The sequence below is a fragment of the Schistocerca gregaria genome, chromosome 4 (assembly GCF_023897955.1).
Source record: "Schistocerca gregaria isolate iqSchGreg1 chromosome 4, iqSchGreg1.2, whole genome shotgun sequence".
NCBI classification, from domain to species: domain Eukaryota; kingdom Metazoa; phylum Arthropoda; class Insecta; order Orthoptera; family Acrididae; genus Schistocerca; species Schistocerca gregaria.
In genome coordinates this window covers 410439243-410511331 of record NC_064923.1, presented here as the reverse complement: position 1 = coordinate 410511331, position 72089 = coordinate 410439243, and the positions used below count along the sequence as shown (strand labels likewise).

General features: G+C 43.3%; 1 protein-coding gene across 1 annotated transcript; it reads right to left on the bottom strand.

The window, feature by feature from the left end:
* Nucleotides 1-12667: 12667 nt before the first annotated feature.
* LOC126267143 (uncharacterized) lies at nt 12668-66789 on the bottom strand. The gene is made up of 4 exons (XM_049972071.1): nt 66701-66789; nt 27466-27607; nt 13578-13757; nt 12668-13139 (listed from the first exon to the last, which is right to left on the bottom strand). Exons 2-4 carry the CDS (start codon nt 27605-27607, stop codon nt 12757-12759), a joined length of 705 nt encoding a protein of 234 aa, XP_049828028.1. The 5' UTR covers nt 66701-66789; the 3' UTR covers nt 12668-12756.
* Between the last annotated feature and the right edge of the window lie 5300 nt (nt 66790-72089).

Below are 72089 nucleotides of genomic sequence, written 5' to 3'. Positions count from 1 at the left end.
AGGACTGCCAAGGGGGAGATTACCGCGAGAAAAAGATTGAATAATCAACGGAAGAATAACGTTCTACGAGTCGGGGCGTGGAATGTCAAAAGTTTGAACGTGGCAGGGAGATTAGAAAATCTGGAAAGGGAAATGCAAAGGCTCAATATACATATATTAGGGGTCAGTGAAGTGAAGTTTAAAGAAGACAAGGATTTCTGGTCAGATGAGTACAGAGTAATATCAACAGCAGCAGAAAATGGTATAATGGGAGTAGGTTTCGTTATGAATAGGAAGGTAGGACAGAGGGTGTGTTACTGTGAACAGTTCAGTGATAGGGTTGTTCTTATCAGAATCGACAGCAAACGAACGCTGATAACGATAGCTCAGGTATATATGTCGACGTCGCAATCTCGAGATGAAGAGATACGGAAAGTGTATGAGGATTCTGGAAGGGTAATGCAGCATGTAAAAGGATATGAAAATCTAATAGTCATGAGAGAATGGAATGCAGTTGTAGGGGAAGGAGTAGAAGAAAAGGTTACAGGAGAATATGGGCTTGGGACAAGGTATGAGAGAGGAGAAAGGCTAGTTGAGTTCTGTAACAAGTTTCAGCTAGTAATAGCGAATACCCTGTTCAAGACTCAGAAGAGGAGGAGGTATACTTGGAAGAGGCCGGGCGATACTGGAAGATTTCAGTTAGATTACATCATAGTCAGACAGAGATTCCATAATCAGTTACGGGATTGTAAGATGTACCTAGGAGCAGACATAGACTCCGATCACAATATGGTGGTGATGAAGAGTAGGCTGAAGTTTAAGACATTAGTCAGGAAGAATCAATACGCAAAGAAGTGAGATACGGAAGTACTAAGGAATGACGAGATACGGTTGAAGTTCTCTAAGACTGTAGATACAGCAATAAGGAATAGCTCAGTAGGCATTAGACTTGAAGAGGAATAGACAGCTCTAAAAAGAGCTATCACAGAAGTTGGGAGGGAAAACATAGATACAAAGAAGGTAACTGCGAAGAAACCATGGGTAACAGAAGAAATTGATCGATGAAAAGAGGAAGTACAAAAATGTTCCGGGAAACTCAGGAATAGATAAATAAAAGTCACTGAGGAATGAAATAAATAGGAAGTGCGGGGAAGAGAACACGAAATGGCTGCAGGAAAAATGCGAAGACATAGAGAAAGAAATGATTGTTGGAAGGACAGACTCAGCATACAGGAAAGTCAAAACAACCTTCGCTGAAATTAAAAGCTAGGATGATAGCGTTAAGAGTGCAACGGAAATTCCACTGTTAATGTGGAGGAGAGAGTGGAGGAGAGAGTGGATAGGTGGAATGAATATATTGAAAGCCTCGATGAGGGGGAAGGTTTGTCTGCTGTGATAGACGAAGAAACACGAGTCGATTTTGAAGAGATAGGGGATCCAGTGTTAGAATCATAATTTAAATGAACTTTGGAGGACTTAAGATCAAATATAAGGCAGAAGGGATGGATAACATTCCATTAGAATTTCTAAAATCTTGGGGGGGGGGGAGGGGGGGGGGGAGTGGCAACAACACGAATATTCACGTTGGTGTGTAGAATGTATGAGTCTGGCGACATACCATCTGACTTTCGAAAAAGTGTCATCCACACAATTCAGAAGACGGCAAGAGCGGACACGTGTGAGAATTACCGCACAATCAGCTTGACAGCTCATGCATCCAAGTTGCTTTCAAGAATAATATACAGAAGAAGGGAAAAGAAAATTGAGGATGCACTAGATGACGATTATTTTGGCTTTAGGAAAGGTAAAGGCACGAGATAGTCAATTCGGACGTTGCGGTTAATAATGGAAGCAAGACTAAAGAAAAATCGAGACACGTTCATGGGATTTGTCGAACTGGAGAAACCGGTCGACAATGTAAAATGGTGCAAGATGTTCTAAATTTTTAGAAAAATAGTGGCAAGCTATAGGGAGAGACGGCTCATATACAATATGCACAACAAAAAAAAATGGTTCATATGACTCTGAGCACTATGGGACTTAACATCTGTGGTCATCAGTCCCCTAGAACTTAGAACTACTTAAACCTAACTAACCTAAGGACATCACGCACATCCATGCCCGAGGCAGGATTCGAACCTGCGACCGTAGCAATCCCGCGGTGCCGGACTGAGCGCCTGAATCGCTAGACCACCGCGGCCAGCAATATGTACAACAGCCAAGAGGGAATAATAAGAGTGAACGACCAAGAACGGAGTGCTCGTATTAAAAAGGATGTAAGACAAGGATGTAGCCTTTCGCCCATACTGTTCAATCTGTACATCGAGGAAGCAATGACGGAAATAAAAGAAAGATTCAGAAGTGGAAATAAAATTCAAGGTGAAAAGATATCAGTTATACGATTCGCTAATGACATTGCTATCCTGAGTGGAATTGAGGAAGAATTACATGATCTTCTGAAGGAATGAACAGTCTAATGAGTACAGAGTATGGATTGAGCGTAAATCGAAGAAAGACGAAGGTAATGAGAAGTAATAGAAATGAGAACAGCGAGAAACTTAACATTAGAATGGATGGTCACGAAGCAGATGAAGTTAAGGAATTCTGCTACCTAGGCAGTAAAATGTCCAATGACTGACGTACCAAGGATGATATCAAAAGCAGACTAGCACTGGCAAAAAGGGCATTCCTGGCCAAGAGAAGTCTACTAGTATCAAACATTTGAGGAAGAAATTTCTGAGAACGTACGTCTGGAGTACAGCGTTGTATGGTAGTGAAACGTGGACTGTGGGGAAACGGGAACAGAAGAGAACTGGAGCGTTTGACATGTGGTGCTACAGATGGGTGTTGAAAATTAGGTGGACTGATAAGGTAAGGAATGAGGAGGTTGTGCGCAAAATCGGAGAGGGAAGGAATATGTGTAAAACAATGATAAGGAGAAGGGACAGGATGATGGGACATCTGTTTAGATATGAGAGAATGACTTCCATGGTACCAGAGGGAGCTGTAGAGGGCAAAAACAGTAGAGAAAGTCACAGATTGGAATACATCCAGCAAACAATTGAGGACGTAGGTTGCAAGTGCTATTCTGAGAAGAAGAGCTTAACACAGGAGAGGAATTCGTGGCGGGCCGTATCGAACCAGTCAGACGCCTGATGACTAAAAAAAAATTTTTTAAAATTAAAAAAATAGTACCTTTCTTTTAAGCACAACATTATTCGCTTTTGAGTCATGACAGACGTTTCTTGCTTAAAGGTGACGTGTCAGCTGATGGCATTAACACCAAGACAATGCGCTGAGATCGTCCCGATATTAGGGAAGAGGAGTACACGTGCTATTGCAGGAGGTTTCAACCAACGACACCGCTATAGTCTATCGATTACCCATTGTGTGGTGGTAAAACTTTTCTAGAAGTTAACAGATACCGGCTGTGTTGCAGACAAACTGAAATGAGGATGGTCAAAATCGGTTACAGATGAAGCAGCATCAATCGCTTTTCTGGTATAGCTCAAGAGGAGTGCAGGGCGTGGTACCCAACGCATGTCGCATGAAACTGGGGTCATCCGTACATAAATAGTGAGAATTTTGGTCACACATAAATGGCACTCTTACAAAATGCAAAAGTTACAACACCTCATCGAGGACGATATAGTTTATTGGGTTCAGTTTACATTATGGGTGAATAGCAACATAGCCGTAAACCGTTGTTGTCCCATCACCGTACTGTCTAAGAATGACGCTACATGATCAAGTCACATTAATGCATATATTCAACGTCAAGGTTCAATTATCACTTACAGACAGCAGATGGCAACACTAGCAGTGAATGGTGGTACAGGCCTATATATAGCTTGCCGGGGGAACGCGGAAAACGGTGCAGTCATTCTCGTAATGCGGAAACGGAGCGATTTACTTGACGCCCAAAAGGATGTGGTCATCGGCTTTCGTGCCAAGGGTGAAAGCATTTCCGAAATTGCTAAATTTGTAAACTGTTCACGCGCTGCAACGGTTAAAGCACACTCTGCATGACAAAATGACCCTATCCAAATCCGAAGCGGAGGCAACTGTGTTACATCATGGGTCATAAATGACAGAGGTGAACACAGCTGCAGAGACGTGTATGGGCGAACAGACGTCCAACTGTTGAGCGAGTGACAGCTCAGATGAACCAAGGGGTATCAAAATCGCTTCTGAATGACTGTTCAGCGAACATTGCTGCGTATGGACCTCCACAGCAGGTGCGTAGTTCATGCACCCATGCTGATTGCTGCTCATTGGCGACGAAGGCTGGAATTAGCATGCCAGTACCGCAACTGAGTGGCGACAGTTGGTCTTTCATACGACAGATGGCCGTTGGCGTGTATGGCGTGAAATGTCAGAAAGCAAACACCTGCAACAATCGTTGGAAGGTTCCAGGCTCGAGGAGATAGCGTGATGGTCTGGGGATTGCCGGGGTGATTTCGTTATTCTGGGAGGCACAATAGATTCACACAAGAATGCATCCATCCTACTCCTACATGCAGTTTGTTTTTCCTCGGCACGATGGAATCTGACAGCAGAACAATGCAACGTGTGACACAGCTTGAAGTCTACCTACGTGGTTCGAAGAGCTGCAGGATGATTTCTCGCTACTCCCCTGGCTGCCAAACTTCCAGGATTTGAACCCAATCAAGAATTGTGGGATCACCTCAATCAGGCTGTTCGCCCGATGGATTCTCAATCGAGAAGCCTGGTGCAGCTGGTTACGGTACTGGAGTCCACATGGCTCCACATCGCTGTCGTTATATTTCACAACGGCACTGACTCTCTTCTTGTACGTCTCGTAGCGGACCGTGGTGCAAAAGGTGATTGTTCAGACTGGTGAGCACATTAATGAGACTGGACGGTGTAATTTGTATGTGAATCGAGAGGTTAGTAAACAGAACCAGAGACACTACTGAGGTATCAAGCCGCAATATTTGAATCTATCCAAGGTAGTTGGCGAACCAGAAGTCATAGTTTTGTGAGAATGGTGGTTCTCGTATTGCTGGGCCCTTCTTTGTTCAGGTTACACTGACATCAGACCGTTAACTGTAGTTAGTAGACGGAGATGTACTGTCGACGCTGCTGTTTGGAAATAGGGCATTTCCAACTTTCTTTCAGAACTATGGTGCTCCAACTCACTACGGGTTAGCTGTCTGCCCGTAATTGGATATCAAGTTTCCCCAGAATTGTGTATATCGTAGAGGACCGATGGATTGTCCACCATTCTCCCCAGATACGAGCCCATTAGATTTCCGTCTTTGGCGTCATGTAAGGCAGTTGCGTGTGTGTGGTACAGATGAGAAGTCTTGCACACCTCAAAGAGCTTATTCTTGATGTCTGTGTTGCATTCCGGTACATGCGTTGGTTAAAGTTCACGAGGAGTCGGCGAGGCGGGTAACAACAAACTTACAGGATGCTGGACACCACGTTAAGTGCATCTTGTTGCTTTTACGTATTATCACTAGTATTTCACCTTTTGTGCAGAAAGTGCGACATGAGGATGAATGATGCTGTGCTCAAATGAAAGACACCATTGTTTTGCTCCTGTACTTCTCTATCTGTTTGATATGACACATGTTCCCCTTTTTATTTGAAAATTTCGAGTTACTTCCAAGACGACGGCCTCCAAAATTGCCACCTTGTTGGTAACATAAACTCACATACTTTCCTCCTCTCCCATATCACGCCACTCGCCTATAAATTTCTGTTTATGCATCTGCTTTTTGTGTAGAAGGATGTTATCAAACCCATGGACCACCCTGCACAACCAGATCATTGCAAGTGAGAAATACTTAGCTACCAAAATCGTCTCAAGCTTGCGATACATGAGATGATCACTGTACAAATCACTACAATCTCTTCAAGTATGATGATAATAATTAAATCTATCATCAATGACAAGTTATAGGTTTCCGAGCTAGTTGAAACAAAGATAGACAGTCAGTGCAGGAGTACATAGCGGGACCGATGACCTCAGCACTTTGATCCCTTAGGAATTCACACACACAGTACATAGCGCCAACAGTTATCAACTGTGCTATGTTCAAGCACCAATGTGGGTTGCAGAAATGGCGCATGTAACACTTTCGTTCATGTGCGCGATCAATCAGGTGGTGCCATATGCAGAAAATTTGCTTCTGTTCATTCTGTAGGTTTTATGGAGCACTGTGGGGCCACTGCTCGAAAAATTGAATTAAATATTTACAGACATTACCAATCAAAATTGAATTTGAGACAGTAAATTCCAATTATTAGTTGAAAGGTAGTTAAAAAGATTCTCCTCTCCTGTCACGGGTACTCTTAGTTCAACTTCTTATATCAGTATTTAATTAACTTATTACGCTGCATTTAACTGCCTTACTACATTGCATGAGATACACTTACTTAAATACTGTCACAGTTAAATTACTGACCACGACTTCGATAAGTGAGATCATCCCAAGCTCAGACGGAACAAGACCACAAGCTAGGTCTGTCAAGCAAGAAACAACAAAAATCAGGGTACAGTAACGCAAGCTAGTCAGAAGAATACGATGTGCAGATATGATGCAATAGCTGACACTATGCATAAACAGAGAACTGCTGCAGAACGAAGGTGTCAGATCCTACGTGCTAGCCGCTGGTCACATTGTTTGCCATGTCCTGGGGCGTGTTCGCGCCAGCACAGTGTCGTTGGCAGTGACTGTATTGTCACCACTGACTATGTCGGTTTGTCCGCATGTGTTCTGCAGTCTTCCTCGCTGGAATGTAAGACGTCTCTCTCCCAAACTTGCCCGCACACAGCTGTAAACAGTCAAACTTGTCACTAAGGGGGAAGGACATGCTGGTATCCTACTGCCCAACTGCCCACCAGATCGGCGAGTCGTAAGCTTTGTCCATTTTGACTTCCCACATAAATAGGGGTGATTACAGGGGCACCTATGAGGGTTTTCTGTCCAGTTGATCCTCTGGTAACTGCTACTTAGACTAAGGTGCGGGCCCTTGTGAAGTGCTCCCGTGCGGGAGGAGGGAATAGAGCCCGGTCCCACTACCTTGTTCTGCCTCCTCATAATACTAACGTAAGCTCCACTGTGCCATTTTGCTTGGGCAGCTGACGAAGTCCACCGGTTGGGGAATGAGAGAGAAGTGTTTCAATCTGGTGCCGGTAGGTTCGGCCTATGTGGGTCCCAGCATCTATTACACATTTGTTTCGGAGACCACCACTGCTGTTCGTATGTTCGAAACCAAAGAGGCGTACCCGGTAGGTATCTGTCAAATCAACGTGGTACTGCTGTCCGTGCTAGTAAATGGAGGTGCAGCAGCATCCATGACTGGCACCCATGAAGGATATCCGCCAGACTCTAGCGGTAAGTGTTAAGAGGTTATGTAATATTGTTACAGTTATTTCTGATCATGCTTCACTCAGAACCTACTTCTGGATTTTAAATGGTTTTTTCATGCACTCACATTCTTTACTAGAGTGTGGATGAAACAAACGCCTGAAAAAGCTCTTAATCCCGATTATATAAAAATAATAAAAATTTCTCTGATGCAAACTGAGGACCGTTATCCGTTAAAAACAAACGTAGAAAGCTCGTCATCGCTTCTATAGCAAATGCTTTAATAATAGCTTTTTCTGTTGTTGTTACCATTGTGGTTTTGGATTAAGTATGGAAGCCTAGCTTGTAAATCCCATCTACAACGATTATTTACATCAATGGGAGGAAGGATCCAGTATAATCTATGTATTCTCTCCCAAGGTTGTTTTGGTGGTATAGTAGTAGTAGTTTTATTCATCTGCGGATCGTTTTTACAAGAATATTGGACATGTACTGATATTACAATTCAAGAACAACAAAAATAACGCAATTCTTTTACATATTTACGGGTTTAGTTTGACAAGGAGAGTCTTATAGAAGGAACCATCCAGGCATTTGTCTGAAGTAATGTAAAGAAAACCTAAATCAGGATAGCCAGATAAAGAATGGAGCCTCCACCCTCCCTAATACAAGGCCAGTCTGTTTAGAACACTACTACCTCATTCGTTTTATCCCTAGTGTACAATAATGTTTTACAAAGAAGTTAATTAACAATGTACATTCACTTCTTACTCCTAAACACTGCGGACACTGCACACTTTACACACACATTGTTCCGTGATGTAACATTATACACACTGTCAGCTGATGTCGCTACGCTAGCGACGACGTCTGTTTTCCACTCTGCGTATCGCAAACATACCGTTTGGTAGCCTGAAAAACTGAGTCATCATCCGTCTATAACGACAGAACGCTGAGCTCAGAAAGAGGGAAAAGAGTTAATATTATAAAGTACATTGCATAGCTTTTAGAGTACTTTTTCCGGAAAAGAAAAAAGTAGGCAGAAAAATACTGTGCAAGTGTAATGCGAAATGATATGCTTTGTTATTGTTATTATTTATATGTCTTACATTTTTTCATCTAATACCGTCTCTGCGTTAATTAAGTAATCCTTCAGTGTATAGGATGTATTGCTTAACACATATTTTAAATGCCTTTTTGAATAAGTCTGTTTTAGTAATCTCATCTCCTTGAGCAATTTATTATATAGTTTTATTCCTAGCAGAAAACGATGTTTTGAGGTTTATGCTAAATGTGTATGTAAGTTCAGTCTTGCTCTTGTTCCATGGTCTTTGTGCAGTAGTTATCGGTATTATTTTTGATGTGTACAGCTGATCGGTAATGTACTCAGATGAAGTAGCTAAAATCTCCAGTATTTTGAACAGGTCTTTACAATGGGTTCAACTGCTACTTTTGGTAATTATTCTTACGCCCCCTTTCTGCAGCTTACAAAGTGTATTCGAGTTTTCTGCATTTGTTCCTCAGGAAAGAATTTCATAGTTAAGAACAGAGTGTACATATGTATATTAGGTAAATAAAAGACACTGACTGTTGTCCACTGACGACACGACTCCAAGGGCATAACATGACATTAAATTTGCAAGTGGTTTTATATTTTCACTCCGCTTCAACTGAGAAACAATATTCATACATGTTGTGGTCTTCAGTCCTGAGACTGGTTTGATGCAGCTCTCTATGCTACTCTATCCTGTGCAAGCTTCTTCATCTCCCAGTACCTACTGCAACCTACATTCTTCTGAATCTGCTTAGTGTTGTCATCTCTTGGTCTCCCTCTACGATTTTTACCCTCCACGCAGCCCTCCAATACTAAATTGGTGATCCCTTGATGCCTCAGAACATGTCCTACCAACCAATCCCTTCTTCTGGTCAAGTTGTGCCACAAACTTCTCTTCTCCCCAATCCTATTCAGTACCTCCTCATTAGTTATGTGATCTACCCATCTAATCTTCAGCATTCTTCTGTAGCACCACATTTCAAAAGCTTCTATTCTCTTCTTGTCCAAACTATTTATCGTCCATGTTTCACTTCCATACATGGCTACACTCCATACCAATACTTTCAGAAAAGACTTCCTGAAACTTAAATCTATACTCGATGTTAACAAATTTCTCTTCATCAGAAACGCTTTCCTTGCCATTGCCAGTCTACATTTTATATCCTCTCTACTTCGACCATCATCAGTTATTTTGCTCCCCAAATAGCAAAACTCCTTTACTACTTTAAGTGTCTCATTTCCTAATCTAATTCCCTCAGCATCACCCGCCTTAATTCGACTACATTCCATTATCCTCGTTTTGCTTTTGTTGATGTTCATCCTATACCCTCCTCTCAAGACACTATCCATTCCATTCAACTGCTCTTCCAAGTCCTTTGCTGTCTCTGACAGAATTACGATGTCATCGGCAAACCTCAAAGTTTTTATTTCTTCTCCGTGGATTTTAATACCTACTCCGAATTTTTCTTTTGTTTCCTTCACTGCTTGCTCAATATACAGATTGAATAACATCGGGGAGAGACTACAACCCTGTCTCACTCCCTTCCCAACCACTGCTTCCCTTTCATGCCCCTCGACTAGTATAACTGCCATCTGGTTTCTCTACAAATTGTAAATAGCCTTTCGCTCCCTGTATTTTACCCCTACCACCTTCAGAATTTGAAAGAGAGTATTCCAGTCTACATTGTCAAAAGCTTTCTCTAAGTCTAGAAATACTAGAAACGTAGGTTTGCCCTTCCTTAATCTAGCTTGTAAGATAAGTCGTAGGGTCAGTATTGCCTCACGTGTTCCAACATTTCTACGGAATCCAAACTGATCTTCCCCGAGGTCGGCTTCTACTAGTTTTTCCATTAGTCTGTAAAGAATTCGCGTTAGTATTTTGCAGCTGTGACTTATTAAACTGATAGTTCGGTAATTTTCACTTCTGTCAACACCTGCTTTCTTTGGGATTGGAATTATTATATTCTTCTTGAAGTCTGAGGGTATTTCGCCTGTCTCATATATCTTGCTCACCAGATGGTAGAGTTTTCTCAGGACTGGCTCTCCCAAGGCCGTCAGTAGTTCCAATGGAATGTTGTCTACTCCGGGGTCCTTGTTTCGACTCAGGTCTTTCAGTGCTCTTTCAAACTCTTCACGCAGTATCGTATCTCCCATTTCGTCTTCATCTACATCCTCTTCCATTTCCATAATATTGTCCTCAAGTACATCGCTCTTGTATAGACCCTGTATATACTCCTTCCACCTTTCTGCTTTCCCTTCTTTGCTTAGAACTGGGTTTCCATCTGAGCTCTTGATGTTCATACATGTGGTTCTCTTATCTCCAAAGGTCTCTTTAATTTTCCTGTAGGCAGTATCTATCTTACCCCTAGTGAGATAAGCCTCTACATCCTTACATTTGTCCTCTAGCCATCCCTGCTTAGCCATTTTGCACTTCCTGTCGATCTCTTTTTGAGACGTCTGTAGTCCTGTTTGTCTGCTTCATTTACTGCATTTTTATATTTTTCATTTCATCAATTAAATTCAATATTTCTTCTGTTACCCAAGGATTTCTACTAGCCCTCGTCTTTTTACCTACTTGATCCTCTTCTGCCTTCACTACTTCATCCCTCAAAGCAACCCAATCTTCTTCTACTGTATTTCTTTCCCCCATTCCTGTCAATTGCTCCCTTATGCTCTCCCTGAAACTATGTACAACCTCCGGTTCTTTTAGTTTATCCAGGTCCCATCTCCTTAAATTCCCACCTTTTTGCAGTTTCTTCAGTTTTAATCTACAGGTCATCACCAATAGATTGTGGTCAGAGTCCACATCTGCCCCTGGAAATGTCTTACAATTTAAAACCTGGTTCCTAAATCTCTGTCTTACCATTATATAATCTATTTGAAACCTGTCAGTATCTCCAGGCTTCTTCCATGCATACAGCCTTCTTTTATGATTCTTGAACCAAGTGTTAGCTATGGTTAAGTCGTGCTCTGTGCAAAATTCTACCAGGCGGCTTCCTCTTTCATTTCTTTGCCCCAGCCCATATTCACCTACTACGTTTCCTTCTCTCTCTTTTCCTACTACCGAATTCCAGTCACCCATAACTATTAAATTTTCATCACCCTTCACTATCTGAATAATTTCTTTTATTTGATCATTCATTTCTTCAATTTCTTCGTCATCTGCAGAGCTAGTTGGCATATAAACTTATACTACTGTAGTAGGTGTGGGCTTCGTATCTATCTTGGCCACAATAATGCGTTCACTATGCTGTTTGTAGTAGCTTACCCGCATTCCTGTTTTCCTATTCATTATTAAACCTACTCCTGCATTACCCCTATTTGATTTTGTGTTTATAATCCTGTAGTCACCTGACCAGAAGTCTTGTTCCTCCTGCCACGGAACTTCACTAATTCCCACTATATCTAACTTTAACCTATCCATTTCCCTTTTTAAATTTTCTATCCTACCTGTCCGATTAAGGGATCTGACACTCCACGCTCCGATCCGTAGAACGCCAGTTTTCTATTCATTCATAGGTCACAGTAAAAATGATTGGTACTGATTGATTCCGATTACAAAGACTGCAAGTATGAATTCATTTATCAATGTGTGCGTAAATGCCCGGCCAGTATGTATATCATCTTGCCAGGGTCTTCGTTCAGCTTATTCCTGAGTGCCCTCTGTGGAGAATGCGTATCTCTTGTAGTGTTTTTCTGGAATGGCAGATTAGTGGTTGCCGTTTCCCTACCTTTGAGGATAAGTCTCGTTAGAATAGAGTGCCAATGTCTATGAGTGGAGAATGTTAGGATCTCTCTTAATGTATATTTGGGCATTCGTTGTGGCCAATCGCAGTCTCGATGTTATATCACTCTGGAAAGGATTACGTCCTGTGTCTTGGCTGTTGTAACTAGTCTTGCAGTGGGGGAAACTCCGTGATTCTTCACAAGTTATATCTCTCGTGTAGATAAGAATAAATATTATCAATCTTCTGAAACTGAATTTTTGTTATTATGTTCATTATACATGTTTCATTGAATCATATGAGTCATCTTTAGCGCATTCCACTGTGCTCTTTGTGAGTTAACGTTAAGTGAATGTATTATACGTTTTCAGTCAATTGAGTGTCTTAGTTTTATCTTTCATTGCACGTAACCTCATTTGATATTCACTGTACGTGTCGTCGCTGCTGGGTTAAGCTAGCTACGTTCAAAAACGTTTACACGGTTTTATTTGTACTATTGTTGGTTAAGAGGTTCAGTTATGTTTGGCATATATCAGAGTATTTCCAATGAATATACAGAATCTGAATAATGTTTTTTGAAATTTTGTATTGTTTTATTTGTACACATACACTAATTTACAATAAATACAAAAATAATTAAAACAAAGAATTTATGTTAAAGTCGAATGCCTCTGTTTGTAGAAGCAACATAATTGAGAAGTTCCTCACTGTCTTCACAGATGAAAGGCTTTTCGTGATAGCAGGCAACATCATGCCAAGCGATGCCATCATTGTAGACATTGTTGAGGATAGCAAGGCATGATTCGTTAGTGCCGTTGATGTCGAATTCTGCATTGTCAGGTTGACGGAATTTCTTGTGGCCAGTTTGACTCCAAGGGTTGAAACTGAAGCCGGGAGGAATCTGATTTGTGGGAGCCATCTTCTGGCGTGTTGCTGACCAGAACCATCCAAATATGTTCTTTGGCTCAAGATCACGGCGGTTTTCACAGCCTTTGAAGTCACAAAGGCGTCCACTTGTCCATATGTAGGGTACGTCACCTGTAAGGAGAAAGATGTTATCGTTATATACGATAAGTAAGTTGCTCAAATGTTAAATGTAGGAACTGACACGAGTAACAATGGTTCACAAATTCCCAACAACTGTTTTTATAATTGTTTGTGATTAACAAAACTCAAAGCTTCTGCATGTCTCCAACCCATAGAAATTTATTTGTGTTCCATGTTATTAAATTCTCCAATCTAAAATGCACTACAAATTAAAAATTATCTCTTTTGCTTCATTCAGATTATAGGGTGTGTCGGTTATCTGAGCTAAGCTAAAACTGTGTCCCACAGGCAGTCTGTTACAAATTGCGCCAAACCGGAATGCCGAAGCTGACTCAAAGCTTCAAGTTCTCACAGGCTCCTCCTATCCCTTTCAAAGTCGGTAATAAGTTACTAATGTAATCAGTTATTTCCAGGAACGTCTCTTCGTACCTTGCTGTATCAGCCTGAAGGCCAAATTATTTTCTTCCTGAGTTTCCATGGAGATCAAATCCATACAATATTCTCTGCATATGTTTCGAGCGTCTAGCCAGTCGACACGACTGTTGCGGTACTGAGGCACATTACCGCTGAAGAAGTAATTATGACCATTGAAGAAAAATTGCTTTGGTCCTGTAACAAAATGAAACAGAAAAGTAAGTTGCATTCACACAAGGTCCACTAAAGTTTATAATCGCTAAAGCACAGTAAAAGAGCAATTATAGGTTTTATGATGCGAACAAACTATTATAAACCTACATCAAATATCCTTTCAATTCACAATGACTTTGTGTCCAACAGATTTAGCGTCATGTATGTAAATGACAGTTTATGCTCTTTTTATTTGGTCTTAAAAATTATATCTCTTCTGGAGCTCTTATATGCACTAATAAGCCATCCATTTTTTACTGATGTATCCATGAAAAAAATTTAATTCATTTTACCAAGAACCATACGCTGAAGTACAGAAAGAGGAATATACAAGCACGAAAGCTACCCTGGAAGAAATTTGCATCATTAAAAAAGACAACAAAGTCACGGACGTAGGAATACCTATATTTTTTTCTTAGTTTCTTCCAGAATTGAACATGTAGTGGAGAGAGGAACACTACCCTGGGGTGACAAAAGTCATGGTTTTCGGACCTCCTTTTGCCTAGTATAGTGTAGCAGTTCGACATGGCAGACTCAACAAGTCGTTGGAAGTCCTCTGTAGAAATACTGAGCCGTGCTGCCTCTGCAGCCGCCCGTAATTGCGAAAGTGTGCCTTTGCAGGATTTTGTACCTAACAGACCTCTCGATTACTTCCCATAACTCTCCGACGGGATTCATGTCGGGCGATACGGCTGGCCGTACCGTTCGTTCGAACTGTCCAGAACGTTCTTCAAACCAATCACGAATAACTGTTGTCCGGTGAAATGGCGCACTGTAATCCGTAAAAATTCCATCGTTGTTTGTATACGTGAAATGCATGAATGGCTGCGGTTCAATTGGACCAGAGGATCCAGTCCATTCCATGTAAACACGGCCCACACCATCATTGAGCCACGACAACTTTGGACCATGGCTTCGTGGGGTCTGCGCCATACTCGAATCCTGCAATCAGTTATTGCCAAATGAAATCGGGCCACGGTTTTACAATCCAAGCCAATACGACCACGCACCGAAGAGAGTCGCTGCAGGCGATGTACTGTTAGCAAAGGCACTCGGGTCGGTCGCCTGCTGCCATAGCCCATTAACGCCAAATTTCGCCGCATTTTCCTAACGGATACATTTGTTGTACGTTTCTCATTGATTTCTTCGGAAATTTCAAGCAGTGATGATTGTCTGTTAGCACTGGCAACTCTAAACAAAAGCCGCTGTGTTCGGTCTTTATGTGAAGGACGTCGACGACTGCGTTGTCGGTGGTGAGCGGTAGTGTCTGAAATTTGGTTTTCTCGACACATTCTTGAAACTGTGGGTTTCGAAATATTAATTTCTCTACTGATTTCTGAAATGAAATTTCCCATGCGTCTATCTCCAACTATCATTCCGCTTTCAGAGTCTGTTAATTCCTGTCGTGCGGCCGTAATCACATTGGAAACCTTTCCATATGAGTACAAATGATAGACAAATGATAGCTCCGCCAATGCACTGTCCTTTTGTACCTTGTGTACACAGTCGCTATTTCACGACTTTCGTCACCTCAGTGTAAAAATGCCGCAGTGAACGTTGATAAATGGCCTGGGTAAACTCAACTTTGCCAATGAAGTGTTACCAACAACGTGGTTTGTCCTCCCGTGGAACAAGACTACATGTACAGTAAGTGCTTGGTGATAGGTTCCATGTACCACTGCTAGCCAATAGCTTCCCTGTTCCAGTCGCAAACGGAGCAATGGAAAACAGCTCTCTATGTGCTTCCGCATGAGTTCTGAACTCTCTTATTTTGTCTTTATGCCACGGTTCTTACGCGAGACGTATGTTGCTGGTATTGGGATCGTTTTTCGCTTTGTTCCAAATGCCAGTAATCTAAACTTTCTCAATAGCGTTTCGTGAAACGAACGCCTTCTTCCCGCTAGGGACTTCCATTTGAATTCAGTTAGCATTTCCATAATATTCGCGTGTTGCTGGAAACTACTGGTAACAAAGCTATCAGCACGCCACCGAACTGATTTGATATTTTCCTTTAACCTGATCTGGTGGGGGTCCCAAACAGTCGAGCAGTACTCAAGAATGGGTCACATCAATGTTCTGTACGCGTTCTCCTTTACGGATGAGTTACTCTTTCCCAGAATTCTCCCAATAAACCGAAGTCGACCAGTCGCCTTCCCTACAACCGATCTTCCGTGCCCCGTGCATTTGCAACGCTACGCTTAGATATTTATTCGACGTGTCTGTGACAAGTAGCACACTAATAATACTGTATTCGAACATTACAAGTTTATATTTGATGTAATGAATGGCAACTTTCTATATATGTGGGAAAACGTAAGATAATGCAAACGAATAGGAAACTGGTGATGGTGTTCACCTCCATAAAAGAACAGACGGTACAATGTCTTAGACAATGTGATTTAGTGGAATCTCTGGAAATAATTTTAAGAGAAGGTCAGCAGTAACAGATGAGTATGGCATATTCCGAAGTGCACTTTCGCTCAATTACGGATTCATTTTCAGTACGTGTAATCCTCAGGGGATAAGGATGATGTTGGTCATGAAGAACTGCATACAGAGACACACATTACCTCTTGCCCAAAGCCTTTAGGATGCAGTTCAAGAGCTACCATCCTTCATAACAGCTAGTAATTAAAATGAAACTGACCACGTTGGTATTCATTAAAATGGCTTCTGTGTACATTTAATCACTCAGTAGCATGATATGAACAATGACAGGCTTCATTATGTGGTATCGTCCAAAGACCGTGGTGTTACACCACAGTTGGCAACGTGCATTGATACCATAGACACCTAGCGATGTTTCGTTGCAAACCGCAAAGACTAATGGGGGAGGCTAAAGAAGATACGCTCTCTCTCTCAGCACAGCAGCGCCCTCATACGAAGGTCAATATAGAGCCGAGGATGGAAGCGCTGTGCCCCAATTCATGGCGCCAGGTGAAACAGTCAACATCACCGAGCAGGACTAAAGAGTTATTGAAGTCTCAAAGACAAATGTAGCTTCGTAAATGTTCAACATTTTACCTCAAGGGAAGAGTTGTAATTGTATGCATCTTGTGGTGCTTAAATAGTCAATGACAGTTGTAAATTATCAAGCACTCCTGTGGATAAGGATTGTATCAAGTTAAGTGAATCTTTGTGTCATTCATGTAATAAAGTGAACTAATTTTTAATCTGTTGTAGTTCACATAAGCCACCACGCAGAGCAATCAAAGAACCCGCAATTGTGTATGGAATATTGTACTTTCGTCTTGTCATAACACATTAAGCACATAGGTCTAACAGACCTGCATGAAATATCCTGTTAAATCATAATGGTATTGAGCCTCTAAGATTAATCCACATGTATCTTCCGTAACAAGAGAAGACCCTGGTATTTCATGGTGATGGGTGGAAGAACACAATGGATGGGCGCACATCGATTTATATACTTTTTAGTATTTTTGTACTTCAATCTCATGAAACCCGTAACCTGGTGCCTCAGACGTAAGCTGGCGAAGACATTGAATTTATATGGAGGAGAGACGAGGCTGTAGGACTAACCAGTGACCTGCCCCGCCTTCACATAGGTATCTACAACTGGACGACTTGTCTGACATAGCGGTATTAAATTATACGTGCAAATTAATCTCTGTTCCTATTAGTGAAAACCGTATCAAACTCCCTACAGTAGTTCCTGAGATTAGCCTTCACACACAGAAGGAGGAAGTACGGCAGGAAACTTTAATTTATTAATATGTGTAGATAAGGGACATCACTGGTACTCGAGATGTGTAGAGTTTCGACCCATGAGCCGCGCGGTCTGAGGCGTCCTGTCACGATTTGCGCGAATTCCCCCCTCTCCCCCTCGGGCATGCGTGTGTGTGTGTGTGTGTGTGTGTGTGTGTGTGTGTGTGTGTGTGTGTGTGTGTGTGTGTGTTGTCCTTAGCGTAAGTTAGTTTCAGTTAGATTAAGTAGTGTATAAGCTTAGGGACCGATGAACTCGGCAGTTTTGTCCTATAAGATCTTCCCACAAATTTCCAAATTTTTTCCAACCTGTGATCGGATTACACGATCAACGTTTTCCGTGGTTTTCCTAAATCATCTCACTCAAATAGCACAATAGTTTGCTCAACAAATTAACGGCGGGTTCGTAATCTGTATCTGCCTGACTGCGCTGAGGTTTCATCTCCAGTGATTATGTAGCCTTTCCTTTCCTTATATTTTTGATTTGCTCCGGTCGGACATTGATATGGAATGGTTAACAGAGAGAACACGCTCCGTTATTAAATGACGCCGACAGTGTTACCTAATACGAAAACGCACCTCTGCGTTTCATGAAATTTAAAGGCACAGCTTTTGCGTGTAAGAAAGGTTGCCTTCAGCACACAGTCTATTGCAAAGTGTCACTTTATTCTGACTCAGTTTTTGAGGTAAGGATTATAGAAGCATGTTTTGTGAAAGGGGAGGTTTTTACTTTCTGTCGCCAGTTCTGTCGAAAGAGTTCAAAATGGTTCAAATGGCTCTGAGCACTATGGGACTTAACTTCGGAGGTCATCAGTCCCCTAGAACTTAGAACTACTTAAACCTAACTAACCTAAGGACATCACACACATCCATGCCCGAGGCAGGATTCGAACCTGCGACCGTAGCAGTCGCACGGTTCCGAACTGCGCGCCTAGAACCGCGAGACCACCGCGGCCGGCGTCGAAAGAGTCAAGTTAAAGAATGCGGATCAGCGTGAGCCGCTGGCGCACGCCGCTTGCGTCTTATTGAGAATTCTTGAAGCGATTGCTCGAAGCTGGCCAAGGCGGTGCTTTCTCTTTCACACTTCAGTTTCACTGACACGTTACATATATGCAAGCACATGCATCAACTCCTGAAGCGGTAGACGTTAGTTACACCCAGTAACTTATCATAGGCACACCGTAGGAAGAACGGAGAAGTACATCTTTTTACGTTTGTATCTACACTCTTTAAACCACTGTGAAATGCATGGCAGAGGATACTTCTTGTTGTACTACTTATTAGTGAATTTTCTCTTTCCATTCGGGTGTTGAGAACAGGGAAGAGTGGCTGATTAAATTCCTCTATGCGCTCTGTAATTAGACTAATCGTCTTCGTGGTACCCAAGGGAACGGTAGGTAAGGGACTGTAGCATATTCCTAGACTCCTGACTTAAAGCTGGTCCTTGAAATTTGTAAGCGGGCTTTCGGAAAATAGTTGGCTTCTGCATTCAAGCGTCTTCCAGTTCAGGTGTTTTAGCATATGTCTGGCGCTCTCCCGTGGGTCAAAAAACCTGTGACAATTCGTACTGTCATTCTTTCAATACGTTAAATATCCCTTGATAATCCTATTTAGTGTCGCGCAGTGCACTTGAACAATGTCCTGGACGTATTGCAAGTGTCCTTTGTAAGCCATCTCCTTGGTAGACTGTACTTTCCCAGTATTCTAGGGACAGCACATGATATGGTGGCTGATGGGCAGTGACCTATTGTTCAAACCGCTGGATGGATTTATTCGTTTGTTCACAAGGGGAGGTCTACAGTGTTTGCCCCCTCTCGGCCAGTCAGCAGTGACAGAATCGAGGCGCACACCCTAAAATCTTTCTTAAGTGATGCTACAGAAACTATTCGGTTATAGTTTTATGTGTCAGCTTTATGGTGACGTGTCCATCATTCCTTAATGGTTATACTTATTGTGATGTTTTCACGGAGCGAAGGCACTGCGCGAAATTAGAAAATGTTTGCAATAAAAAACACAGTTCGTTACGATTTTGCGTTTGGTGCATATTACACAACATGTTGATGCATATGAAATGAAGTTTTCCTTAGACTTGAGTGCAGATCCGTGCATGTCACCAATCTTCGATAGCCAGGGCGATCGATAGCCAATGAAATGAGAAATTCTGCGGGTTGAGAACAACATAAATGAAGATGAAACACTTTTTTTTTTTTACTGAGGATGTGCTTTTCCATAAGCTACTGTCCTTACTTTTCCTGAATTCCTCATTTAATCAACCCAATAAACCACTGTTTCAGAAATCTCTCACCACTGCGTTTACACAATATGTGTTCCGGCAAAATAAGCAAATTTTACATGGCAATGAGAGACATATATAGGTTTTACTCAAAATTCGCCACTCGTGACAGTTCTTTCAAAGTTACAGATGATTAACAGGCCAGACGAAAATAAATCGCTGGTTTCGTTGCATTTTCAGCGGAGTTCCTTTTAGATACTAACCAAAACAAAAGTGACAGATCTTTTTGAATGGTCACTACGCAAATGTGGATGTGGAGGGCTCCACTTAGTATCTACAAAAAATGTGAGCTTAAGCTTCAGTTTAGAGTGGCACTTCCCATCCAGCGCTTGGAATTTCCCCTATAGTGCCTCCACGACTACCGCCCTCCCCACGCCTGCCGTGCCAAGTGCATATCTCCCGGCCACAGTACTCTGCGCCTACTCTACCAAGGAACTGACGTCTTCCACGTGTTTTACCTATGACTGAGCCTGTGTTATCATTGCATTTCATATTCCTACAAAGTGTGACAGCCATGTATTTATATGATTTCACTGATTCTAACTGCGATTCACTCAGGGACTTTGGCCATATTCATTAAGTTGCCGTTGCTGACTCTTGTCAACTTTAAAATATCACTGTGCTCTACTTGCGCTAGTGTGACAGATCATTATGACCACCAACTTAACAGAATGTTAGTCCAGTGAGGCCACCCAAGAAGCAGTTCTTCGCCAATGTAGGTTCTGCAAGCAGTTGGTGGGTACCTAGAGGTAGATGACACCATCTGTCCACGCATGTCCCTGGAAGTTTTCTACTCTAGGAGGAGCTGATTTGTGTGAGCTAGAGACTAATATTTGAAAATATCAAAAATCTGTTTAGTAGAGGAGATATGTGGTAAATTTACACAGAATGGCAAAAACTGAAATTTATCTTCCTGTCCTTCAACTATTGTAGAAAGGGTTTGGCATCCATAAGTAGAACCATTCCAGCGGGTAGTAGAATATCTACTTCGGAACCAATGTCACACGCAGGAATATAAATGGTCAACAATGCTGCTGATGGATACTGACGTATTCAACAGCTTTCATGGTGCCGTCTGTGTCGAACAATGATCTCAGCAACATAGTACTATCAACACAAAACTGTGTGTGTAGTATGTTACAAGTTCTGAGCAGACACTCTCAGCGGAGATTGCAAGGATTCACGGATCTTGAAGGATCTAAGGTTGCTAGTTGACATTATTCTGCTGTCTTATCATGATTCACCCTTGCCACCGACCTACCTGCACTCCCATTTGCCAACAGTGTGTGATAAACGGTGCCCTCTGAGACTTTTATCCCTTCCACAGAATTTTGCTGCGGTGCAACCTGTGACGCAGATTGCTACCTTTGAAATCTTAGCATGTGGGGTATCTAACGAAGGGTGGTTTTTTGGATGTCTCAGATCACGCTACGGTTAGCCGTTTACTTGTGATTTCGCAACCTCTTCCAAACTTTCGGTGCGTACTGATTACCGCAGAATGTCAACATCAGTCGAGTATTATCGTTCTGGCGTTTCGAGTTATCAGACGCAGACTCATCGTCATTTACCTTTTACCAAGGTCACTTAAATAGACTGTTTTCTCCATTTCATGCACAAGCTGGTGACCAATGAATTTTCTTCATCATCAGTTAAAAAGTACAAGGTTCCGTTCGACCAGATCTAACCACCACTAGGGTGGATCGTCGTAGTGTGCACCAAACACATCGTAACCCCCTTTTATCTGCGCCTACTATCCAAGAACAAGCAACTGACTCCCTGCAACATTCTGTACTGTCCGCATCATTGGCCGGAGTCCGCAGCTCGTGGTCTTGCGGTGGTCTTCTCGCTTCCCGCGCTCGTGATTCCTGCCTCGAGATGACTAGATGTTGTAGTGTCGTCTTCATCATCACCATTCATCCCCATTACGGTCGGAGGAAGGCAATGGGAAAGCACCTCCGCTAGGACCTTGCCTAGTACGGCCGTGCGGGTCTCCCGCTCAGAGTACGGGACATCATCATCATTATCATAGATCGGAGATTATCAGTAGCTGGACTTGGAAATTCCCGTCCCTCGCTTAGGCTGCAGTAAATACTACAACAGAAGCGGACGCGAGTGGAGTGATGCCGTGACCAAGGGGCATACACTCTCTTTCGACTGACACTCGGGCACCCTGGCGCAGGTCGACTGGACTGTTAAATAGCCTAATCTTAACGCCACAGAAAATGTCTCAGGCTAGTAACAAAGATCCCCGCAATTTGTTAGCTACACTGTATCCAATCATCAACGAGTGGCTTCAGATGGATGTGGTATACCTGGAGGAACTTGCGGACTCTCTTCTTCTACGAGCCGTGGCCATTATCAAGGCTAGAGACGGTGTTACACGGACTGACGTCATGTCGCCTAAGGGGGAGGAGGTGATTTCAGTTTTGTCCGATTTTCTTACGTCAGTCGTGTGTTCTATCTCAGTTTGCGCGTGTGTGGAGTCACGCACCGCAACAGCGGTACGCCACGGGTCACAGTCAACGTTCGGTATCGATATGTTCAACAGACTAGATTTCTGAGAAATACTGAAGAAATTATTTAACACAATTTGCCACTCGTACTACATCTACATACGTATTCCGCAAGTCACCACACGGTGCATGGGGGAGGGCACATTTTACTACTTGCAGTCATTTCCTTTCTCATGAAGACGACATAAGAGAAATTCGGGGTCGTACAGAGGCGTATAGGCAGTCCTTTTTCACTCGCAGATAGGGTGAAGGGAAAACATGTTTATATGCCTCCGTACGAGACAGAATTTCTCTTGCCTCGTCTTCACGGTTCTTAAACGAAATGTAAGTTGACGGCAGTAGACTCATTTTGCCATCATCTGCAAATGCCGGTTCTCTAAACTTTCTCAATAATGTTTCTGAACAAGAAAGTTGTCTTCCCTCCAGGGTTCCCCATTTGAGTTAATGAAGCATCTCCATAACGCTAGTGTTTTCATCGAATCTGCTGGTAACAAATCTAGCGGCACAACTTTGATTTGCTTAGAACTCTTCCTTGAATCCGACCTAGCGGGAAACCCAAGCACTAGTGTAGTATTCAGGATGGATTGCACTTATGTTCTGTATGCTACACTTTCATAAAATTCCTCAAATAAACCAAAGTCTACCATTTATCTTCTCTGCTACCTCACCCTAGCCGTCTACAGCTATATTCCACAATCCACAGCCGGCCGGAGTGGCCGAGCGGTTCTAGGCGCTTCAATATGCCACCGCGACCGCTACGGTGGCAGGTTGGAATCCTGCCTCGGGCAAGGATGTATGTGATGTCCTTAGGTTAGTTAGGTTTAAGTAGTTCTAAGTTCTAGGGGACTGATGACCTCAGATGTTAAGTCCTATAATGCTCAGAGCCATTTGAACCATTTTTGAACCACAATCCACCTGGCGTTATGTGGTGAAGGGTACTTCTGGCGGCACTATCTTACCCCCCTTTTCCTTGTTTGATTTTCTTGTGTGGAGTGTGGGAAGCATGATTGTCGTTAAACCCATGACGAAATGCGCAGCTCTTCGTTGGATGTTCTCTATCTCTTCTATCAGTACTACCTGGTAAAGATTCCAGATTGATGAAAAATACTCAAGATCCTTAAAATTCTTTCTACGAATCTCTCTGGCATGTGATTTTCCTACTACTCGTTTTACGTGATCTTCTACTTCAGGTTCCTTCTGGTATTTCAGTAGTTTGTTACCAACAGTGTCACTGTAGAGTAGCGGATTTATTTTCCATGTGCACACGTATGTTACATTTATTTACGTCTAAGGTCAACTAACAGTCCCTGCGTCATTTTTTTTTTTTACAATCAGTCGCATCATCTGCAAATAAGATAATGAATGTACCCAATGTTATCCACTTGATCATTTATATATATAGTAAACAGCAACGACCTTTTCACACTTCCTTGGGGAGCCCCTGCAATTACCACTACATCTTTCAGTTTTGTTGCGCTGAGTTCTATTAGCAATGAAATCTTGAATTTAGTCACAAACCTAGTCCACCACTCGATAAACTCGTAGTTTTTCTGTGAGGGGGAGGGGGGGGGGGGTACTGTATCAAATGCCTTCTGAGGTTGTGAGACATAGCATCAAGCTGCGCGCCGATATCTACAGCACTGTACATCTCATGAGGGAAGCGAGCGAGCTGAGTTTAAGAAGATCTCTGCTTGCGAAATGTTTAGTGACTTTTGTAGCGGCGATTTTCGTTCTCCAAACACGTCATAATATGTGAGAACAAAACATACATTATAATTTTACAAAAAATATGGAAACACCGCGAAAAATGTTGCGCTATTGTGCTTGAGCACAAACGGTACCTGTGCAAAGTCGTCAGTAAGTTGCAAGCGTCAGTCTTGGTCAGAACAGCGTTCTGTGTAGTTGTGAGTGCGTGTTATCGAATTTCAGTCTACTGGAATGTGACCAAATTGTTGGAGCTCGTATGGTGGATGCCGAAGTATTTAGTGTTTCGAGAAGCAACGTACCGACGATTTATAGGTCGTACAGGGTCGGTTGGGTGGTTGATTCGGGGGCGCGGACCTAACGGCGAGGTCATCGGTCTCATCCGATAAGGGAAGAACGGAGAAGGAAGTCGGCCGTATCCTTTCACAGGAACCGTCCCTTGCCTGAAGCGATTTAGGAAAATCGCGGGAAACCTAAACCAGGATGGCTAGATGTGGGTTTGAACCGCCGTCCTCGCGCATACAGGGAAAGCCGGGAAACATCACCCGCTAAGCCACAATGCTGACGACAGTGTGTGTTGAGTGATCGTGAAGGACGGGCAGTGAAGAGGATTGTGACGAAAAATAAGAGGACGACAGCTGCAAAAGGCACTGCAGAATTGAATGTCGCGGTCGGAGACCTCGTCAGCACCAAAACAATACGAAGGGAGCTCCAGAAGCAGGGGATTGCAGGAAGAGCTGGAAGGCGAAAACTACTGTAACAGAAAAAACGTGTCGCCGAAGCAATAAAACTTGGATTATAGAGCAATGGATGAAAGTCACTTGGTCGGATGAGACTTGTTTCACACTGCTGCCAACTTCTGGTTGTGTTTACGTCCAAGGAGTCAAACATGCCGGTGCTTCGGTAATGTTTTGGGCAGCCGTATCGTGGAATTCCATGGGCCCCTCTCCAAGCTCAAATTACTACTAAGGATTATGTGAAGATTTTGGCTGACCAGATCCATCCCATGGTACAACGTTTGTTTCTCAATGGTTACGCAGCCTTTCAAGACGACAAGGTCCCCGTTCACACAACTCGCATCATCCAGGGCTGGTGCTGTCGACACGAGGATAAATCGTCGCACGTCCTATGGCGACAACAGACACCAGATCTCAGTATTACCGAGCCTTTGTGGTCTGCTTTGGAGAGAAGTGTCTGTGATCGCCATCCATCTTCGTTACCTGAACTACACGCTACTTTGAAGGGAGAGTGGTGTAAGATTCTGTTGCAAACCGTACAGGATCTGTTTTATCCATTCTGAAACGACTGGAAGCTGTTTTTAATGCCAACGCCTTTCCTACGCTGTATTAGGCATGGTAATGGGTCTTGCTTGTGGTGTTTCCATGTTCTTGTTCACCTTCTGCAGTCCTAAAACTATGGAAGTATAGGGTGATCAAAAATTTAGTATAAATTTGAAAACTGAATAAATCATGGAATAATGCAGATAGAGAGGTACAAATTGACACACGTGCTTGGAATGACATGGGGTTTTATTAGAACCAAAAAATACAAAAGTTCAAAAAATGGCCGACAGATGGCGCTTCAGCTGATCAGAATAGCAATAATTAGCATAACAAAGTAAGACAAAGCGAAGATGATGTTCTTTACAGGAAATGCTCAATATGTCCACCATCATTCCTCAACAATAGCTGTAGTCGAGGAATGTTGTGAACAGCACTGTAAAGCATGTCCGGAATTATGGTGAGGCATTGGCGTCGGATGTTGTCTTTCAGCATTACTAGAGATGGCTCTGAGCACTATGGGACTTAACATCTGAGGTCATCAGTACCCTAGAACTTAGAACTACTTAAACCTAACTAACCTAAGGACATCATACACATCCATGCCCGAGGCAGGATTCGAACCTGTGACCGTAGTAGTCGCGCGGTTCCGGACTGAAGCGCCAGAACCGCTCGGCCACCGCGGCCGGCTCCCTAGAGATGTCGGTAAATCACGATACACTTACGACTTCAGGTAACCCAAAGCCAATAATCGCACGGACTGAGGTCTGGGGACTTGGGAGTCCAAGCAAGACGAAAGTGGCGGCTGAATACACGATCACCACCATACGACTCGCGCAAGAGGTCTTTCACGCGACTATCAATACGGGGTGGAGCGCCATCCTGCATAAACATCGTACCTTCCAGCAGGTGTTTATCAGCCAGGCTGGGGATGATGCGTTTCTGTAACATATCGGCGTACCTCTCACCCGTCACGGTGGCAGTTACAAAACCAGAATCATGCATTTCCTCGAAGAAAAAAGGCGCGATAACGGTAGATGTGGTAAATCCAACCCATACCGTGACTTTCTCGTCGTGCAATGGAGTTTCCACGACAGTTCTAGGATTCTGCAGCTATGGGCGTTGACAGACCCTCGGAGCGTGAAATGAGCTTCGTCGGTCCACAACACGTTACTCATGCAATCGTCATCTTCCGCCATCTTTTGAAACACCCACACCGCAAATCCCCTCCGCTTCACTAAATCGCCAGGTAACAGTTCATGATTCCAATGGATTTTGTACGGATAGCATCGGAGGGTACGTCTAAGTGCAAACCAAACAGTAGTGTATGGAATGCCGGTGCGACGTGCGACTGCACGAGCGCTGACTTCCCCGTACATAGACGAACCCGCTACAGTCTTCATTTCTTCCTGAACTGTCTCAGCAGCGTTACGCCTTGTGCTCGGTCGGCCACTACGGGGTCTATCGTCTAAACAGCCCGTGGCTTCGAACTTCGAAATCATCTCGCCGCATCTGCATTTGTCAACGGACCTTTACACGTTCGAATCCCTTTCCTATGGCGATAGGATTGTCACGCTGAATTAGCGCATTCCCCATTCTGATAATACAGCTTCACTAAAAGCGCCTTTTCAGGTAACGTCAACATGCTGCGACTGTTGGCGCATCTGATTCTCTCTCTCATTACAACTACTTTTATACACGATTGTCATGCGCAGTCACTGATTTTTGCTGTCCAGCGCCACCCGTCGGACATTTTGTGAACTTTTTTTTGGTTCTAATAAAACCCCATGTCATTCCAAGCATGTGTTTCAATTTTCAACTCTCTATCTACATTATTTAGTGATTGATTAAGTTTTCAAATTTATACTGACTTTTTGATCACCCGGTATGTCCGGCTACCGTTCTTGATAACGGGAATAACCTGCCCTACTTTTTCTAGTTGCTAGTTTCTCTCCGTCGCTGGTAGACCACGATAAACTGCTGCCAGCAGGGGAACAAGTTCTTTCGTATTATCTTACAGGTATCCCATCCGGACCACATGCCTCTCCATTACAAAGCGACTGTAGATGCTTTTATATTATGCGATCTCTTATCTCGTTTTCTGCTGTCTGATTAGACTACTGTGATGTGAGAGGAAAGATATGAGTGTGTGAGATGTGGGTGTGTGTCCTCACTCTGCGAGCACTTGGCGGGCACGGGCAGCGACAGGAACCGGCCGGGCCGCTGCTGCCGCTGCTGGCCCACCTCGCTGATGGCCGGCGAGCCCACCACGAGCGCGCAGCCGAACGCCGCCAGCATGCACACTGCCACCCTCATCTGCAACAGGCAAGCACCACCACTGTAAGAGTGACGCAGCGACAACAGCAAAAGTCTGAAAATGTCATCATCAAAATCATGCAGTAGACAAATGCGCTGTATGGTTAGTGTACCAGTTCAGAAAATACAAAAATCCATACATTCTGCATTGACAGAAATGCTAAATGCTACAACAAGAAGACCCTGAATAAGCACAACCAATCTACACTGAAGAGCCAAAGATACTGGTACACCTGCCTAATATCGTGCACGCAGATGTACCACAACACGACGTGTGGACCTGACTAATGTCTGAAGTAATGCTGGAGGGAACTGACTCCATGGATCCTGCAGGGCTGTCCATAAATCCGTAAGAGTACGAGGGGGTAGAGATCTCTTCCGAACAGCATGTTGCGAGACATCCCAGATATGTTCAATAACATTTCCGGGGAGTTTGGTGGCCAGCGGAAGTGTTTAAACTCAGAAGAATGTTCCTGCAGCCACTCTGTAACCATTCTGGATGTGTGGGGTTCGCATTGTCCTGCTGGAATTGCCCAAATCCGACGGAATGCACAATGGACATGAATTGATGCAGGTGATCAGACAGGATGCTTACGTACACTTCACCTGTCACAGTCGTATCTAGATGTATCAGGGGTCCCGTATCGCCCCACCTGCACACGCTCCACACCATTACAGAGCCTCCACCAGCTTCAACAGCCCCCTGCTGACATGCAGGGTCCATGAATTCATGAGGTTGTCTCCACACCCGTATACGTCCATTTGAAACGAGACTCGCCCGAAAAAGAAATGGCTCTGAGCACTATGGGACTTAACATCTGAGGTCATCAGTCCCCTAGAACTTAGAACTACTTAAACCTAACCAACCTAAGGACATCACACATATCCATGCCCGAGGCAGGATTCGAACCTGCCAGCGTAGCGGTCACGCGGTTCCAGACTGAAGCGCCTAGAACCGCTCGGCCACATCAGCCGGCGACTCGCCCGGCCACGCCACATGTTTTCAATCATCAACAGTGCAGTGTCGGTGTTGACGTGCCCAGGCGAGGCGTAAACCTTTGTGTCGTGCACTCATCAAGGGCACACGAGTGGCCTTCGGCTCCGAAAGCCCATATCGATGAATCGTTAGCATGCTGACACTTGTTTTGGCCCAGAATTGAAATCTGCAGCAGTTTGCGGAAGGGTTGCACTTGTGTCATGTTGAACGATTCTCTTCGGCCAACGTGGGTCCCGTTCTTGCAGGACCTTTTTCCGGCCGCAGCGATGTCGGAGATATGAGTTTTACCGGATTTCTGATATTCACGGTACACTCGTGAAGTGATCGTAGGGGAAAAATCCCCACTTCATTTCAACCTCGCTTAAATGTTGATTACCTGCCACTGTAGCAGGAGTGACTGCTCTAACAACTGTGCCAAACACTTGTCATATGTACGCGTTGCCGACCGCAGCGCCGTATTCTGCCTGTTTACATATCTGTATTTGAATATGCTTGTGTATACCCGTTTCTTTGGCGCTTCGGTGTAATACTCCTGCCATCCATTAAATTTTGGGGGTGCAGCCACATACATTCTATTTCTTCCCCTAATATTCCAGCCGTATAATTTTACTTCAGGGTGAGCCGATTGACTGACGCAGCACTCGTTCCGTCCTTTTAAGCCCGCTGGCCGCGCCACTGCCCATGGCACCACAGACGCGCGAACCCCAGGGGCGGTAATCAGCCGGTGGAGGGGGTGGAGGTGGGGGTGGAGGCTTGGGGGCGGTATGCACAGATTGGGCCTGCGGGCGTCCTGTCGATACAAGCTGGGATGGCGCTGTATCATTATGAGCTGCACAGTTGCGGCGTCTTTGTAAGTTTATTACAGAAAGTGCCAAACTCCATGATTTGTCCATGCACAAACCGCTATCTCTGTTAGTTCAATTCTTCGCCAAAAGGTTTTCAGCAGCTTCTGTCATCTACGAATCCAAAAACGATCAAGTCGATGCTGGAACTTTGACATTTTCATACCGCATAGACCGACCGACGTCGATGAAGTGCTCTGTCACAGCCGATTTGTTGGGCTGTAACAGCCGGGTGTACCTACGGTGTTCCGAGCATCTTGAAAGAAACAGTTGAAATCTTTTGTCGAAGAATTTAATTAATGGACACAGCATTTCAGCTTCGACAATCATGGACATTTCCGCTTTCTTTAAAAAAAAATAACAAAGTGCAAAGATGTTACAGATCAGCTCATAATGAAACAGCGATAGGCCAGTATCGATCGACTGCACAGCCACAGATTCAATTTATGTATACTTCTTTGCAAGTGATCTCTATGCAACGTGGATGTAGAAGTCTGATCTCTGAGTATAGAACTGCAGCGTGGCTGCAGATCCATTTGGCTTGCATCGTCCGCCATGTTGTAGTTTGGTACACAAATTTCCATCGGTCTGTACGTGACAAAGAATTGCAGACTGATTTCTTGTTTTGAACTTTGTGTCTGCATTTGCTGTAACAGGATGATGTGGGACTGGAATCGAGACGTATTTTCTTTTCGTGGTTTAATTTATGGCTGCCACGATCAGACAGCTGAAGTTGAACATCCAGGTAGAATTGAGATCACTGTTCTTTCCGATCGATCAGCGTCTCTGGTGCATCTGTATCCGTGATAGCATGTACAGTGTCGCTGTCCGCGGGTTTAAAAGGACGGGGAGAGTCCTGTAGTGTTAGTCTGTCGGCACATGTTGCTCCCCCCCCCCCCCCCCCCCTCCCTTCTACTATTATTCTACGTGGAAACGTCCGAAGGCCCGAACGTTTCCTAAATAATTGCAAATCGTGTAACTATGGAAGGAAGTCGGAAGCAGCTCGGCATTCACCCACTCGGATGTGGGAAACCGCCTAAAAATCACATCCAGGCCCTAGTCGTTAATACGGGACCGGCGCGCCTCCTCAAGTCCCGGAAGCGGCGTGCTAATGCGTGTGACTACTCGGGTAGTTCTTTCACTAACCTATAGCGAATTATTTTCATTACCAGCCTACTAATTTCCAGAAGGCGAAAAATTAATTCCTCACGTAATATTACGTAACGGAGGGGAAAGTCCTGCAGTACTGGCCGCCTTACAGAACTGGCCACTAATGTGATTTTCCTTTCCGCGTCCACATGGCAGAAGCGTACAGTAAGCAGAAGGAAGCTTGGGTATCCATCTGCACTGGAGTCGGATATCTTCTTCCTTTTTCTCAGTGTTTCGTCTGCTCTGAGTGCTTGATGGTGTTGCTGCAGCTCTCAGTGCACGGGAGTTATTTTGAGGCTATAGTACCCGTTTCTAAGGCAAGTCATAAATTTCGTTGCTATATTTCGGTTATCTAGGGTATGTGAAGAATTACGTCTAAGAAATGTTTCATGATAATTTGTGTAAAGGAACGTACAATGTAACAAGATCCTCTACGTGTCGTGCAGAACCGGCCACCTCTTTGTCTTTCAGTATCAGCCAAAAGATAATTTAAATTTTTTAAATTATATTTTCTTCTCCCCGCTTCTTTCCAGCATTCAAAGGCGAAAATGAGAAAAAAGTGAGATAAAATGGAATGAAGAGTGCCTGAAAATAAGTTTATTTACGACAAAATGACAGTGAGGGAAGCAGCTGAAGCGTTTTCAACAATCAGAAAAGAAAAAGATCGACACCCAAGAGAAGAGATAACAAGCTGTCAAAATAAAGTCCGAAAGAGAGTTGTAGAAAGCTGAGGTGTTCCACAATAAAATAAACATGCGAAGGGTGGCCCGGAAAGCCAATTACAAAGCGGTGAACGAACGTGGAGTAATTTACTGGGAATAATGGGTTAACAGAACATAGCGATAAATGTATTATATGTTTGAAGTCATTTGAAGAAAAACTGGATGCTGTGCACGAAGTGTAGAGTCTGGTCTCATTCGTATTTTATTTGCGATATCCGTAAAAGCTTGAGCTAAACATTAGTGAGCTGAGCTGAAATGGTAACAATAAGTTATGTTGTTTAAGTGTTCTATTATTATTCGATAAGTATCAACGCAGTATACCATTAACAATACATATTATAACAGAAAAGACAATGGCTGACATTACAAGAAACTGTCTACAAGCCTTTTAAGAGTAGCTCTTTTAGTTTCGATATAATTAATTACTGTTGTTGTTGTGGTCTTTAGTCCGGAGACTGGTTTGATGCAGCTCTCCATGCTACTCTATCCTGTCCAAGCCTATTCATCCCGAGAAACTACTGCATCTACATTCTTCTGAATTTTATTATTGTATTCGTCCCTTTGTCTCCCTCTACGATTTCTACCCTTCACGCTTCGTTCCAGTACTAAACTGGAGATCCCTTGATGCCTCAGTACGTGTCATACCACTGATCCCTTCTTCTGGTCAAGTTGTGTCACAAATTCCTCTTCTCCCCAATTCTATTCAGTACCTTCTCATTAGTTACGTGATCTACCCATCTAATCTTCAGCATTCTTCTGTAGCACCACGTTTCGAAAGCTTCTATTCTCTTCTTGCCTAAACTATTTATCGTCCATGTTTCATTTCCATACATGGCTACACTCCATACAAATACTTTCAGAAATGACTTCCTGACACTTAAATCAATACTCGATATTAACAAATTTCTCTTCTTCAGAAACGCTATCCTTGCCATAGCCAGTCTACATTTTATATCCTCTCTACTTCGACCATCATCAGCTATTTTGCTTCCCGAATAGCAAAACTCATTTACTACTTTAAGTGTCTCATTTTCTAATCTAATTCCCTCAGCATCACCTGATTTAATTCGACTACATTCCATCATCCTTGTTTTACTTTTGTTGATGTTCATCTTATATCCTCCTTTCAACACGCTGTCTATTCAGTTCAACTGCTCCAGATCCTTGGCTGTCTCTGACAGAATCACAATGTCGTCGCCAAACCTCAAAGCTTTTATTCCTTCTCCATGGACTTTAATTCCCACTCCAAATTTTTCTTTCGTTTGCTTACTGATTGCTCAGTATACAGATTGAATGAAATCGGGGATAGGCCACAACTCTCTCTCACTCCCTTCTCAATCACTGCTTCCCTTTCGCAACCCTCGACTAACTACTACAAATAAAAAATATAAGAGGTTATTACGCTGTGCTATTCGTGGAACATGTTTCGAGGTAAGAGAATAGTATATTATTATTCCGATTAACCGCCACAGTTACGCAGCAAAGTCAGAAAACTTAATCCGGCCGATACTGTACGACTCTCCTCTACATGATAATGGATTTTCAACTGATATTAATAATCTCAAATGCAAATATGATGCCTCCAGGACAAGTACTACAAATTTCGTGTGGGCAAAAATTCTGGACATACATTATTCAGCTTCGGCTCTCGACGCATTCACTTCCTTTTATCGTTTGTGCACTGGGTGCTGTTTGCAAGAGAGCCATCAATACTGAGGGGAAACGACTCCGTTGAAGAGCCATATTTGTTTGCAACTACAATTTATGCGCGGCTGTCTTAACAAAAGCGCTGCTATCCATCCCGCTTGCAGCAAGACCACACCGCCAGCTGGGAATCCACGATGCTATCTCGCCGTTTGTTTCACAACGCCGCCGTCTTCGTGTCCGCTAAATGAAAGGCGGCCTGTGTGAAATGCTGGACGGCCTGTGTTGAAACGACTATCGCCTGCCCCGGATCTGCGCCTGGATGCTCGCGGAGGGGCCAGCGCGCCTGGGCGGCGCGCATTCCGAGGGCAGAACAAAGGGAAGGGGAGACCAGCCGCACGCGACCGACTGCACCGCGAGCCGAGGCTCCAGCACTGGGGGTCAGTCTGTGCTGCGGCATGCTCAGTGGGCCGCTGAGATACCGCGCGTAATGGCTTCCGCCGAAGCAACTTCAGTTTTAAAAGCGAGATTAAAGACTGACTTCCCATGAACAGAAAAATACGCTGGTGTCCAAAACTCAACCCTTGACTACTATGGATTGTCTTTCAGACAGCTACAGTTTCTTTCTCGTGATTTTTCACGAACCTCTGTGAGGAGAAGTAAACTCGTCTGTGTACCTTCCTGTTGGACGGCAAGCTACACGAGCCCGAAATCTTTCACTGTTGTTGCTCAAAAATGTTCAAATGTGTGTGAAATCTTATGGGACTAATCCCGCGCGGCATTGTTGTTGTAATTAGTTCCTAATTTTTGGGCCTTGAGTGGTCACACAGACGTACCATAGTCTTTGTATGTCATGTTTTTCTTGAACGTTACCGTTTCTCCATGGTTGAGGAAAGGTACACCTTCTATGCGAGACTGGTGCGGGTGTTCTCATGGTAGTCATACAAATTCTTATGGCTACTCTTCAGACAGCTCGATTCCGCAAAATACATGGTACAACAGATGAAGATGATCACAGTGGTAATGGCTCTGATTTTGAGTATTTAGTGACCTCAATATTAACTAGGAGAAGGAAACTAAAAGTGATAAATATATGATAGGTTACGACGATGGAGAAGCGTATTTCTTTGGTAAGAACAGAAAAATGTTTTCTATGGAGAAAACAGGAACCGCTACCTAACGTAAGAGCAAGGCAGCTCATCATTGTCTCACAACTGGACTGCAACAGATTCCGAAAAGTCTCAGAGAAAACTTACTGTTTTGGAGATGTGAGCATCAAATACGGAAATAGTTTTTTGAAAACAAAAAACATCAGCCTGGCGTTGTCATTATTCGAAGCGCAAGCCGCGCGGGATTAGCCGAGCGGCCTCAGGCGCTGCAATCATGGACTGTGCGGCTGGTCCCGGCGGAGGTTCGAGTCCTCTCTCGGGCATGGGTGGTGTGTTTGTCCTTAGGAGAATTTAGGTTAAGTAGTGTATAAGCTTAGGGACTGATGACCTTAGCAGTTAAGTCCCATATTATTTCACACACATTTGAATATTTGAAGTGCAAAACAAGATATCCGTGTCAAAAGTGTGGTGTTCCGATTTGGCTGGAGAATTGTAGGAGGGTCTGCGTGAAATGCATGCAGGCTGAAAGCAATTAAAATTTTATTCAAAAGACGGGACATGGTTCTCACTAGGGTATCTGATCACCACATACGGCAGAGCAAGTTCTTCTCGATTTGTAATATAAAAATTTGGCGAAATTTCTTCTTTGATAGAATTATGGCGTGGAATAATTGCTCTAAGGTTGAAATGATGAGTAGTGAACTCAAACCTGATTTCACATACTATTTGTCATAACTCTAATTCGTTTTTCCATACAGTTTTGTTGCGAATCTGTAATACCATGTCCCTGATGATAATACGTGAGTGAGTAGAGAGGTAACTATGTGCTGTTATTTTAGTAATACATTAAATAAAAATAAACTGCAAATTTCGCTATATTTTGGTTTTTAAAGCGTTTTAAATTCTGCATTATTTAAAAATGAAAATTTCCATAAAATCTTTTTTCAAGAAGTGTGACGAATAACAGGTATTCATGAAAATATATATTCACCAAAAAAGCGGTTTTATACACAGAAAATAAAAGGGCGGTCTGAGAGACCCCTCCATAGTAATTGTGTTCCTGTCAACATCCGTAGTAGCTAAGGGTTAAGGACGAAAGTAATATCAGCGTGATGTGTCACTGCCCAGTAACATAGCTCGACGAACCTTGCAAACATAAATGGAAAGAACTGTTACAGTAATGTACTGAGGGTAATTGAAAGAAATACACAACGAGACAATCGCAAATGACACTTTTATTCAAATAGAGCACATACACTGAAATCACCGCCGTTCAGCATGGTCCCCTGGATAATACAGAACGAGGGACATGGTTCTTAATAGGGTGTGTGATCACCACGGACTACAACGCGCCCCTATGCTGACCACAAGATTGGTAAAGAGCTCTTGCAGCTGGGCATTCTATTCCTCCATCTACACGCTTCACAATTGCTGGATGGTCGTTCGTGCATGTAGATATGCTGCAGTACGTCTCTCCATTACAAGCCACACATGCACGAAGGGAGGAATGGCAAGCCAGTCCATTCCAAGATCTCCGCCCGCGCCCTTCGATGCGGTCACTTATTCTCATCCATAAAAATGAGGTCAGGGGAGAATGCATCCCTGAAAAGACGCACACAGGGAAGAAGTAAATTGTCACAATCAAGTTCACTGGTGAGTTTACCCTGTTTTAATTGGATCTGGAGGTCAGTGCGGCCACGAAACGTCATGACTCTCCACACTACAACACCTGGATCACCAAAAGGATCGTGTTCGACAATGCTCCTCGGCGCATCACGCGTTCCTGCCTCTGGCCGCCTGAGGTTGCGTCCATTATTGTCGTACTTGATCGTTCTGCTGGCACAGCTGTTATGTTGTGAGAAGGCATAATGCTGCATGGGCATACTGACCTGCAATTCTTTGAAAATGGGACACTCACCGGTCAACGCCACTGTGACACTGTACTCCTTTCCTATGTATGTCACGTGCAGTCGGCTCTGACTTCAGTTTCGTGAGTGACAATGCGCAAGCACATCGAACTACGCAGGTGAAGCAGCTCTTGGAACGAGAGGAAATTCGGCGAATGCACTAGCCTCCCCTTCCTCCACTTAAATCCCATCAAGTACGTGTGCAATGGCTTTGCGGAACTATTGCAGCTCGTCCAAATGCACCAGTGGCCATAGAGTAGCTGTCAACAGCGCTGGTAGAGTAATGGAATGCCCTACCACAAGAAATCCTTACCGACTTTGCGAACAGCATGGAAACGCGTTGCAGAACTTGCTCTGCCGTATGTGGTGATCAGATACCCTAGTGAGAACCATGTCCCGTCTTTTGTAACGTCCGGGAGGCCATCATGAACCGCTGTTACTGCAATACCATTATCATCTTGAAATAAAAGTGTCACTGTGTGTTTCTTTCGGTTGCCTTCTGTACTACATAGTGGCGGTTTTTCCACTATGGCCCAAGCTTCATCGTGCTTTCTTACCTAGCAGTGACACATCACGCGAAAGTTGCTTTCGACGTTGAGTTTTCCAGATCAGCGTAATAGGCATCAGAGAAATATCTCAGTTGAACGAGAATTGGGATACGGTTGGCTGTGGCCTGTTGAACCACCCCAGCGTTAGTGTGAAGGGACTTAAGCAAAAACAGAAAATCTACATCGAGAATTTCAAACTCGTTTCAGCCGAACGCGGAAAGGAGGAAAGAACGTGAGGGGTGAGCGTTCTAGCTACAACTGGATTATTAGTGGTTAAGCGCAGGCTTTCACTGGGGAAGGGTAGGGAACAAAAACTGTGGACTCATTTTCAGAGGAATCATTCTGCCATTAGCTTTGAGCGATTTACGGGGACTCTAGAAAATCTAAATCTGGATAGCCAGACGCTGATTTGAGCCTCCATCCTTCCGAATACGTGTCCAATGTGTTAAGCACTGCACCATCTTGCTCGATGATGGACAAGAGTCCGTTGTGCTAAAGATTGTCCCCTTCCCTCCCTCTCTCCCTTTTGTGGTTAATGCATACATCATGTTTCTACCTACTGCTCTAAACAACAGAAAAAAGTGACCAGTTAAGAAAATCCAGTCACCTTAGAAAGCACCGAGAAATTAACATGCGAGATGCTCCGTGACACTGCACTCTTTGTATGACATGGTCCTTTCGCTTTAGTCTCTGCTTCAAGACTCATTAGAAGGTTCCGTTTTAGCGGCACCAGCCCTCACAGCTTCAGAGAGGTTCTGCCAGGACTGACGATATGAAGTTGAGTCATGAGTCAAGGAAAGATTACTCCTGGTCCAGCGCACAGTTTCAATCTGTCTGGAAGTTTCACGACAGCGCACGGTTCGTTGCAGATTGAAAGAGCCACTCTGGAAACGTTAGGTACCTCAGTGCTGTAGATGTAGAATCAACAAGATCTACAGGGTTTTTTAAAAAATGTGTCGCATATACGTACAGGATATAGCATTGGCCAAGACTAGAAGAGAAAGTCCGATAATTATACAACGTGATTCAGCTGCCCTCACCGTGTCGTTCTGTGTAACTCGCAATCTATAGATAGCCTTCATAAACCAAGCTCGAGATTTTCGTATTCTCTCGCTTGCCACGCGTAAACTATTAGTTCTACTGAAAAAAATGTACAGGATATTTTTGTGGCAAACTTACGTAGTTAAATTTTGTTCTGGGATACGTTTTCGCTGAAGACCGTAGTTTCCGAGTTATTCAAGAAAAACGTAGGAAGGTTTCCTTCACTGTTCCCGCCATTGCCGCATTCGGCCCCCGTTGGTCAGGAATTCCAGTATGTTGTTCATGGCTCTCCTTCCTTCCACAGTACAAATATTTGCGACTGCAAACTCGAAAACCATGGTCTTCAGTGAAAACGTTAAATTTCCTGCAAAAATATGCTACTCATTTCTTCTTTATGGCTAATAGTTAAAGCATATGAGCGCGAGAATATGAAAATCTCGCGCGTGGTTTATGAAGACCAGATAAAACATGGCGGGTTGCATAAATCGACAGCGGTGGGGGCAGCTGACTCACCCTGTGTCTGGAAACATGTGTTCAGAGATGGGCCGTTTTACTTGTGTCGAGTAATGTATACGTACAGATGATGTAGGATTCACAAGATATGGCATGGAAAATTACGACAGTACTGACTTGCGGGCAGACGGAAATACTCGAGTTGTCTTTGAGGCGAGGCATAGCTGTCGCTTCAGAGACAGTGTATGGGCAGCAGTTGTCCACGACAGAGAAAAAGAGTTGTATAATTTACCAAACAGGATAACAGATGCTGTCTATAACTGATTTCTGCGCGATCGATTATCGTCGCTATTGGAGAGCGCTATCCTTGCAGAAAGTCAGTGACTGGTTTTCTGCATGACAGAGTACCACCCTATTTTTTACTCATCGCGCAACCGTACCTCATCACAAGGTTTCATGGGTGATGGACTGGTCGACGAAGTCCAGTAGCAAGGCCTCCCCGTTCACCAGACGAGAATTCTTAGGATTTCTGGCTATGGGATATTTAAAGGCGTTGGTGTACGCCCAACCTATCGAGAACGTGAAGATGTTACAGGAGCGAGTGACCAATGTATATGATGCAATCCGTATCGAGCTAGGTGTGTTTGAAAGAGTGCATGATTTATTGCGAAGATGGGCTGAAAGATGTTCCAGGATGCGTGATAACCACATGCTGCATTGTGTTAATAGAAAGATGGGAATGTGAGGCCAGACAGTCTTATGATTCTAGGAAATTTTGTTCCAGTTTTGACCAATAATACCATCTGTAGGAAAATGCGACACATTTTTTTGGAGACCCTGTGTACCTTATCTCACTGCGTTATCTGTCGTTAAGTTTGGGCGTGTTACACCGACAGCTGTCAAGAAGTGAAACTCGATTGTACACGGTCGACGTTCGTCTCCTGAATAACAGTTAGGGAGGTATTATGAACAGACTCGAGAATAATTGACACTGTTAACAAGTATACGGTAAAGGTGGCAAAAAGTTTAATTTAGATTCTAATATATTTCGCTGCTTCATTGTCGCTATCCATCTCGTTATACTTTTCAAAGGATTATCACCTCGAGACGCCGGAAAACCAAACTCATTTCTTTCGACAATCTTTTAAAACTACTGCGTCACTGATATTCAGATTTCTTTTTATTGAAAAACATGAGTTGAAGTTTTTAGAACCGATCGCAACAGCCATTTATAGTGAAAAATTAGAATTAGGTTTCTCTGAGATTATTATATTGATTTCAAAACGTGTGGAGACACAGAGCAGCTGTCACGAAAACTGGGTACGCTCTAGTAACTGCAGAGACAGACTAACGTCACTGCAAAATTGTGTACGGGGAAGGCATTTCTATGTTTTGGAGCACGACAGCAGCTGAAGTCGTAGGAGTGGGGGAAGACAGGTGCGACAACCACGTTGCTAGAACGACCCGTGGCACAGTTTACAGGAAGAGCTGCAACTGAGAATCAGTGGGAGTCTCCGAGCAGGCTACATTCATTTGCTGACAAGGCAGTTACATGCTCGTCCTTCGATTGGTCTTACATTATTATTATAAATCCGTTTCATCATCAACAAGCGAAGTGTGTGACGCACAGCGATACCGAATGGACACCGCCATTCCCACTACGGTTTACCTTGATAGCGATAAATATACTGGGATACTATAAGCTCTGTGCGCAAACGGCTGCATCAAGGTGGTTTGAACGTGCGAGGCTTCCCCCACGTGTGAATCAAGATGACGTCTCGTCGTAGGGAGAAATGTTCGCAACAACGTGCGAACACGTACGCAGGTCTGCTGTACTGTCATTCTCTGCATGATATTGTTCCGGTCTAACTTAAAGGAAGGAGTTCCCTAAAGTTTCTGGTACAGTTTTGCCTTGGTCTGATTTTAAAGATACGGTTCGTTTGTTCTGCAAAATAACTTGAAATAAATAGCTTTTAAAAATCCGTGTTGCTGGAGGGGTTGTTACGTCACATAAACTGGCAACTGAGGTGTTTCGACTTGGTGATAAATACAAGCTCGTTTTAATCCTCCAAAAATACGTGAAAGGGGTTCTTCTGACGAGACAGTACTGTGTGTGTGTCTGTCGTGGATCTCTATGTTGTTCCACGTGGTACTGTGACCAGCGCTTCCAGAAGGAAGATCAAGTTTCTGGACATGCGCTTGCACACGCTGACGGAGTAGGCAGTGATTTCGTTCTACAAGGACAGCTCCTTCACACAGAGCTCACTTCGTTGTAGGGTGTCTCTAATAGCAAACAATCCATCTTGCGGACAATGGTGGCGCTTTATGTCTTTAGGAAGCGCGCCTGTGTGTCATTGACACTCGCGCTGTTTTTAGTATCTGACTAATCTGTTTCCGGGATTGAACGTAAATACAAACGTTCTTTTCCACAGTGATCAAACCACAACTGGTCCTGAAATTACACACCAAACACCATTCCGACTATTATGTAACGACTATCCAGTGTACTGTACAGTGTGGGGCTTCAAAAGTTTGAATACCTTACATATAACTTAAAGTGTTAAACATTTAATTGGAGTAAACTTCTCGTGGTTAAAGACGCAAAACTGTAATTTTACCACATGAATGGCATACATTTAATAAGCAATAAACTGTTTTCCTTTCATTATTTTTCAGCGAAGTAAGAGAGAAAAAGTTTAGAAAGGCTTTGTTTGAAGTTTGTCGGAGGTCGCTAAGTGCTCCCATTACCAAAACCTGGATGAGTGCAGTCTGTGTAATTTGTGCTTCCTTTCTTTACGTAAAAAGGTATTTTTTTTTCACTCATGTCAGTGTTTTCGGTGTCATACGTCCTGAACTGTGTGTAGTACAAAGATAAAATTTCGCAAGGATACTTACCGGTATCCGCTGATACTGTCAGTAAAATGTGTTCAGGGTGGAGTTACTAGTAAAGAAGCAATAAATTAAAATATCATGCCTGATGCTGTAGTTTTACTCCACGAACAGCGAAAGCAATGACATTTTTCATTGCATTATTTCGTGTGTGTGGATGCGGGGGTGGGATGGAGTGGCGGATAAGGTGGTGTGTGAGGAAGAAGAACTTTCGAAAAGGTTTGAAACTATTTGTACAGTTTGTTGGAAATCTCTCTGTGCTTTCATTGTCAAATACTAGATGAATGTAGTGTGGATAATTTGGACGCCCTGTGATACGCTGCCTCAAAACATAAACATAATTTCTAACTTTAACATTTGACTTATTGTGTATTGTGTTAAACCTTTAACATAAGATTATACATCTTAATGAATAGACAGCATTTTACATTTTTAAATTTGTCCAATAATTTTACGAAACACTGAAAATCAATTTTTTTTTGCCCCTGCAGCTCATTAGATAGGGAAGCTGCGACTGAATATGGATGACGAGTTGTTTAGCTGCATAAGTCTGTTAACCTTACACAGGAAGGAAAATAAGGGGGAAAAATTGTAGAAATCAAAAACAGGCGAAAGATGAATGACTGAAAAAAATAATCTGCCAAATTGTCTGATGGGCACTTGAAGAATCAGAGGAGACGGATAAATTATTCCACGGTTCGCACTTTATCTGCTCCGCTGCCTCTAGACTAGCACAGAGCACCGAGTGAAAGACTGAAGATACCACTGTAAGCAAAATGTGAAGGAAGTGTCCGAAAAGCTACTGTGCAGGTGACAGCGTCTTCTTGCTTGCGCTTATCATTGGGTAACTACCTGCAAAATTTTGTTGCTGAAGTGTCCATACGAATCTCTCACACTGCTTCTGACGTAACATACTTGGTGTGCCCTCTGCAGACGTCTTGATCACGGAGCCCTCTTTGTCATAGCTATAAGAATGGCAGCGACATACAAATTAGCATTTACTCGGCTATCAAATATTTCGCCTGGGTTGTACTGACTCAGAATTAAATTAAAAATAGTTGCCATCTCCCAGTTCCGACAAAGGTTTTCGCCAGGTTTCCCTTGGTTGTAAGGTAGATGTTGGATTTGGAAGTTTTGTCCCAAGTATTCCGAACTGGAACTCACACAACTATCAGTCCGCCTGATACTTGACTCGAATGTCCCTCACACTGCAAAATGCCATTAGTCGAACTGCCAGAATGAAAAATTTAATAAAAAACCTGCTACAGGTGGATCCTACAGATACCAGCATTTTAAAACACAATCCATTTTCCACTTCGGTTGTATTCTGATGACAGTAATCTGTTTTCACACTATTCGCAGATTTCGGCCATGTGCCATTTTCAGGCACTGCCTCATATTCTCATAATTTTACAAAGAATACAAGGAAGTGCTTGAAAGTGGCACATCGCCGACATCTGTTGACAGTTTGAAAGTTCAAATGGTTCAAATGGCTCAGGGACTTAACATCTGAGGTCATCAGTCCTCTATAACTTAGAACTACTTAAACCTAACTAACCTAAGGACACCACACAAATCCATGCCCGAGGCAGGATACGAACCTGCGACCGTAGCAGTCGCGCGGTTGCAGACAGGAAGCGCCTAGAACCGCTCGGCCACCGTGGCCGGCAGCTTCAAAGTAATTGTCATCATAAAACAACCAAAGTGTAGATCTGTGGCTATGGCGCCTAATATGAAAAACTTGTTGAGTATTTTTGTCGCTGTTACTTTGTCTCCAACACACAAATGTGAGGAACGTTAACCACAGTTAGCCGTTCCGGCAGTCAAGCTCCCATCATCTGGTTGGCTGCGTTCAAGGTACGTACTCAAAAAGCACAAAGCTGTCATGAAATAAGCAAAATAGCGGATTAGATGTTGTAGATTTTAAAATAAGACAAGGACTTTATGTCTGAATACGTTTATTTTATTTCAAGGCTAGATTGTGCATATTAAGTACGTATATCTGAAAGCTTGAACGCAGATAGTCAGATAATACGAGCCTGACTCCCGAAACGCCATGTGGATTAGATTCCTCATATTCGTGTGTTGTATACTAAATAATGGTAACAATTATATTCAGAACTTCTACCTCCAGTCCTTAACATGGATAATGTCTTTATGGAATATTTTACTTGAGACAATCACGTTTCGCATGTACTATGCTGAACCTAGGAATCTATTACGTATATTTCAATTGTTTTCTTAGTAGGTAGTAGGCCTGAAGAACATTATTTAAGCTCTAAGAAAAGAAAAAAAATCGAAGCACTAAGAAAGAATTATCCGAATGGAACGGGAAACAGTAGATACGATGTTCATGTACAGTCAAACAAATATTACAATTTAAGAAGAATTGGATGATTTATTGAAGAGAGAGAGCGTCACAAATTGAAGAAGTCAATAACGTATTGGCCTGCTTCTGGCCTTTATCAGGTAGTTATTCTGCTTGACATTGATTGAGAGAGTTGTTGGGTATCTTGCTGAGCTATACTGCGACAAATTCTGTCCAATTGCGACCTTAGATCTTTAAAATCCCGAGATGGTTGGAGGGTCCTCCCCGAAGTGTTCCAAACGTTCTTAATTGAGGAGACATCCGGCAACCTTTCTGGCCAAGATAGGGTTTACCAAACACGAACATAAACAGGTGAAACTCTCGCTGTGTGCGAGCAGACAGTGTCTTGCTGAAATGTAAGCTCAGGATGGCTTGCCGTGAAGGGAATCAAAACGCGGCTTAGAACATCGTCGACGTACAGCTCTGCTGTAAGGGTGCCGCGAATGATAACCCAAGAGGTCGTGCTGTGAAATGAAATAGCACCCGAGACCATCACTCCCGGTTATCGGGCACTAGGCGGGGGATAGTCAGGTTGGTATCCCACCGGTGTCCATGGCGTCTCCATAAACATTTTCGGCATGGAATCTCGCAGACTGGAGTAGAACTGTCTTCAGTGACGTTTGCCACTTCGAAATGAGCCCCGAAGTCAAGCGAAGGCGTGTCTAGAAATGCCCAGGACAGCGATAGGATACCAACCTGACTGTATCCCGCCATATGGTCCGACAACCAGGAGCGCTGGTGTGGGATGCCATTTAATGCCACAGCAGACCTCTCTGGTTATCATCCGCGGCGCCGTTACAATATAGCAGTACACTGACAATATTCTACGCCCTGGTTTGTTACCCTTAATGGCAAACCATCCTGGGCTTACACTTCACCAAGATAATGCCCGCCCGTCCGCACACAGACAGAGTATTATGGTTTGTTTTCCTGTTTACCAAACCCACCCTTGGCCAGCAACGTCGCTGGATCGCTCCCGAATTCAGAAAGTTGGGACGATTGTGGGCAGAGCCCTCCAATCATTTCGGGATTTTGGCTATCGAACGTGCCAATTGAGCACAATTAGGAACGACAGCCTTCAGAAGGACATCCAACGACTTATCAATGGCAAGCCAAATAACCACTTGCGCCAGCCGCGGTGGCCGGGCGGTTCTGGGCGATTCAGTTTGGAACCACACGGCTGCTACTCTCGCAGGTTCGAATCCTGCCTCGGGCATGGATGTGTGTGGTGTCTTTAGATTAGGTTTAAGTAGTTCTAAGTCTCGGGGACTGATAACCTCAGATATTAAGTCCCATAGTTCAAATGGTTCAAATGGCTCTAAGCACTATGGGACTAAACATCTGAGGTCATCAGTCCCCTAGACGTAGAACTACTAACTAACCTAAGGACATCACACACATCCATGCCCGAGGCAGGATTCGAACCTGTGACCGTAGCAGCAGCGCGGTTCCAGACTGAAGTGCCTAGAACCGCTCGGTCACAACGGCTGGAATGTCCCATAGTGCTCAGAGTCACTTTTTTTTTTAACCACTTGCTTAAGGGCCAGAGGTCGACCAACGCGTTATTGAGTTACTCAATTTGTGAAGCTCTTTCTTTTGAATAAATGATCCATTTTTTAATATTTTAACAATCTGTTTGTCAGTACTTGTTTATTGCATCTACCGTTTTTCATCACATTCGGATAATTCATTCTTGATGCTTCACTTTTTTTTGTCTTCGTGTATTAATGTATTGTCAATTGTTTTCGTTATTTTTGGAAACAAGGTACTTGCGCGAAGGGAGTAACCGCTGTAAGAAAGATAGAATCAGCGGACTTTCGTTGCATAATGGGCTAACTGTGGAGAGCTGTTAGCGCAGCAACGAGACGCGACAAATGCGTTTGCCGGTTACGCCAGCGCCGTTGAGCTGTCGATTAACTTTCTCCGGCGCCGCCGAGGAGACGCCCACATCGCGTTTTATGAGATAACTCCGAGCAGCGAATCCGCGACCCTCGCAGCGCTGTGTGCCTCTCCGGGGTCCCACGCTCTGCCGCAGGCCTTCCGGCGTTCTCCCGCGGAAGCGAGGGCAATGGCACCCAGCCAACAAGAGCACTGCTTTCTTTTACGACGCCGTTCCGCGCCGCGGAGAAAACAACGTGTGCTGTTCCCTGTCAGCTGGGAACCAGTTGCTTACCATTTAACTGCTGTCTCCGGGAGACAGTGCTAGAAGGCAGTGAGTGCGCTGTGTCAACACAGATTTCACATTAGACGGCTGGGAAAATAATCCTCAGTGAAAGATGTGTTTTTTAATTTGTAAAGAACCCACTTGTTTTTTTGACGTAATCCTTCAACAGTGTGTTTCACAACTCATGTTACACAATTCTGGAGGTTGTAGAGGGGACTTAGTAGATCATGTTTTAAAAAGGAACACATGTCCAGAAATGTCATCCAACGGCGCTACAAAGCATCAAAGTTATAGGCGCCGGCGCATATGTATGTGTGTATAGATGATTCCGTGATGAAGTTACAAACAATCAAAGACGATAGAAAAGGATAAATGCATCAATTTGAGATAAGGGTCCCTGGGCTGGAAACGGACGAGTCGCAAGCTATGAGCTAAAACCGTTCTGATACCTCTGACAATAAACACATGTACTGGTACTGTTGTTGCTAAGATCGTAAGGTATGTAACTCTCAGAGGTGGTGGTATAGAACAGAACAAGGAAAAAATGTCCAGTAAACATGGGCTCTAAAATGCATATTTTAAGGACAATGAGCACTCGTACAGTAGAGATGTGTTTCACAGTACTGAAGATGAACAAATGGTCATAGCTCCTCAGGTATGCATTTTAGAGCTCATTTTTACCTTCTTTTGTTCCATACTACCATCGCTCATAGTCGTCTACCCTACGATAGCAACAACAGTACTGCCAGAGAGACCAGAATGGTTTTCGCTTATAACATGCAACTCGTTTGTTTCCGATACAGGGACCTTTACCTCAAATTGATAAATTTATCCTTCTCCACCACCCCTGAAAGTCTTTAACAGCATCACTGAATCACCCAGTATACAGGGTGAGTCACTTACTATTGCCATATAGAATAACTCCCAAAGTATGATAGTAGCTGAAAAGTTTGTGGGACAAATGTTGCATGGGACAAAGGAGGCCATAATATGACGCTGGTTTTTTGTTGATGGTGGGATCGCTTCCGAGATATGAAGGTCAACTTTGTTTCTTAAATGGGATGCTATAATTTGGTACTTATTTTCTGGTAGCGGCTATCGAGACGAATCCAAAGATGTGCAACAGTAAGGTCTTTGAAGATCAACAAAGGTCACAAAGGTGGTATGAACGACCATTTATAGAAGGTGTTCGAAGTGATGACCATTGGTATCAGTGCAGTGCTGCAATTTCCCTATCATGGGTTGAGTGGTGTTTCTCATCACTTCGACACTTATCGAAGCACATGCTCTGACAGTTCTCTTTCGTATACCGTGCAAACAGTAAATATATGTCGAATACTGCGTATGCATCTAATGTGCCATTGACATGTAAACACCATTCGTTGGTTTCGTAATACAACACTGATAGGAACGATAAGAGTAGTATCATCGAATCAAGCGAATGTGAATGATGTATTCCTTCGAAGAACAAGTCGATACTTCTCATTTACGCAGAATGCTAACGGAATTCAGTGAGAGCTAGACTTATACTCCGAAAGATAGTCTCAACGTACTCACCCTACACGAAAAAAAAAAAAAATGGTTCAAATGGCTCTGAGCACTATGGGACTTAACATCTTAGGTCATCAGTCCCCTAGAACTTAGAACTACTTAAACCTAACTAACCTAAGGACATCACACACATCCATGCCCGAGGCAGGATTCGAACCTGCGACCGTAGCCACCCTACACGTTTTACTTTAAATATGTGTATGATAAACTGAGCACAACTGGATCTTTACCGCATCGGAAACATATCCGGCAAAGGAAAATTACTAACGAGGAAATTGGTACGTTTGCCACTGTGGTTCGAAATCCATGTGTTAGTTCGCGTCAAAACGCAAGGGAATCTAGCATGAGCCAGAGTATTGTTGTTCGTGTTCTGGATCGCCATAAATATCATCTTTAGCGTATCAGTCTCCACCAACAATTAACTGGTACGGATTGTATGCATCACATTGAATTCTGCCGATGGACTCAACTTCAGATTCAGTGGGATGACACATTTATTACTTTGATTTTATTTACAGACGAGGCTACATTACGAACCATGGAAATGTTAATTTGCATAACATGCATTACTGGGCAGTTGCAAATCCATATTGGCTGCGGCAAGTTGCACAACAAAAACCGTGGTCGATGAATGTATGGTGTGGGATTCTGGAGGGCAGAATTATAGGCCCCTATTTCATTGAAAGTAATCTTTATAGTAGGAATTACACCACATTCCTGCAAGAAGCATTAGGTCTGTTATTTGAAGAAATACTTTTAGGACCAAGGGACAGAATGTGATATCAACACGATGGATGTCCGGCGCATTCTACACCTGAAGATATGCCAGAGAGAAATGTCAGAGCACGTGCTTCGATAAGTGCCGATGTGATAAGCAATACCACTCAATCCATGATAATAAGTTTGCAGCACTGTATTGATACAAATGGTCATCACTTCGAACACGTTCTGTAAATGGACGTTCATGCCACCTTTGTGACCTTCGTTGACCTTCAAATACCTTACTGTTACACATCGTTGGATTCATCTCGATAGCCGCTATTACAAAATAAGTGCCAAACTATAGCATATCATTTTTAAAAACGATGTTGACATTCATATCTCGGAAGCGACCTCACCCAGCAACAAAAAACCACCGTCATATGCAAGTGCCATGCAACTTTTGTCCCACAAACTTTTGAGCTCCTGTCATACCTTCGGAGTTATTCTTGGTGGAAACAGCTAGTGACTCACCGTATATACATACATTTACAGGCGCTGGGGCCTATAACCTTGACGTTCTGTGGCCTAGTTGGATGGCGTTTCTGGACATGGGTTCTTAAGTAAAACATGATCTACTAAGACCCCTCTATAGCTTCTAGAAGTGTGCAACATGTATTTTAAAATACCCTCTAGGTCAAGGCACTTTTTTGAAGTTTTGGCTGTACGTAGATTCCTTTCCTATAATGAAATTCACGAAGCTAGTGCATTGTCCTGATGAAAGATGATTTCATTTATATGAAACTAAAGGTCCTCCTCACGATTTCCTTTTCCACGCTGTTTGTGCTGAACTGTTATTGTTTCACCTTTTGAAAGTAATCCATGAGAATAAGCTCTTTTGTGTCCCAGAGAAGGCTAGCCTTAAGATTCAAATTTGCACAAACCTTTTATAAACACGCCTTTTACACGTTGCAGCTGAATGCATTTAATCACCCAGTCGCGTTTCGCCTGTATTAACAAGGGGTCATCAGTGGCTAAACTGGAATGTGACATTGGTTTTCAGGTATTCAGTTTAGATTTTAAAAAATTCACTCATATATTTTAACGTTAAATGCAAGGGTACTCTCAGTTAAAAGTATTTCGCACTTATTGACTGCTAAACTGGTTTCACTCATGTGGTAACAGATTGAAAGTCTTGCTTTTCCGGTATTTTGTGTGTTGTTAATACGTTTGAGGCAAAAATTTTCGTCTTTCACTAAATTCTTTTCATATACTGTGATTGAAACTTTATATTTACTGTGATTGGCGTCACTTTAACAGTAAACACAACTGCATCCTTTATTCGAGGTCTTTGGTATGTCATTTATTTGTGCAATTGTGCAAACAGTCTTGACTTTGTGTTAGCTTTATCTGATTCTGTGTATATAAGTGTGTGTCTGCGTGTTTGAGCTTTTTTGTTTATATCCAAAGAGAGATGATGGAGGGGTAGGTTAAGACAGCACATGTGTTTGTGAGAAGTATATTGTACCTTTTGAAGGCACATGGGTGGTAAGAGACCGGTGGCTGACTGGATTTTTTTGGGGAGGAGTAAGGAAAGGAAAGCGACTGATGGTTACCTATCAGAACGATTGTGTAGGATGTTGTCAGTTAGTGTAAACAGTGGGTTGTTTGTCATGTTGCACTGGTTATTTAAGAGTAGTTTCTTTCCTGCGTGTGTTTTGTATAAGTGATACGGGAGTTTTCTGAAAATTTGGCAGATGGCTTTAGTTATTGATTCTAATTATTTTCAAGTCTTTTTCTTTTGTAGTTGACCTGTGATTCAATTCCCTTTTTTGTCAACAATAATGACTCTCTCCTTAGTTCTTTAGCGCAACTAACTTTCTTACATGGATTACTTTGATAAGAAAGCGGATGGGAAACGATGGAAGAATTACGGTTTGTTATGTTTATCTTTACTGCTGGACCAGAATACCCGTTTCCAATCAATTTCGAAGCTTTAACACCTTTGAAAAAACTTTGATTCTTTTTTTCGAAATATCCTCTGAGTTTTTGATGTTGGGAACGAATTGAAGCACGGAAATTTCCCGGTGTGACATAGATATGAAGCTTTGTTTCTGGAAAATTGGTAAGTGCTTCGCAGTAGTATTACATGATAAATGGAGCAGTTATGTTTGGACGAGACTGAGTTTACCATGTACCAGTCGTACCACCAAGGAAAATTCCTTAGCAGTACCAGGAATCGAAGCAGGACTGACCAGCGTGGTATTCGCCTAGTCGGATATGGGAAACCGTCTAAAAACCACATCCAGTCTGGGCAGTACCCTGGTCCCCGTCGCTAATCCGCCACGCCGTCTGCCTAGGGCCGGTGCGTCTCCCCAAATCCCGGAAACGGCGTGTGAACGCGCTTTGTTATCCTGGCTGGTATTCGTCATACTTGGTACGCTCTAAAAGTAGATTATTTTCCCATCTTCAGTGCCATGGAGAGCTTGTGGCAGCCATTAGTGAGTGTATTGTAGTTTCCAAAAGTGCGCTGCTGGGATGGAATTCACAGACCTGAAAAATATTGGGTAAGTCCATTGGCCCAATAGAAGATTACGTTTGGATGTCACTGCAGGGCCAGTAAACCGCGATTAAATTTACCTCATTCCTCTCGTAAGTGTGGTGTCGACGGTGGCTGGTCTGTAAGTTTGCTACGTGGAAGTAATAATGTGACTTGACGGCACGCTATCGTCAAAGCTTCGTGAGAAGGTGCGCGTGAGTCAAAACTGTTGCTGAAAGTGAGGCCGGTTGCTAGTGGACGAGTGTCGGCGGTTGAAAATGGGGGTCAGGATCGAGCCAGGCGGCAGGTGCTAGTGACCCCAGCAGCGGCGGACGCGGCGCCGTTACGAAAGCGCCTGCGGTGGGCGTCGTGGCGAGGCGTCCGCAAACGGGACGCACGGCGTCGCTGGCTGCGTCACGCGCGGCGGTGAAAGTGCGCGCCGGCTGTTGCCAAGACTGCGCCTCGGGCCGGGACGCTACCTTGAGGCGCGTCTACTGCGAGCGTCTAGCAAAGGCGAGGCCTCGCTAGCACAGTAATGTCTGAGGCTGCTGCTGCAAGAACCTGCTGCTATATATGAGGGGCGTGCAATAGCTAACACAACACATTTCCTTTATCGCCCATTTCTGGTTGAAAAAATGTGGGATTTACAGTGGGACATGGCGGAATATTTCCACTTCTGCCGCTATAGTTTCAAGAGGTTCCGATAGGTGCCGGCGCTATACGTAGCCTTCGAAATGGAGTCTGTAAAGGAGGTGCGTTCCAAGCACAGAAGTGTCACTGAGTTTCTTTTGGCGGAAAACCAGAGCGTCGCAGATATTCGCATGAGTCTACAGAATATCTACGGAGAACTGTCAGTGAACAAAAGCACGGTGAGTCGGTGTTTGAGCCGGCCGCTGTGGCCGAGCGGTTGTAGGCGCTTCAGTCTGGAGCCGCGCGACCGCTACGGTGGCAGGTTCGAATCCTGCCTCGGTCATGTATGTGTGTGATGTCCTTAGGTTAGTTAGGTTTAAGTAGTTCTAAGTTCTAGGAGACTGATGACTTCAGGTATTAAGTCCCATAGTGCTCAGAGCCATTTGAACCATTTTTTTCGGTGGTTGATACATATCTCGTCATCGCAACAAGGTCGCGTAAAGTTGTCAGACCTCCCGCGTGGCGGCCGGGCGCACACAGCTGTGATTCCTACAATATTGGAACGTGCACACTGTGATTCGAGGTGATCGAGGGATCACAATCAGACACATCGCTGCTCAACTGGACGTGTCTGTTGGTAGTGCTGACACACTCGTCCACCAGTTAAAGGCGTGTTTCTGCGTTTCTCGTTGCCCAACAGCAGAGCAACGAAGGGCCTTCTGCGCTGAAATATTTGCGCCTTACAATCCTTTGTCGTGCATCGCCACAGACGATGAAACATTGGTTCGTCACTTCGAACCGGAAAGAAAACGGAAATCCGTGGAATGACGATACACCACCTCTCCTCCGAAGAAGAAATTCAAAGCCGCACTCTCAGTAGGTAAAGTTATGACGAGAGTCTTCTGGAACTCTGATGGCGTCATTCTGTTTGATGTCCTCCCTAATAGTACAACGATAAACTCTGAGGCGTATCGTGTTATTCTCAAGAAACTGAAGAAATAACTTCGGCGTATTCGTTACTACAAAAATGCAAGCCAGCTTCTCCTTCTTCAGGACAACGTAAGGCTTCACACAAGTCTGAGCATCCGAGAGGTGTTCACAAAACTTCATTGAACTGTTCTTCCTCGTCCAGTCTACAGCCAGGATGTCGCGCCATCCGACTTCCGTATTTTTGGCCCAATGAAAGGGATGCACTCCAACGGAGTGGATGATGCGGATGTTATTGATGCAGCAAGACATCGGCTCCGTCGTCGACTGGTAGAGTGGTACGATACAGGCATGCAGGTCCTCCCAGTAAGGTGGCGTAAGGCCGTTGCATTGAACGGAGATTATGTTGGTAAACAAGGTTTGTACCCAAAGAGTGGGGAATAATACGGTGTATTGTAATCCTGAATAAAATCAATCTGCTTTCAGAAAAAAGTGTCTTGCATTATTGAACTCCCCTTATATTTCCTTGGAGACTATTTTTGACGTTGCAAACGTTTCGGAATGATTTACTTGTTTCGCTGTTAATCACCCAAAACATTATGACAATCGCTCACGGCAAGACAGGTTGCCGCTTGGTTTCATTGCGGGCACGTGATGTGTCATAAGGGAAGTAAACAAACAGACCAGAGACAAGTGGGGGAGCATTCTGGCGACTACACTGGCGGCAAATGGGGAAATCGGCTGACATGAACGACTTTGAACAAGGACAGAGTGTTGAGGGTCGGCACTTAGGAACGAATTTCTCGGAAACAGAGAAGGCCGTCGTCTATTCGCATTCTGTTGTCTTGAGTATCTATGCAGTGTCTGAAACCACGAACAGGCGATGAGGTGTCGGACCTCAACTCATCACATAACGTGGAGGTCAGAGCGTTGCCTGCTCTGTAGAGACGGACAGATTCTGCTGATCTGTGGAACATCTGACGACATGGTGGAATGGATACAGGATCGTCGATTTCGAATGTGATCAAAGGGAACACACCTGGTCGAATGAATCACGTCATCATCCAAGCGAACGGCTGTTCGATACATAAACCTCGCCACGGACGCTGGTCGGTGGAGGCAACGTTATGCTATAGGGGACGCTCACCTGGGCTTACATGAGACTTGTGGAGGTAATCAAGGCACCATCACAATGGACAATGAGTTCTAGATTAATCTAGTTTAAGACTGTTTAACTTTAAGTAATATTTCTTTGTATGTATGTATGTATGTGTGTGTGCCCCCCCCCCCCCCCCCCCCCCCCCCCCATGAACCATGGACCTTGCCGTTGGTGGGGAGGCTTGCGTGCCTCAGCGATACAGATGGCCGTACCGTAGGTGCAACCACAACGGAGGGGTATCTGTTGAGAGGCCAGACAAACGTGTGGTTCCTGAAGAGGGGCAGCAGCCTTTTCAGTAGTTGCAGGGGCAACAGTCTGGATGATTGACTGATCTGGCCTTGCAACATTAACCAAAACGGCTTGCTGTGCTGGTACTGCGAACGGCTGAAAGCAAGGGGAAACTACAGCCGTAATTTTTCCCGAGGACATGCAGCTTTACTGTATGATTAAATGATGATGGCATCCTCTTGGGTAAAATATTCCGGAGGTAAAATAGTCCCCCATTCGGATCTCCGGGCGGGGACTACTCAGGAGGTTGTCGTTATCAGGAGAAAGAAAACTGGCGTTCTACGGATCGGAGCGTGGAATGTCAGATCCCTTAATCGGGCAGGTAGGTTAGAAAATTTAAAAAGGGAAATGGATAGGTTAAAGTTAGATATAGTGGGAATTGGTGAAGTTCGGTGGCAGGAGGAACAAGACTTCTGGTCAGGTGACTACAGGGTTATAAACACAAAATCAAATAGGGGTAATGCAGGAGTAGGTTTAATAATGAATAGGAAAATAGGAATGCGGGTAAGCTACTACAAACAGCATAGTGAACGCATTATTGTGGCCAAGATAGATACGAAGCCCACACCTACTACAGTAGTACAAGTTTATATGCCAACTAGCTCTGCAGATGATGAAGAAATTGAAGAAATGTACGATGAAATAAAAGAAATTATTCAGATAGTGAAGGGAGACGAAAATTTAATAGTAATGGGTGACTGGAATTCGAGTGTAGGAAAAGGGAGAGAAGGAAACATAGTAGGTGAATATGGATTGGGGCTAAGAAATGAAAGAGGAAGCCGCCTAGTAGAATTTTGCACAGAGCACAACTTAATCATAGCTAACACTTGGTTTAAGAATCATGAAAGAAGGTTGTATACGTGGAAGAACCCTGGAGATACTAAAAGGTATCAGATAGATTATATAATGGTAAGACAGAGATTTAGGAACCAGGTTTTAAGTTGTAAGACATTTCCAGGGGCAGATGTGGACTCTGACCACAATCTATTGGTTATGACCTGTAGATTAAAACTGAAGAAACTGCAAAAATGTGGGAAATTAAGGAGATGGGACCTGGATAAACTGAAAGAACCAGAGGTTGTACAGAGTTTCAGAGAGAGCATAAGGGAACAATTGACAGGAATAGGGGAAAGAAATACAGTAGAAGAAGAATGGGTAGCTCTGAGGGATGTAGTAGTGAAGGCAGCAGAGGATAAAGTAGGTACAAAGACGAGGGCTGCTAGAAATCCTTGGGTAACAGAAGAAATATTGAATTTAATTGATGAAAGGAGAAAATATAAAAATGCAGTAAATGAAGGAGGCAAAAAGGAATACAAACGTCTCAAAAATGAGATCGACAGGAAGTGCAAAATGGCTAAACAGGGATGGCTAGAGGACAAATGTAAGGATGTAGAAGCTTATCTCACTAGGGGTAAGATAGATACTGCCTACAGGAAAATTAAAGAGACCTTTGGAGAGAAGAGAACCACGTGTATGAATATCAAGAGCTCAGATGGCAGCCCAGTTCTAAGCAAAGAAGGGAAGGCAGAAAGGTGGAAGGAGTATATAGAAGGTTTATACAAGGGCGATGTACTTGAGGACAATATTATGGAAATAGAAGAGGATGTAGATGAAGACGAAATGGGAGATACGATACTGCATGAAGAGTTTGACAGAGCACTGAAAGACCTGAGTCGAAACAAGGCCCCCGGAGTAGACAACATTCCATTAGATCTACTGACGGCCTTGGGAGAGCCAGTCATGACAAAACTCTACCAGCTGGTGAGCAAGATGTATGAGACAGGCGAAATACCCTCAGACTTCAAGAAGAATATAATAATTCCAATCCCAAAGAAAGCAGGTGCTGACAGATGTGAAAATTACCGAACTATCAGTTTAATAAGCCACGGCTGCAAAATACTAACGCGAATTCTTTACAGACGAATGGAAAAACTGGTAGATGCAGACCTCGGTGAGGATCAGTTTGGATTCCGTCGAAATGTTGGAACACGTGAGGCAATACTGACCTTACGACTTATCTTAGAAGAAAGATTAAGAAAAGGCAGACCTACGTTTCTAGCATTTGTAGACTTAGAGAAAGCTTTTGACAATGTTGACTGGAATACTCTTTTTCAAATTCTAAAGGTGGCAGGGGTAAAATACAGGGAGCGAAAGGCTATTTATAATTTGTACAGAAACCAGATGGCAGTAATAAGAGTCGAGGGGCATGAAAGGGAAGCAGTGGTTGGGAAAGGAGTGAGACAGGGTTGTAGCCTCTCCCCGATGTTATTCAATCTGTATATTGAGCAAGCAGTAAAGGAAACAAAAGAAAAATTTGGAGTAGGTATTAAAATTCATGGAGACGAAGTAAAAACTTTGAGGTTCGCCGATGACATTGTAATTCTGTCAGAGACGGCAAAGGACTTGGAAGAGCAGTTGAACGGAATGGACAGTGTCTTGAAAGGAGGATATAAGATGAACATTAACAAAAGCAAAACGAGGATAATGGAATGTAGTCAAATTAAATCGGGTGATGCTGAGGGAATTAGATTAGGAAATGAGACACTTAAAGTAGTAAAGGAGTTTTGCTATTTAGGAAGTAAAATAACTGATGATGGTCGAAGTAGAGAGGATATAAAATGTAGACTGGCAATGGCAAGGAAAGCGTTTCTGAAGAAGAGAAATTTGTTAACATCGAATATAGATTTATGTATCAGGAAGTCGTTTCTGAAAGTATTTGTTTGGAGTGTAGCCATGTATGGAAGTGAAACATGGACGATAACTAGTTTGGACAAGAAGAGAATAGAAGCTTTCGAAATGTGGTGCTACAGAAGAATACTGAAGATAAGGTGGATAGATCACGTAACTAATGAGGAGGTACTGAATAGGATTGGAGAGAAGAGAAGTTTGTGGCACAACTTGACTAGAAGAAGGGATCGGTTGGTAGGACATGTTTTGAGGCATCAAGGGATCACAAATTTAGCATTGGAGGGCAGCGTGGAGGGTAAAAATCGTAGAGGGAGACCGAGAGATGAGTACACTAAGCAGATTCAGAAGGATGTAGGTTGCAGTAGGTACTGGGAGATGAAGAAGCTTGCACAGGATAGAGTAGCATGGAGAGCTGCATCAAACCAGTCTCAGGACTGAAGACAACAACAACAACATGTGTGTGTGTGTGTGTATAAACGCCTGAAGATGAACATAATATGTTCGAAACGCGTTGTATTATGTTAAATTAAACATAAAATAAAAAAAAATTGACTGGTAGCAGGACCTAGAAATAAATAATCACCATGATAGCTGTGGATCACGTGAACATTGTTGCGGACCTCCTGGATCCCTTCATGCTCGACATCTTGCCCAAGGGTGATGGCTTCTCCCAGTAGCATAACTGTCGCCTCATATGGTCAGAATCGTGCTACAGTGGTTTGAGGTGCATGATAATGAACTCACGTTGATATTTGTTGCATTGAAAAGGTGGTCCAACACGCTGCTAAGCAGGTGGTAACTATGTTTTGCCTCATCACTGTATTTGACGATGGAAAGGTTTATGGTTTGGTACTGATTCGGATTTAGTATGCACACAAATTGTAGGGCACCTATGATAGCACTAGTTGCTTGCGATGCTGTATGTGTGTACGTAATTCGATATCGCAGCTTAGTGCTCAGCATAGATGGCTGCTATACGAAGGACCAGGGTCTGATTCTCTGCACTGCCAAGGATTTTTCATGGGTGGGAGAACAGGTCTGGGGCGGACTCGGCCTCGTGATACCAACCGAGGAGCTATTTGATCGAATAGCAGCGGCTTCACGGCCCGGACATTCTGCAGAACTGCCGGGAGAGTCGGGTGATGACCACATGCCCCTCCAAACCATATCTGCGTGACATCCCAGAACACAGAGTGACAGGCATCCCGTAGAGATCCATCGGGCCTTTAGGGCCTCACGAGGAGCTCTTTTCTCATGTGTGTACGTACTGAGCGATAATTAAGTGCAAAACTCTGTGAAAACCTCGCTACTGGTCTACTGATTCACTTGCCCACAACGCCAACAGGCGGTTTTTAATCTCGTGGTGGGCAGTAGACATGATGTTTTGGCTCGTAAGTTTAGTGACCACTGTTAAAACGACATCCGTCTAAAGTTTGTATGTTAATGGAGAATGGAGGAACATTTGTGTTAAACGTCACATCTTCGACAAGTTCATCACAGACGTAGTCCTAGGTTGGATGACGATGGACGTAGTAGTAAACTGGCCGCTGTCTTTCCGAAATCTCGTTTGGTGAGCTGACGGAAATATCAGCAGTTGTCGAAGATGTCACTGGGCAATTTTCTTAATTGAACATTTTAAACGCCAGGAGAAACTCAGGTTTCACAAATCTTCATATGTCACCTCAATATTCATAGGAATACTCCCTATTTAACGTTGGCTATAAGTTACACCCAATGCCTTGTTAACAGTTCACAACTACAACTTGCACGACGTCGATCTGTTTCTTCCTTATTTTAAACAGTCGGTTTAAGAACACGTTTCTCTGTATCTTTCTTGAGTAAAATCTCATAACTGAAACAACAATCCTTAACCGAGTTACTTTATGTACTTTCGGCAAGTAAAACTGCAGATAACTGCAGTTACATAGTACTGAACTGTCGATGACGAAGAGGAGGAGGAGCAGATTAGTGTTTAACGTCCCGTCGACAACATGATCATTAGAGACGGAGGACAAGTTCGTATTAGGGAAGGATGGAGAAGGAAATCGGCATTTGCCTGAAGCGGTTTATGGAAAGCACAGATATCCTAAATGAGGATGACCGGAAGGGGGTTTGAACTGTCGTCCTCAGGAATGCAAGTCCAGTGTGCTAACCACTGCGTCACCTCGCTTGGGGTTCACTGTCCATGCATAATATCTGCGGTGGATAGTAAGAGATTGTGTGCAATGAAAAATGTCTTTGACGTAGAATTTTTGTTGTTCTAGAGCATTTGCCTTCGAAATTATGCTCACTGTAGATTTGGTAGTTCTTATGTAGAGTAAAACTGAAGTTCTCCGCTCTACACAAACTGTTTTACGTTATAAAAAATTAGACTTACTTTAAATAAATGACATTTTCAAATACTCTTACCAGTTCTACAAATCATTTAGGAAGACCGCGGCTTTAAAATTTAGCACTGAACAAGGCTGGAAAATAACACGGGATGTATGGTGTTTTAGTCTGGTTGACGATTAGCTCAGAAATGGCTGGTGGTTTTCTCTGTCCTAACGACTGTTTGCTCTGTAGAACATTGTCAGATCTAGTATAGAACTTTGCCATTGATGATGTCACTGCCGGCATCATGTCATCTAAAAGACCAAACAAGAGGTAACAGCCCTGAAATCACGCACGACGTTAAGCGTACACAGATGTGAGGAAAACCACTTAACTTCCACAGTAAAACATGAAACCATAGGGTTTTAGCACCATATTCATTCATGTAGCGGATTGTAAAGCCGTATTACGTAAAAGTCTGAAAATACAGTTGTATAATTAGCAGTCTCCGCAGCTAAACGCATATCCTGAGTCGTGAGAGACAGTTAATGCGGAGTGTGAGGTAAAAAATGTAACCAGGAAGGAGCTACATCCAACGCCCTGCGTCGTTACCACGCTTGCGGTTCTAACCGTGTAAATTGTGTTTCGAAACAGCGAAGCGTAGGTGCTGACAATCTCTTATTCACTGCTTTTCCATCATTAAATTCTTCTGGTTTTATGCGATGTAAGGAAGGAGTCGTCAACAAAGCTTGCCATAAAAAAAGGACAGTTGTTCTATGGGATCATTAGCCAGGTAACACAAAGGGATAGGCACATTAATTGGGGAGATTTTCATTTTCATGCATAGACACCTTTCCTCGCGTGACATGTTCCGTCTTAAATGTAACTATTGAAATGACTGTGATAGTCCACTTTCAGGTGTTATTCTTCGATGTTTGTGTCTTCTTCACCACACAGCAAGATCCATTGTGGATTGTGGTCCATGGCGGGGGAGGAGGGGGCAGCATCGTCTTCAGTTATCTTCCCCATCTGTACATGCAGCTGCTGGTTGGCTGCAGAAGATTACTGAAGATGTCGTTCCCAGACAGATCAAGAGTGACAACGAGGTTGGCCATCTGAACAGGAGACAAGCATCGAAACGTAACGACTGAAAGAGATGTTCGTGATTATATCTGAAAGGAAAATTTCTTGTTACAAATGACTATTGCTCACACTCAGCCAATAAATGGCTAATTTAAACATTGTGCTCGTGTTTTTGATAAGATAAGGGGGAAAGCGAAATGTGGTGTAATCATCTTGTCTCCCTCCTTGCGAATGGTGGGACATAAAATTATTATCTGAAGTCTTCATCCGACGATCAGAGCCGGTATCACATATCCTCAGTTGACGAGGGGCTGTGGGGAGATTTGGGAGAGGTTCCAGCAAACAGTCCAAAACTGTGGCGAACAGCCACTACGTAACTACACCCTTGTTGGCCAAAATGTGGCGAAGAAAATTTATTCCACTGTTGGTGTCGTATAGCAACATTTTCTACGGAATCGATTATAGACTTTTGTTGATCACTTCAGGATTCGGCTATAGAGCTCTAGGAAAGTCATTTACTGTTAAGACAGAGATTGGAAAACCTTCCCAAATGTTACGTTTCGAAAACGAGGAGAAGAAGTAATACATGTTTTTAAAATTATCTTACTGGAATTTTCCCAAAAATTCGCATAATTTCGTTTCTACTCTCCTTTTCTACCGCTTCCCAAACCAGTTGATTTCAGTGGAACAATCTATGCTTTCCAGTCAGCGTTTAATATTTTTAAACTGTAGCACTTGGCTTCAACAGAGCGTTCGCGTGTTCTGCAAATACTAAATGCAAACTTACGTGGAACAGTAATTACAATCTAACAAGCAGGTTTTCAACAATCAGAAGACGTGGTTCACGTCTCTTTCGTCTCTATTGATAGATTCAAGTATGGTAAGCACAAAGAGGCCACTATTTACGTACTACGGGTAAGTGCAGTTTCCAGTTGGCATTAACGACTTTGCAAAGGAACAAAGTCTGCTTGTTCTCTCGAACCATCTGTACAAATTAGAACCAAGTGCTGATTTTCTTTTGGTTTGTTCAGTTACTTGTTCAGATTATTTGATAGAAACACTTAATACGTAATGCGATCTTGCGACAAGGAATCTCAAGTGCTGTAAACGATCCCACGCGTTAGCGACTGGATGACTCTGAGAAGCTGTTCAGCTTCCCAATTAGGGAACGTTGGCGCAACTCGAACAGGGTTCATCTCACGTGAAGTATGAGTGAGTTATATCAAATGTGGTTGTTCGGCATCTGCATCTGCCTTTGTACTAGACAAGTCTAGTACGGTGTGTGGTGGAAGATACATGGTGTGCCAGATTCATTAAGTTGAAAGGTGTAATATGTCTCTAGAATTACTGTGTACTGGAAAATGGGCTCTGAAAGTTCAGGTTATGATCCACCGTCTTGCACTACCGATTTCTTGTCGCCTGTCCACTGTGGTTTGTTGAGCATTTCTGTGATACCCCCACATTTACTTAACAGATCCACAGCGAATCACGCAATCTTCTTTGAATCGTCTCTATCTCTGCAATTAATTCAATTGAAAATGGTCTCAGTCTGACGAACAACAATTCAAGATTTCGTCGAACCAGGGACTTGTAGACAACATTCGTGAATGAATTGTGTACCTTTAAAATCATCCAGCAAATCTCATTATGGTTTCCAAGTTGTCTATGTCTAGATTTATGAATTTGTTCCATTATAAATCGTCTAGGTGGATATTCCTACACCGTTGATGGTTCTGACTACCAACGAGCAGTCAAACAATTTCTTATTCGTCTGGTAGGTACCTAACCAGCGATCCAGAGTTAGACCTCTTCAAACCATCCGAGACCAAAGTGAGAAACAGTTACCCTAAAATGGATAGTCTTTCATCGATTTCCTATCCTTGCCCAGTACCATAATATGATTCGGAGAAAAATACTGGGAGCTGTCAATGTACTAAGGACAAATAAAACATAAACTTTTAAAACGAATCAGGTTCAAATGGTTATAAGCGCTATGGGATTTAACATCTGAGGTTGTCAGTCCCCTAGACTTAGAACTACTTAAGGACGTCTCACACATTCATGCCCGAGGTAGGATTCGAACCTGCGACCGTAGCAGCTGCGTGGTTCCAGGCTGAAGCGCCTACAACCGCTCGACCACAGCGGCCGGCAAAAGAATCAGGGATAAATTCATGCTGGTTGTACTGGATCTCGAGTACTGCAAAGACGTTTTGTTTTCATGGCAGGAGCACATTGCATTTGGTCCTCTTACAATAGTCCTGATATTCCGTAAACGTGTACTTTATTTATTAAACAACGATGTGGAACTGTATCGACAGCTGTGCAGAAGTCAGGAAACACGGCATCGACCTAGGCTCCGCTATCTATCATTTTCTTCAACTCGTAAACGAGTAGAGTGAGTCGGTTTCACACAGTCAGTGCCTACGGAATTCTCTTTAATCTGTACAGAGAAACTGAGAAAACTGCAAGAAAAATCCATTATATGCGAGCTCAAGATGTGTTCGATACTTTTGCAACGAACTGATGCCAAAGAGGTGTTTATAAAGTTCTGTTCATCTGCCTTGCCATTCTTAAACAACTAGAACGCTCCGAGCCTTTTTCAGACACTGTCAGTATGTGTGTCTCTGATGAATAAAGTATTGCGTTCGTGTTACTTATGACTGTGGAAGAAGAGAGAAGGTGAAACTTGATACCGCTATGTGGCAAAAACCTCCAGTTGTCCAAATGGTAAAACGTGTCCAGCCAAAGGACAGATCGCCACCAAGAGTGACTTATACTTTCTCCTCACAGTATGCTGCAGAGGCCTCTGGAGCTTCAACTGAGGACAGTGACACATGATTTAGCGATGGAGAACATTTTTAGCGACCTCTCCTCCTTTTATTGGCAAAGTTCCTACAACGAGGATTGTTACCTCCACGCAGAGAGTCACATTTTCCCCTCATTGTCACGGAACCGACTGCCTTGCAGCTTAATCGAAGCATTGTGACGCTCGTGCAGTCATCACGGATTCTTTTATCGTACAATATTTTGGAAAAGAGGCGGTAAGCAGCGAACCGGGTCAAGATAATTGCTGTTAGCACCGTCATTACGTTAGTGATTCAGTGCGCGAAACGGCCTCTCTCGTCTGCTCGGTATTGGTGTTAAGGACGCTTTCGTGCCTCGCAGATGTGTGTTAACCGTGGGGCTAAGCGAACGACCGTTGAATGAAAGACAGTGCACTCCGCCGCTATTAAATGGGGATGGGAAACAATACGCTAGGCGATTTTTAAATGGTGACTTACTATCTTTTGAGTTCGATTACTTTCTGAGTGATAAAGCTATATGTAACAGCTACATAATTTATGTAAGTCGAAGCGTCTTCACAACCTTGGTAGGTTTTACGATGAAGTTTAATATAAGAAGGCGTGCTGAAAAGTTATGTCTCCCAATTTTTTATGAAAATTTTAAAGCTTTTTAAAAAGAAGAAACGTCATTAACATTCTACGTCTTTGTTCTTCATTATTACATATCCGCAGCCCTCTGCTACTTGAGGGTTCCGAATGGCAGTGTGTAACGTGGAGGTATGTAACGTAACTATGTCAGTGTGTGAGAATTCGAAGATTTAGTACACACATGGAGCATTCTCTCCTTAACATGACAATGCCAGACCACACACGAGCGCTGCGAGATCTGCAATAAACCGACGTCTTGGGTTCACAGCCATCGATCGTCGTCCATGCGGTCCCGACTTGCCTCATCTCATTTTTGTCTTTCGATGACTTCACTTTCATAGTGATAAGGCTGTGCAAGCACAGGTGATATTGTGGCTCCCTCAACATTCTGTAGCGACGGTATCAAGAAACTGATCTCTCGCTGAGAGAAATGTGTTCGTCGCCAGGGTGAATATACCGAAATAAATATATAGACATGAAGCATAAAGATGTAGAATGTTAATAAAGTTGGTTTTATTTAAAAAGGTTTAACAGTTTTCACATAAAAAATTCGGAGGCATTAATTTTCAGCACGCCCTCGTGGAGTCGACTGTACATGCTTCACACAGTGTTTATTTAGCGATTTAACGATTCCATCTTCAGGTGACATTTGCGTGGTTGTTTATCTATGTTCACACCCACTCCCTCCCCTCCTCCCCCCTTTATCAGAGACATATATAATCGAGTCAAAAAATGTTCAAATGTGTGTGAATTCCTAAGGGACCAAACTGCTGAGGTAATCAGTGCCTAGACTTACAGACTATTTAAATTAACTTACCCTAAGGGCAAAACACACACTCATGCCCGAGGGAGGACTTGAACCTCCTGCGGGAGGGTCCGCGCAATTCGTGACATGGCGCCTCTAACCGCGCTGCCACTCCGCGTGGCCTATAACAGAGTCCACGTGAGTATTTGTATGCAATACACTCACACAAGGAAAAGGAAGGAACGTCAAAGTTTTAGGTTCCGCCGACAACAGAACACAAACTCGGGTTACGGAAGGCACATTTCTACTTCTACACCTTTACTTCCCGAGACACCTTCCGGTGTGTGGCACCAGTGATATTTTTCCGGAACCTGATGCTCCTGCTCGGATAAGCGGGCTTTTGCAGGTAGCATACAGGCACAGAACGAATTTGTTTCCCACCTAGCTGTGTAGCACAGTGTGCTGTTGCCTACGACACCTGTTAGTAGGACACAAGCTCCAACATGATCTCGCCGGCCGCGGTGGTCTAGCGGTTCAGGTGCTCAGTCTGGAACCGCGCGACTACTACGGTCGCAGGTTCGAATCCTGCCTCGGGCATGGATGTGTGTGGTGTCCTTAGGTTAGTTAGGTTTAAGTAGTTCTACGTTCTAGGGGACTGATGACCACAGATGTTAAGTCCCATAGTATTCAGAGCCATTTGAACCATCCAACATGATCGCGAATTGAACAGTGACCCGAAAATGGAATAAATTTCCTTTATTTCACGTCTATGGTCACAAATTTTTAGGTCCTCAGGCTACCGGTTTCGGTCAGCAACGACCATCTTCAGATCTGTTTTATAAAAACTTTTCCTAACATGCAGGTGCCGTAGTGGCATTTGACGATGCCACTATGGCTCCAGTAAATGGGGGCATTAGAAGGTTGAAAAAGTGCGACCTGCTGGTTTTCCCCAGCTTCGGGTGAGAGCTTGTTTGGATTGGAATGTGACAGTTTCGTTGTGACTTGGCGAAGCCAACGAATGTGATAGCAAAGAACCACCTCAAGTGACTTTGCCTCCACAGAAATGTCAACACGTTCCATCTCCGCACAAGTGTCACACCGCACAATTGTCACAAACTGAGACCATCCAGGTACTCATCTTAAGTGATTTAGGGAACTTATAGAAAACTTAAATATGTTCCGGATGACTTGAAGGGGATTTGAACCGCCTTCATCGGAATACGATTCCAGTGTCATAGTAAACGCTCTCAGAGGTCAAGCACCTGAAAGCATATCCCTGTAAGCGAGCTTTGCTATCGACTAGCGCATACGACGGCTAATGTTTGATAGATGTGGGTTTGGGAACATAAACGCCAAACGCTCATAACGGTTATTACTTGCAGATGGTGTTATTAAATTGCAGTAATGGCAGCGAACGTAAATTAAAATCCACAAGAAACACACGCAGGCAGTATTCTCAATTTGCCCAGAACCTTTACACAAGAAGGGATGATTCAGAATCTTAGTTCCCTCAGAGAGATATTTCACATTATTTTGCAGACAATTCAGTCTGATGCTGTTATAGGCAAACTGACAAAGCGTCGAATGTATTAGAAGAAATCCACAAATGAACTGGAGTCAAAGCAAAGCACACAGAAAATGGTGCCAAAAGGTAAACTCTGTAAAGAGCTCGCTGTTAGATTGGTTGCCTTGGTGACTACATGGGCTGGCACAGTAGCCATGGATGTGAAATACATGCAGTAAAGACGAGAGTCGTGGTACGGGTTCAGTTTTCGACATAGTTATGATGGGAAGAAAGCGAGAGCATACGGCGACGCGTAGACACACTTGCTGAGCAGACAAACTGCGAAATAAACAGAAAACAGCTGAGAAAAAGAATGTGGTGTTGAAAGTTCTGTATTTCGAAAGACTTACGAAACATAACGGATATTAGAATCGATATGGTTCAGGCGAAGAATTTCTTTTTCAGGGACGTGATTTTCTAATCGAAGTATAGGTATAGAAAATAAGAACGAATTTCTGACGGTGTACGTGCGAAAATGAAACTTGGACCGTGTGAAAGTCGAAGGTGAATAAATGTGTGAAGCATGTGGAACGTAGTGGTACGGAGTGATGGTTTGTGTTCTCTTACTTTTTCAAAATAAAGTGTAAGAATCGTAAGCAAACGCTATAATAGTTGGCCTGCTGCACTATTATATCCCCTGATGTCAGTACTGAAAATCAGAATTCTCAACTTAGGAGTCAAAACCGTGCAGCAAACAGTATTTTCACTTTCTGTCATTAAGTGATTGCTATACACTGCTGACTACCTCAGCCATAGCCGAACCCCTTTTGGTTGCATTGTTTTAACGAGATCTCCAGAGACTCAGAACAGACATTACGTGATCATCGCCAATTTTACATTAATGTTGCTGATTATTGCTGTAGCGCTGTTTCAGAATCATTGAAGGGATAAGACTTTACCATTACTTTTATTTCTATTGGTCAAATATTTTTTCTGTTTGTTTTAAACTTTAACTAAAAAAAAACAATAGCTGATGAGTTTTCGTGAAACCTGTACAGCAAAGACATTTTGTAATTTCCCGCTAGTATGTGTTTATAGTCGGGAAGGGTAGTAGGTTTTACTTAAACTGTGAATCGAAGTCGTTATCTTCTTGGCCTGAGATCGATAAAAGTACGTATGTTATGAACAGGAACATCAGTTGAAACAGAACATCGCTTCACTATAGTTAGTCCGACTGGAGGTGGACATGCTGCAAATAATTTCAAATATTATTGTGCTGGCGCTACTAAATACACTTTGATGGAAGCTCCAAGTGAAATGACAACGAATTATTATTTATCAGACTCTGTAGTACTGCTTATGTGGTGTGGAGACGAGAATGTTATGTTAAAAACGACACATAAAATTTCAACGCCACGTAACTAACAATAAAAATTGTCGTAAAATATTTTCCTCTTTCTTGTCAAATCAGACTGCATCAAAATGTGTCTGCCTTTATCATCATTACAACTTTCGCGGTGATAGCAAACTTTTTTTCGATGTTTAGCATTTGATGTCTTATGGGGCTCAGAAGGTAACTTATGGACGAAAAAAAATTTTTAAGATGAAAAAACATCGCGACTGGTTGCCGTTCTTCTACAAAGAAAAAAAAAAAGAAGGTCTTTGACAGCATCGACGGCAGCCGCGTTAGCGCATCCACTTACCTTGGAACGCGGGACGAGAGGCGGTTAGAAAATCCGTGCGCTGCGCCGCAGTCGTGTGTTTATATAGGGTGGGGTGGGGGGCGCGGAAGGCTGCAGACGGGAGAAAGGAAGAGGGTGAGGAGGGCGCCCGCCGCGGATCGTCCTCTTCCCCTCCCACCTACTAGACTTCCCCCCCCCCCCCCCCCCCCCCCGCTGACAACGCGGAGTTTACAGACTCATCCTCGGCGGCAGCCTCCGCAGTACCGGCGTCTGCACGAGCTCCTGACCTTGAGAGCTCTTCAGCTGCACTTTCACTTTTCTTCATTCAATGTCAGTCCGTGTATCCTCCTCCCTTCCTGCCGCTTGCAACCAGGATCGCTGCGGCGGCGGAGCTCCTGGAAGTCAGTCGGTACTAAAAATTCGTTCCCGGTAAGACCGCAAGGTCACCCACGGTTCAAGAACCCGAGAGAGTCAACGGGTAGAAGAGACCGGAGTGGGGTCTGATATTACAGTTAGCGAACGTCAAACAGTATTCAGTGCGGACAAAACCAACTGGCTAGGCACTAGTGCTCTCTGTTAGCGCAGCAGACGTTAAACCATAACCACATCGTACCGAGTGCTGTTTTCGTTTTTCTTTTTCATTTTTTTTGGTGTCTAAATTATGAACAGGAGGCAGGTACGAGGGTCATTCCAAAAGTCATGGCAACTGTGGTATATTGTGTGAACGTGTGAAATCACCGTAATCGCAGTAAATAAGTCTAAAGCTCGCGGTGAACATTACCGAAATCAACTGAAACGCCAGCCGGTGTGGCCGAGCGGTTCTAGGCGCTTCAGTCTGGAGCCGCGCGACCGCTCCGGTCGCAGGTTCGTATCCTGCTTCGGGCATGGATGTGTGTGATGTCCTTATGTTAGTTAAGTTTAAGTAGTTCTAAGCTCTAGGGGACTGATGGCCTCAGATGTTAAGACCCATAGTGCTCAGAGCCATTTGAACCATTATTTTCAACTGAAAGTTTGCGACCACATGCGAGGATGCTTTGTTACCAGCGCCTGAAATATTCAGTGTGGGATTGGCCGTGCTTCAAGACGGATCCTTTTCCATCCACCCTACTGACCCTACATTAACCCATGCGACTTCAACATAATTCCACAGCTGAGGTAACCATTAAGTGGGAGGCGCTTTGCAATCAGTGCAAATGTCCTCACGGCATTCCGCCTACAGGAGTCACTCAGCCGGCCATAGTGGCCGGGCGGTTCTAGGCGCTGCAGTCTGGAACCGCGTGACCGCTACGGTCGCTGGTTCGAATCCTGCCTCGGGCATGGATGTGTGTGATGTCCTTAGGTTATTTAGGTTTAACTAGTTCTAAGTTCTAGGGGACTAATGCCCTCAGAAGTTGAGTCCCATAGTGCTCAGAGCCATTTGAACCATTCTTTTGAAGTCACACAACGCCTTCCCCATCGTTGGCAACGGTGTGTATATATATATGGGGCACTGTTTTGAAGCACGGTAGTTGCCTTGGATTCATTTTTGTTCATTCTGAACTCGTGCGCAATGAATTTTCACAGAGTCCAACGCGAGTGTTTCATTTCAACCTCTCAAGTGACCGTTTATTTTACGTTGACTTTCAGATACACACTGTCGTACTGGTTCAAAGTGCATGCCGGCCGCAGTGGACGAGCAGTTCTAGGCGCTTCAGTCTGGAACCGAGCGACAGCTACGGTCGCAGGTTCGAATCCTGCCTCGGGCATGGATGTATGTGATGTCCTTAGGTTAGTTAGGTCGAAGTAGTTCTAAGTTCTAGGGGACTGATGACCTCAGATGTTAAGTGCTATAGCGCCCAGAGCCATTTGAACCATCAATGTACATCGTCGAACTCTCATGTTGTCGCTTTATTGCAAGATATACCGTAGTAGCCATGACATACGGAACAACCCTCGTATATGAGTGTTCCTGAAGGAAAAGGACCACTCCGTTTAGCAACAACATTTGTGTGTGCACGAATTTGCAAATTCTGTGGAGTTGGTACATGCATTTTTGAACATTAGTTCAAAAGCGACAACAGTAATAAGAAACAAATCATGCAAATTGTAGAACAGAATACAGATACAGATAACTGCCATCTTTACTTACGAAATATTTCTTTCTTTCTATTAACTAGTTCAGTAGAGGCATGCAGAAGTTTCATATTCAAGCTTGCATCGTTATCGGCTTCCCCCGTCGGAGGTTCGAGTCCTTCCTCGGGCATGGGTGTATGTGTTGTCCTTAGAATAAGTTACCTTAAGTTAGATTAAGTCGTGCGTAAGCTTAGGGACGGATGACCTCAGCAATTTGGTGCCATAAGACCTTACCACAAATTTCCAATTTTTTTGTATCGCTATACAGGGTACTGGAGGTTGCTTCTTGAGTCAGTGTGGGTAGTATTTGTGTTAGCATACACCTTTTATTTTCAAATTGCATATCGGCCATAGAATTAAATACTATTTATTAGAGTAGATGCACCAGATAGTTGCTTGCAATAAGTAACCTTTATTCATGGCAGGCTCTTCCGGCTTTATCACCATTTTCAAGTGCATGTAGATTGGTGTGACGTGTTGGTGCATCATTAGCGGATCGTCTTATAACTGTCGCTGTTTTAATAAGGTGGCAAATGCTGTCAACATGTTGAAAATAAACTATAAATTACAGGGTGGCGCACGAAATGTGTTACCATTTTGTTTTTGAATATAAACTTTATTGTCAATACAATCTTAAAGGAACATATACTACAATGATGAGCCGTCCATGGAGATTTTTTCTAACTCAGCACATTCTCAATATGTCCACCGTTTCGTTTCCTAACTTCCTTCACACGAACATCGATGTTTGTGATTACCCTACGGCACATGTCTTCCGTAACTTCAATGCAAGCTTGACGAATAAGTCTTCTGAGTTCCATTAAATTCCACAGCTTCTTGCTACTGCCTTGACCTTCAACACGCAGTGGTTCATGCACGATGGAGCAAGGCCACATACTGCAAACACTGTGTTGGAGATTTTACACTAGCATTTCGACATGCGGATCATTTCACTCAGTTTTCCCGGTCGCTTCAATAACGGACAAAATTGGCCCCCCAATAGTCCTGACCTCAATGCATGTGACTTTTTTCTTTGGGTGTACCTAAAGGAAAAAATTCCCCGAAACGTCCACGCGATTTAATGGAGCTCAGATGACTTATTCTTCAAGCTCGCAGTGAAATCACGGAAGACATGTGCCGTAGGGTAATCACAAACTTCAGAGTCCGTTTGAAGAAAGTTAGAAAACGAAATGGTGGACATATTGAGCATGTGCTGAGTTAGAACAATTCTCCATGCACGGCTCTTAATTGTAGTATATGTTCCTTTCAGATTGTATTGACAATAAAGTTTATATTCAAAAACAAAATGATAACACATTTCGTGCGCCACCCTGTATGATTGGCAGTAGTTTGACAGTTTACGCTTACGGCGCTATGTGTTTATGGACGTCACATCAATCAAGCCGTACTTGAAAATGGTTATAAAGGCGAAACAGTCCGTCATGAATAAATATTACTTATTCCAAGTACATATCTGGTAAATCTACTCCAATAATCATGACGTCATCAGGCAGATATTATGCTGCTGGCCCTAAAGAAGAAAAAATGTTAAGTAATATTTACAATAAACGATCTCAGCAGAAATCTGCCAACGTCCAGTATGCTGTGCAAATATTACGTAAGGGACTGGCAGTATATATCTGTATCTACATTCAATAAAACATAGGTTATGGTCTGTTAGTTAACTACGAGTCGCGCCTTCCGCGTAGTTGATTCTTTGCAGCAACTGAATCTCAGAATTAGTTTTACAATATAGCACATTTTCTCCTAATGTGTTTGTAATCCACACTATCACCTTTTGACGACTGTCCGATCACTGAACTTATAGAAATAATTAGGACTCACACTGACATAGTACTTCATGATACACACGGTAGTACAACGAAAACTGACATTAATCTAGATGACATTTGAACGTTGGCCTTCTGTAGTGTGCAGAAAACAGATTATGTGATTGCACCAGCAACTATAACAACAAAAAAGTGTGGTAATATTGCAAAAAGTGCTAAAGTTGTCGAAAAAAAAAGTTTTCAGCATATGATAGAAAGCAAAAGAGCGACTGTTTTGGTGTATGGTGAGCACATGTATCATTTTTATTGGCTGGGTGTTTATGTTTCAATATTTGTGCTTACATGCTTCAAATTAACAGAAAAGCCAATCCAGTTTAGATTAACCCAGTTGCCATTACATCGTAGTAACTACATGATATACTACGATCCAATTTAAATACAGAAAAATAGTGAGTTTATTGTGTGACAACAGCATCTGTAAATCAAATATACAGTAATTTTTGGTCCTGATCTCGTAGGAGCCTTGCTTAATTCGTCGTTTCCCTGTCGAAGTTCTTTTTCCTCAAAGCAGATAAACAGCTCTCGTAGGGAAATATGTGATGGTTCAAATAATATCTGCTTACGTAAATAGTTGAATTATCCACGTTTAATAACACCTAATCATTTTCCAGGGCAGCAGAAGCACTTTTCGGTGAAAACGTCTAAATCTTCTCACATTTCAGATTTTCCAGTTTCCTGAAATGGTATAACGGAAACTAAAACTTTGCTATAGGAATCAGAAACATTGCTAATTTCTAGAGAGACTGGACTACAACTCGCAGTTGATTCATCATGCTAGATCTATTTTCCAACCCAGCTCGTTTATTACAACAATTATGTAAAAATTAGGTATGCCACCGACAAATCGTAATGAGTCTATAGCTCTTTATGTCGTTTTTGTCCAGTTTTTTGTGTAGGAAACACATTTGTTGCAAGCACTTAAAAATTAGATACCACTGACGCTCAGTGCCCCTTTCTCTGTTCAAAAATTCAAAGAAGAATTTTGCAAGGTTCTTATTCTCAAAATTTTATCGATTTTATCATCAATTTCACTAACGTATCGTTCCTAGACTTTTAGCTTTTGTGTATCTCATAGTCTCATCTATTTAGTCTGCTAATATGCAATGTACTTTTTCTCAAAATCCGTTATCCCATTGCACAGGACATTTCGTGAACTGTAAAGGGTACTGAAGAAATCTCATAGTCTTATCTATTTAGTCTGGTAATATGCAACGTACTTTTTCTCAAAATCCGTTATCCCATTGCACAGGACATTTCGTGAACTGTAAAGGGTATTGAAGAAATCTTTAACCACGTTTGCTACGATTTCTTTGTTGGTGCTAATGAACCGCTGTACTAGCTACATTTTTACATGCGTAGCACGACGCGTTTCGACGATCTGTTATGACTACCGAGAACAAATATTGATAGTGGTATTTTAATGCAATGTTTCGTGTATGTTGTTCTGC

Bases quoted from the DNA above. Each gene is read 5' to 3' on its own strand.
- LOC126267143 (XM_049972071.1), bottom strand. From the start codon at position 27,607: ATGAGGGTGGCAGTGTGCATGCTGGCGGCGTTCGGCTGCGCGCTCGTG. The intron at 13,758-27,465 runs GTGAGGACACAC...ATTTTGTTACAG, and splicing joins GCCCGCCAAGTGCTCGCAGA to GACCAAAGCAATTTTTCTTC. The intron at 13,140-13,577 runs GTACGAAGAGAC...TTCTCCTTACAG, and splicing joins CTTCAGGCTGATACAGCAAG to GTGACGTACCCTACATATGG.